The sequence below is a fragment of the Desmodus rotundus genome, chromosome 3 (assembly GCF_022682495.2).
Source record: "Desmodus rotundus isolate HL8 chromosome 3, HLdesRot8A.1, whole genome shotgun sequence".
Lineage (NCBI taxonomy): Eukaryota > Metazoa > Chordata > Mammalia > Chiroptera > Phyllostomidae > Desmodus > Desmodus rotundus.
This window is the reverse complement of record NC_071389.1, coordinates 16,061,560-16,132,354: the sequence shown is the minus strand read 5'-3', so window position 1 is coordinate 16,132,354 and position 70,795 is coordinate 16,061,560. Positions and strand designations below refer to the sequence as shown.

At 44.9% G+C, this 70,795-nt stretch overlaps 3 protein-coding genes and 1 non-coding gene across 6 annotated transcripts; all 4 read right to left on the bottom strand.

Annotated features, from left to right (window-relative positions):
- Nucleotides 1-6,666: 6,666 nt before the first annotated feature.
- On the bottom strand, nt 6,667-10,465 carry HMGN2 (high mobility group nucleosomal binding domain 2). Its single transcript, XM_024554417.3, has 6 exons — nt 10,264-10,465; nt 9,271-9,315; nt 9,037-9,066; nt 8,639-8,689; nt 7,957-8,052; nt 6,667-7,525 (listed from the first exon to the last, which is right to left on the bottom strand). Exons 1-6 carry the CDS (start codon nt 10,276-10,278, stop codon nt 7,490-7,492), a joined length of 273 nt encoding a protein of 90 aa, XP_024410185.1. The 5' UTR covers nt 10,279-10,465; the 3' UTR covers nt 6,667-7,489.
- A 1,986-nt stretch (nt 10,466-12,451) lies between these two features.
- On the bottom strand, nt 12,452-37,447 carry DHDDS (dehydrodolichyl diphosphate synthase subunit). 3 transcript variants are annotated; one of them, XM_024554415.4, is made up of 9 exons: nt 37,338-37,447; nt 36,755-36,851; nt 34,774-34,890; nt 31,656-31,798; nt 29,244-29,360; nt 28,365-28,466; nt 21,285-21,399; nt 16,914-17,021; nt 12,452-13,833 (listed from the first exon to the last, which is right to left on the bottom strand). In XM_024554415.4, exons 2-9 carry the CDS (start codon nt 36,815-36,817, stop codon nt 13,594-13,596), a joined length of 1,005 nt encoding a protein of 334 aa, XP_024410183.1. In that variant the 5' UTR covers nt 36,818-36,851; nt 37,338-37,447; the 3' UTR covers nt 12,452-13,593. The 3 variants fall into 3 exon arrangements, with proteins under 3 accessions (XP_024410183.1, XP_024410184.1, XP_045046643.1); XM_024554416.4 differs by having other exon boundaries at nt 12,452-13,830; XM_045190708.3 differs by having other exon boundaries at nt 37,356-37,431.
- On the bottom strand, nt 33,560-33,695 carry LOC112299715 (small nucleolar RNA SNORA21). The gene has a single exon (XR_002974304.1). It is a non-coding gene; the product is annotated as a small nucleolar RNA SNORA21 (small nucleolar RNA).
- Nucleotides 37,448-41,918: 4,471 nt separating the features above from the next.
- Nucleotides 41,919-53,235, bottom strand: LIN28A (lin-28 homolog A). The gene is made up of 4 exons (XM_024554921.1): nt 53,205-53,235; nt 52,574-52,758; nt 43,081-43,265; nt 41,919-42,135 (listed from the first exon to the last, which is right to left on the bottom strand). The coding sequence occupies exons 1-4, from the start codon at nt 53,233-53,235 to the stop codon at nt 41,919-41,921; spliced, it is 618 nt and encodes a 205-aa protein (XP_024410689.1).
- Nucleotides 53,236-70,795: the final 17,560 nt, after the last annotated feature.

Sequence of the window (70,795 nt, the reverse complement as noted above, 5' to 3'; positions counted from 1 at the left end):
ATTTGTATTTTTTTTCATTACTGTTTATCCCTCTATAGTTTTTACCACCTCTACCAACCCTCCCCCTCCCCACAATCACCACTCTGTTGTCTGTGTCCATGAGTTCTTCCTCTTTTTTGGCTGGATCCCTCCATCCCTCTCCCTGCCCGGAACTGTCAGCCTGCTTTCTATGCATCTCTCTCTATTTTGCTTGTTCAGTTTGTTCATTAGATTCCACATATGAGTGAAATCGTATGGTATGTCTTTCTCTGACTGGCTTATTTCACTTAGTACAGTGTTCTCCAGGTCCATTCATGCTGTCTCAAAAGGTTAAATTTTCCTTTCTTTACAGTCAAGTAGTATTCCATTGTGTAATGCACCGTAGCTGTTTTATCCACTCATCTGCTGCTGGACATCTGGGCTGCTCCCAACTCTGGCTATTGTGAATAACACTGCAATGAACATCGGGGTGCATATATTCTTTTGAACTAGCGTGTCAAGTTTCTTTGGATAAATTCCCACAAGTGGAATCACTGGGTCATAAGGCAGATTCTTTTTTAATTTTTTTTTAGGTAACTACATACTACTTTCCATAGTGGCTACACCAATCTGCATTCCCACTAATAGTGTACAAGGATTCTCCTTTCTCCACATCCTCACCAACACTTCTTATTTGTTGATTTATTGATGATAGCCATTCTGAACAGGTGTGAGGTGATATCTCATTGTGGTTTTAACTTGCATTTCTCTGATGATTAGTGATGTTGAGCACCTTTTCATATTTCTATGGTCCATCTGTATGTCCTTTTTGGAGAAGTGTCTATTCAGGTCCTTTGCCCATTTGTTAATTGGATTGTTCTTTGGTGTTGAGTTTTATAAGTTCTTTATAAATTTTGAATATTAGTCCCTTATCGGATGTATCACTGAGTATGTTCTCCTAACAGACAACTCCCAGGGCTGTCTTTTCATTTTGTTGGTTTATTTTGCTGTGCAGATGCGAGCAAAACTTTAACATGATTTTTGTTATTCTGATACTGTTGTGTAACATGGGATAAGATAATTGAGTCATTGTGATGTTCTCATTTTATAATTCAGGGTACAAATGAGAAATGGGATTCTCGGCATTGTGGAAAATATACAGATGTGAGAAGAGTTAAGAAAAACCTGTGACGTCTTGAATTTTAATAGAAAGTATCACTGTATTTTACCTTTAAAAATATATGTTTTACCTTAAAAACATATCCTAGCTCTGTGCACCAAAAAGGCTGGAGACAGTGACCAACAGAGCAGCCACGGGCATTGTAGAGCCTAGATTTAGGTTATCGCAATGCCATTTGCCACTAAAAAGAACCAAGATTTTTCGGTTTTCTTAGAGAATAGCTGACTCCAGGTCTGGGACAGGAAATGTACAAGTCAAGTCTGGAATATCCTATCACACTAGATAGCAATGAGATTACCAAATACTACTAATTATCAAAAGGGTTGTATCAAAGGGACTCAGGAGTCAGCTTGAAGCTTGAGGCAGCCACTGGACAAAAATAAGGACAATTTGAGCATCATTAAGTTTAGTAACTGCAATGAACTGAAAACCATAAGATATAGTTAATTCAGTGATCATGATACTATAAACACTAAATAACCACCCACTGGTCACTTTGGGAGGATTCGAGTAAATCAACTCTATTTTGAAAACTGGCAAAAGATTTGGACATTTACCCTTTTTCCAATATAAACTATAACTCTGCATAACCAAATAATAGATGAGTGAAATTTTCTCTTTATACGTATTTCAGGTACTATAAGGAAAAGGAATGGTAGAATTAGCAAATCACCATTTTGCAATTTTTGGTCAATTAATGGATCTAGACATTGAGCTTCAATGGCTGCAACATACAGTCTTGCTCCTAAATCTGAATCTAATCACAACTCTATACCTATTCTTTTTTTTTTTTTAACGACTTTATTTATTTATTTTTAGAGAGGGGAAAGGAGGGAAAAAGAGGGAGACAAACATCAATGTGTGGTTGCCTCTCATGCACCCCCTACTGGGGACCTGGCCTGCAACCCAGGCATGTGCCCTGACGGGGAATGGAACCAGCGATCCCTTGGTCCACAGGTTGGCACTCAATCCACTGAGCTACACCAGCCAGGGTTCTGTATCTATTCTTAATGAACAGTAATACAAAGGATAGATAAACCTGTTAAATGACATCATAGAGATACAACAGCAAAATCCAGACTGGGAAACAGAGATGAAGAGGCTATAGACTCAAGAGATTCCAAGGAACATGCTACCCATTTGCATTATTATTTTTAAAATTTTTACTGTATTGGGGTAACATTGGTTAATAGCATTTGCATTATTTAGAACCTGTTCGGATTCTCAAGTAAATTACTTAAAAAACACTTAGGCAATTACACTTGACACCTTGAATATTTCATATTAAGAAACTAGTATTAATTTGGGGGGTATGCTAATGTTATTGTAATTATTTTTTTAAAGTCCATATATATTCTAAAATATTTATGGATAAAATATGATGTCAGGTTATGCTAGCGGGTGAGAAGTAGGCAGTGGTATAAATTAAACAAGGTTGGCCACAAGTTGGTAATTTCTGAGGCTATGTGATAGGAGCATAACAATTTATTATATTCTCCATTTGCACATATTTGAAATTTTCCATGAAAAAAAATATTTTTTTTCCTAAGTCAAGTTTAGACACTCACTAGAAGTGTGTGATGATGAAAAACAAGGTATCTGGGGGAACTTGCGAGTTTTCTTGCTTGAGGGATGGAATGGTGGTGGTGTTATTTACCAGATTTAGGAAAAGCAGGGGGGTTGGGTTTGTGAACAAGATGAGTTCCATTTTGGCCATGTTGAATTTGGGTGCCTGCGGTACATCTGGATGGGAAGGCACAGGTGGTTGGTGGAAATACTGGACTTGAGATGTGGGCAGGTGAAAATGTGTCACTGGATGGCATCACAGGGAGAAATTGTAGAGAAGGGGACCTTAAAGGGATTTGAGTAGTGATTACAGAGCCTAGAACTAGACAAATGATGTCTTAGAAAGCGGAAGGCCCAGAAAGTGGTCTAGAACAGTTTTTAAAAGGAGGAAATGCTGCCCTGGCCAGGTAGCTCAGTTGCTTAGAGTATCATTCTGACACACCAAGGTTGCGGGTTTGATTCCTGGTCAGGGCACATACAAGAATCAATGAACGAATGCATAAATAAGTGGAACAACAAATGAATATTCCTCTCTCAAAATCAATCATAACAAATTTAAAAAAATAGGAGAAGGAAATACTTGGACTACCTCATACCCATACAAAAAATTAATTCAAAATGATTGAAAGACCAAAGTTTAAGAGCTCTAATTATTTAAAACTCTTAGAAGACAAGTGCAAATCCTTATGACCTTGAGCTAGGCAATGGGTGTAGATATGACACTAAAGCACAATCCACCAAACATTGAATAAATTGAATTTCATCAAAATTAAAAATTGTTGAGTCAAAGGACACTATCAAATATGTGAAGAAAACTCACAGAATGGGTGAAAACACTTGCAAATCATGTATCTGATAAGGATTTAGTACCTAGAATATATAAAGAACTCCTGCACCTCAACAATAAAATGACCCAATTAAAAATGGGCAAAGAATTTAATATAGTTCAAAAAAAGATATACAAATAGTAAATAAGTGTATGAAAAGATGCCCAATATTCTAGTCATTGGGGATATACAAGTCAATACCACAATGAAATATTACTTAATACCTTCTAAGATGACTATAATAAAAAAAGAAACAGGAAAGAAAATGGTCTCAATGATAGGTAGAAATTGGAACACTCAGAAATATTGCTGGTCGGAACTTAAAATGGTGTGGCTACTGTGAAAAAATGGTCTGGAAGTTTCTCAAAATTTAAACACAGAGATGCCCTATTACCAGCAATTCCACTCTGAGGTACGTGACCAAAGGAATTGAAAATACATATCTACACAAAAATTGTGTAATACTCATGGTAGTATTAATAAATATCCAAAAAGTGGAAATAGCCCTGGCTGGTGTGGCTCAGTGGATTGAGCACAGGCCTGCAAACCAAAGGTCTCCAGTTGATTCCCAGTCAGGGCACATGCCTGGATTGTGGGCCACGTTCCCGCTTGGGGGGTGTGAGGCGCAACTGTTTCTCTCCGTCTCCTTCCCTTCCCCTCTCTCTAAAAATAAATACTACAATCTTAAAAAAAAAAAATCCTCTTAAAAAAAAATGACCCAAATGTCCAACTGATCAATGAATAAATAAAATATATCCACATAACAGACATTTGGCAATAAAGGGAATATATGCTCTGACATGGATGAGAAAACATTACAATAAGTCAAAGCCGCCAGTCACAAATCTGCATATTGATTCCATTTAGATGAAATATCCAGAAAAAGCCAATCTATACAGAAAGATTATTGTATGTAGTTGCCTTGGGCTGGGGAAGGAGACTAGAAGACTGCTTTCTTTTTGTATGGAATTTTTTTGGAGTGATGAAAATATTCTGAAATTAGAGAATGGTGATACTAAAAACCACTAAACTGTATGCTTTAAAATAGTGAATTTTATGGTGTGAATTATAGCTCAATCTTTTAAAAGGTAGGGAGGCTTGTACTAGCATTGTAAAATGCTACAGCGAAGACAGGCAAGGTAAGGCCTGGAGCAGAGCACGGGGTCAAGTACAGCAGGAAGGCCGTCCACTTTGCTAGGGTTAGGGTAGACTTTTTCCTCTTGGCATCATCTGTCCCTACCCTATTTAATTCCGATTAATTCTGAGTGCTAAAGATTCTGTGGTTCCATTGTTCCTGCATGATTCATTATAATGCGCAGATGACTCGGTTCTGCCCAGTGAAACTCAGGCTGCTAAGAAGCTTCCGGGAAATAATTCATTATTAAGAGGAAAAAACCCACAGGTCTTCTGCCTCTGGACTGTATGTATCAAGTTGAGGCTCAAAGCAGCAGACTTAGTGAGGTAGTGGGACAATATGTTGAGGGACAGAGAACAAAAAGGTTGTACAAAGGACTATTTGGGTCCTTAGAACCAACCTACCTCAGGACTTGAGATAAACCATTATTTTTCAAAGAGCCAAATACATCCTAATGTAGGTTACTATCAACCCTTTCTGAGATGGGTGAGAATGGGCTTGAGTCGGGGCTGAGGGGAAGGGAATCCATTTTTGTAATTTTCTTACTACAACCAGATGGTTCAGGCCAGGGCTGGCACTGATCACACTATTCCGGCACTTAAATGTCCCTACCATATTTTCATGTCTGACTTCTTGTTTTTTAAGCCAGGTATTCTCATGGTCCACAGCCAATCAAATCAGTAAACATTTTCGAGGAAGTTAAAAAAAAAAAACAAAACAACTTAAGCTCACCCCACCCATCCTAATTTCTAGGTAACAGAAAGAGGGTTAGTGAGTTTAACCTCAACCAATTAATATTTTTCTTAACTATAAAAGAGGATGACCTACATAGGGTTGACCCAAACATTAAATGAGCACATGGCAGAGCTTCTAGCATAGCCCACAGGCTCACTGATAGTTAACTGCAACTGTGGCTTTCTCAAATTCTGCAACTTCTGCTCAAACACCAAGTTGCTATACCCCTTCTCCTAACAGTTAGTTGTAATGGTTTCCACTCTGGAAGATAACACCTCCCTGCTGAAAAAAATTAATAACCTACAATCTAGAACTATTTCAACAATGAAAGCAAATGGCTGGAAATTGCCTAAGTGGACAAATTTTTACTCAAGTTGGGGGTTTGAATCCTGCACACTCATGAGATGTACACATAACCTTGAACAAGTTTCTTCATCTGAACCTGTTTCCTCATCCGTAAAATTGGTGTTAACTTGCATTACACAATTGTCCCAAGAGTAAAAATCAGACATAATACAGAAAACTGGCCAAGGAAGAGCTTGACTGTAACGTTATCTTTTTAACTAAGGAGATAAACAGAGCAATGTAAGGTATTTTCTGGTAGTCTCCAATTTACTTAATTCCCCTCAAACAAGAGGTGACTTGTGAAAGCATTATTTGAATTGCATGTATTACAAATTCTATTTCTTAACAGATTAACTTCTTGCTATCTATATCCCTGGAGGAAAGGGCTCTCTCTGCAGGGTCTCCATTAATGGCTTTATTTTTGGAGCTTGAGCTCAGCAAGGACAAGAATTTAATCAATTCACATAAGACTTGCAGGTTTGCTTAAAAGCACAGTGCCATCTGCCTTCATCTTATGGTCAAATGTATATAGAAAGATGTACTTTCTCCTGACACAAGAACTGTAATTTCATCTATTAACTTTCTAATTTTATTTAGGTTTTAAATGTGAACCGAAGGGGCTCTTTTTGCTGTCACTTCCCAGGCTGAAATCTCAGACCCCCCCACCCCCAGTACTCTGCAGATAATGCTGTACAACCAAGCACAGAAACCACTTCTCCGCTCCCAGTCACTCATCACTAGTCTACTTACTACCCTGGGATTTGTTCTAACTGTCTTGCACTGTGCTGTTAGTAAGACTGAACTGTTGATTATGGATTGTACATGGAACCTTAATACCTCACAACAGAATGCACCCTGTCCCGAGAGACTTGGAGAAACTGGGCTGGCTCCCCAACTGCTGGGAAAAATTAGAGGCAGCATTCCAAGCCAAACTGTATCCAGCTTTATTAAAGATACTTTTCATAAACAATCATGGTATTTCAGGCAGGACATGGGCAGACAATCGTTAACAGTATACAACAACTTTCAAACTCCCTTCTTCAATGGACTACCAAAATCAGAAAGCCACTATAAAACCCAATGAAGTCTTCATCTGATGCTCTGAGCAGGGAAAGTTTAGAGTGAGGGTTGACATTTCACATTAGGCATGTTGTTTAACAACTTTTCACAAGCCGACCCTGACTTTCAGGAAATGAAATGAAAATGGCAGAATTATCAACCTGTAGATCCACAATCTAAAAATGGAACTGCTGCTCTTCTGAGGGATGCCATCTCCATGGTGACACTGGAAAGTCCAGATTGCCCAACACACTGGTAACCAATTTTGGGGGGTCAGGTCCCAACAGGTCTCTGGGCTTTAGGGAGTCAAGTCTATGCTTAAAGTGGAGAGGGAGACAAGGACCTAAGAATGAATTCTATTTTTCCCACACCACAAGGTGTCTGTGCCAAGGTGGCTAATGTGTCAACATCAAGGGATCCCTCCTCCCAGGAACCAAGAGGAAGTCTCTCAAAACTAGAAGAGAAAGGTGTTTTTTTTCCCCTATGTCAGTCCAGCTTTGGAGACATTCTATTAGTACTATATGTCCTTCCCCCCAAAAACAACAATGAAGTGTTCTGTGTGCTAACAACATAGCTTAAAAAAAAAGTAAAACAAAATTCTGCATTTTTATAAAACTTGATAAAAAATAGTATTTCAAACTGTACAGTCACCAGAAATACACAGTTATCAAAAATGCACACACTTCACTTGGCATCTCCAGCACCTTCAGCTTTCTGTGCCTGAAAGAAAAACAGACCAATTAACACAACATGTAGAGTTTGAAACTATCTTCATCTATAACATTACTCTGCTCCTGGGCCAAAGTTCAGGTTTTAGGTACTTTGACACAGAAACTCAGTATTTCTTTTAAGAATGACTTGGTAGGAAACTAAGAGGACACATCACAGTAGAAGATCTGAGATTATTTTCACCTCTACATGTAGCACAAGTACAGCACCTAACAGGACGAAGGTCAACACTGACTGCAGGGCCCTTTATCGAATGAAGGAGACTTCAAGACCCCAGGATTTAAGATAACAGGAGATTTCAAGCAAATTCTGGGCTGAAGACACTTGGGAGTGATGTAGATGCAGGAAAAAGGCAGCGAAGACCTTTTGTGATCACTAAGTCAAACGAGCAGGCTTTACAAACAGTGAGGAAGCAGTTGTACCTGGTCTGTTTTGGCATCTCCATTTTCTGCAGGGTTATTCCCATCCTTGCCAGCATCAGCTTTCCCCTTTTTCCCTTTGGGTACCTTCTCTCCCTTCTAAAAGAGGGGAGAGAAAAAATGCTGTTTCTCCTAATCTGTATCACCAGCATGTGGTCTGCAAAGTTATGTACAAGGCAGGATTGTTTACTAATGATAAAACATACACAAACTATTCACCCTCTCTCACTGATAGAACAATTGCTCAAAACAAGGCCAAATTATCTTTAATTTTCTGCGGTTATCAGTGTACAAAATTTCTATCTGAGTGTAAATAATAGGACAATTAAGATAGCTTAAAACTTGGATGTTTAATACTCAAATGTAGTTTTCTCTAAACCGGTGATAAGAGTTCTTGATATACAAAGTTCAGGGATAAGGCAAGCTATCAAAACAATTTAGAATATCCATTAATGGAGTCACCAATATGCTGAATTAAGATACTGAAGGAGAGTCCTCATTCTGTGAAAATGACAAATGAGAACATAAATTGTAAGGCCCAGATCTATTAACTATGTCATGTCTCAACTCTGTGCCAACAAATGAAGTTACTATACAGCAGGTCTCCTGTAAGCAAGAAGGAACCCTGCTCAGCCTTATGTGACTCCTAGAAACAACCTGTGTCCCAGGTCCCAGTCCCACTCACCTTTGCAGGGGCCTTTTTAGGCTTGGGCTCTGGCTTTGGAGGAGCAGGTTTCTTTTATTTGGGGGAGAGGGGAAAAGAACATTAGATGGACTAAAGGAAACACAGACAACCAAATTACAGTAACAGTGACAGAAATATTTCCTACTTTGTAAAGATTCTGTGGCTGATCTCCCATTAAAATTTCCTATTTTCAGAAACCCACTCAAATAACACTCAGAAGTGTTCTACTTTGGCATGAGACTTTCAGAACCAGCAAATCTCAAATGGGTTCAAGTTCACAGTAGAGCAGTTCATTAAAACCAGCCACTGACCATCACTCATGGGAAGCAGAAGGGATTGTTTCTCAATGCTTTTTAGTTTCAGGAATAAGTGTGAAAATGAAAAGCAGACACACTTACAGCTGATAACCTGGCAGATCTTCTCTGTGGCTATTAAGAAAAATGATAAAGTTAGAATTAGGACAGTCAAACCACTTAAGAAAAACAAACCCACATGTTTTAGTGCCAACCTGTTCTGGACTACAGGAAGTGAACAGAACTTACTTAGGCAAATTCAGAGATACGGTTATGGTTAATTACCACCAGAGGGACCAAAACTTTGTAAAGCTCCAAAAGAGAATAAACAAGACTTACTTCGTCCTTCACCTTGGCTTTATCTCCTTTAGCATCCCCTTCAGCCTATAAAAAAACAAACGAAAACTAAGAAATCTGTAGCTCCTGCGGCAATTTGTAATGGTTCACTCAATAAAATCCTAAGGAAAAAACTCTTAAGTCTTGCACCCAACTTCTCTAGGACTTACAAACCCTCAGTGTTTAGCACTTCCCACCTCCTATGCAAATACCGTAAGTGCTTAGAAACCTGTGGAAATGCTCATTTGTGTAAAGTATCATGCCTCATCCAGGACGAAGTGCGCATGCTGTCAGAATCCAAGCCTTTTTTGGAGTCTCCACCAAGAGGCCCCAGGGAAGCGCACGCTTAGCAGGCGTGCGGAGTGCCGCGCAACCCATGCCGCTGCACCAGGCAAAAGCAACAGCTGCAGCTGGTGCAAACAAACCCCTCCGGAGGCGGGGCTCGAGCGCAGTTGCTATGGCAGCCGTGGAGGGCGGGAGACGTGAAGCGCGCGCGCAGCCTGGCGAACTCGTGGGCGGCAGCGGCGCGAGTCTCGTGTGCCCTGGCCGTGGGCGGAGGCGGGGCCAGACAACGAAGACCCGCCTCTCACGGCGGCGGTTTTTTGGCGGCAGCGCGTTACCCCGCCCGCCAACCCCAAGCACCTCCTTCCCGCCCTTTCGGATTTGAATTGCCCGCCCGCGGAGAGGGGGGGCTGCCAATGGGGGAGGGGGCGCGGGGCGGGCACGTCTAGCCCGAGGAGAACGGGATAAACAGCCACCAACATGGCTCCTCCCGCCGCGGCCGCCACTCTTCCAATATGGCCTCTGGCGCCCGCGGACAGGCGAGCCACGCAGGGTTAGCTCGGGGCCGCCTGATACCGTCTGGAGTTCCTGCACCTGGCGGCAGAGCCTGCTCGGGCCCGCGCCGATTCTCGCGCCGCAAAGCCGGAGAAGCGGCGGTGACGGTGGAGGCGGTGGTAGTGGCGGCCCAGTGCCGGGGGCCCTCGCGCCACGTACCTTTCTCTTGGGCATGATGGCGACGGTGGCAGGGCGTTAGGGCTGGACGCGGGGATGCAGCGGCGCGTGGGCTTTAGCCGATCCAGGGGTCGTTCTCGCCTCCTCTTCACACTGCTAGAGCTCCGGGGGGTTTATAAAGTTTTTATAGCGCTGGGAGCCCCGGACCGGTTAGAACCGGATTTCACCTCCCGCCGCAGCTCATTGGCCCAGCTGGGGTCACGTGGGCGGGGTTTAAACTCACCTCCTCTGGAGGGAGTGAGGAGGGGGTATGGGGGGGAGGGCGCGCGAGACGGCGGCGCGCCTAGGGGGTGGGGGCGCGGTGGGGGGAGGTGCGCGTTGAAGGCAATAAATGAGGGGGGTGGGGGGTGGGAGTCCGTGGGCCCTGGGTTTCGGCTGCCGCTGAGAGCCGGCTTTTGCAAACTACCAAGTTCCTTCCACCTTATGCAACCGAGCTACCCACTTCTCCAAGCCGTGCGACACTTAGAACCATCTGGGCCGCTTTCCTTCCTGTTCCCACTGGGGGCCCCAGAAGAAGGGTTTGCGAGGCCTGGACGCACCGTCTTTCTCACTCAGAGGCGGGAGAAAGCGCGCGGCTGGGAGGCACAGGCTGCAGTTGCCAAGGCCAAGGCTAACGCTTAAGTAGGAAAGAGCGGGGAAGCCAGCTTGGCGCAGCCGGACGTGCATCGTTCCAAACTGCCACTCCGAGGAAGCTTTTCTTGCACCTCACCTGGAAGGCGCTCCACTCGAGGTGGTGTGGGAGCTTGAGGGGGAGACTTTACGCGTAGAGGTTACTTTCGGGTGCAATGGGGCAGGTAGGAGCTGTCCTTTCAGCACCCGTTGCTCAGCCGCCTCCCCAAATATCAATAAAGCACCCCCTGCCCCACCCGCCAAAGCCTCGGGTAGCGTCCTAAGGTCCCTATATTCCCGGACCTCAGGACGTTGCCATTGAATGATGGAGATCGACCGCCAGGCCTACCAGCACTCCCCTCCCCCTACACTCCACCCGCTTCGGAGACATCAAGCTCAGCTGCCCCCACCCGACACGGCCACCAAGCCTGGGCGCTGCAAACGCAGCTGCCGAAATCTCTCCTTCGACACTGGCAGGCTGGCTTCCTCTTACTTGCGCGAGGGAAAAGAAGGTGGAGGAAAGCGTCCGGGAATTAGGAAACAAGTAAACAGGTGTTGTGATGGCAAAAGGGCTCTTCCATTGGCTCTGCCCACCCCACGCGCCCCCAAAGCTAGGGATCCTGGAGATCGCCAGGTGCATCTGAGGGAGGTAGACAATTGCAGCAGCAAAACAAGGTGTTCTTCCGCCGCACTGTTAGCAAACAAGTTTTGCATCTAAGAGTTCTTAAGTTTCTATTTGACACCCAAGAGAGCACGATAAATATCCTAAAGTGGGGGGGTTGGCTCACAGGTGGGAGGACACTTAAATAGGTCCATCTAGTTTATTGAGGGAAGGGTTGAAGCTGGTTGGTACAAATCGTTAACAGAAAGCAACCACATTGAGTTCAAATCAACTATTCGCAGCCCCTGCTCCTGGGTAGCAGAGGCCCCTCAGACTCTTCTTTTCACCTCTACAGTGCTCCTGGGGCAGCCCCTCCCCAACACACCCTGCGCACCTTCCCGAGAATACACGTCCTCAGGCCAAAGAGAGATACCAGCCCCCTTAACTCCTTTGCTCTACCCCAATCATATCAAGGGAAACCCAGAAGGGAGACAAGACTCGGTCATACTCACAGAGCAGATTCCGTTTGCTGCCTCCGGCCCCTCATTGCCTTCTTAATTGTAGGGCTGTGCATTATGGTCTCATAATTCATGCCTCCCTAATTAAGGCTGTCAACAACTCCATTGTAAAGCTGGAAAATGTACAGCACCTGCTCTCTGGGAACTCTGTGCCAGGTGTGTAGGGGGGGACTTGCCAAAGGGTGCATTGATCTCCTGCTCAATCGCAGTGTCTGGCATTTAAGCCTGATTTTCTTGTGCCAGGTAACTAGCTAGGCACAGGAAGGTGGGGAGGAGACTAGAGCATACTCTTAGCTCTGCTTGCAAGACCCCACGCCTCCCTTAGAGGGAGGTGCTGGGGAGTTTTCAGAAAGTAAAATGGAAAAACTAGAGTAGCCATTGGCTGGTATTACTGGCTGGTGTTTGCTGCTCTGGGACACCTGAAGCAGAGTTGCTCAGGCCGATAGCTCTTTAAAGGCACTAACCCTCTCAGCAGCTCTGCAGTGAGGCCTGGCAGGGAGAGGTAAGGGGAAGGACACAGCCCTTGACTGGACCCTCTTCTTCCTGTGGGGCAGCCCTGGCCCTCACAAGCTGACACTCTGATGTGCTGGGAATAAATTGTCCCAGGGCCTACTTAACGGGGCCAGGCCAAAACGCTGGGAGAAGCCTCAGAGACTGAGGAGGTGGGAGGCAGAGTATGAGATGGTGAGGGCAGGAGGCAGCCAGTTGGAAAGTGCTTCTTTCTGTGTTCTTGGTCTTGATGTGTTCCAGGGAAAGAGGCATGTGCTGGACTAGATTCACCAGGGCCTATAGGCCCTCCTGTTACCCTGGAGCCAGAGGGGGCCTGTCTCACTGGGGAGTGGAGCCTGGCCCCATGCCCTGCAAGAGGAGGATGAAAGCTTGTGTGGGCTGAGTCGACAATATGTAATTGGATTGTAATCACCCGCCTGGCTTCTGCACCACTGGGGGCGCTGAGCCTTTCAGTGAGCAATCAGCACTGCATGGTGGGAGGGGGTAGAGATTCAATAGCAAATCCCAGGTGGAGAGCTGAGGGGGGAGGATCAGCAGATGGGCAAATTTTCTTTCTGTCTCTCCCTCTCCTTCCTTGCCCAAATGACGCTGGCTGCCTATTAGCTATTTACCAGCAGCTCTGAGGTGGAGCCAAATCTTTTGTGAAAGTCACATGGAAGGCTAAGATGGATGGGTAAAGGGTGAGGGTTTTGAGGAGACTTCTTCCCCACAACTGTGTTGAAGGATGTGCTGGTGGAAAAAACAAAAGTGCATCTGGAAGCACAGGGAGAGATGGCAAAGGTGAAAGGAGAGGCAGCAGAAGAACTAGGGCTCCCTGCTCTCCAAACCTATTGGTGACCAGAGCTGTGTTTAGTGTACTTGTGGGAGACTTTCAACCTCAACCTTACCAAGGGACCACTGTTCCAGGCAAACCAAAGGTATCTGTGGCCAGCATAAACTGGCCTCTGGGACTCTCCCCCCGCAAGCAAAGGGAACACGATTCATTATCAGGAGAGAGGTACCCTTCAAGAAAAGAATGGGGAGTGGGGCCCTAGAGGCAGAGGGCAGGGCAAAGCAGCAGGAGGTCAGCTTCACTCAGGCTGATGCAGTGCCCGGACGTGCCAGCCAGTCAGCCCGCTTAAGTTCCAAGGCCTGCAGGAAGCCTTGGACTCTCTCTTCCCGTCTGGCTGAGAGTTTGTGCAAGCGTGTCCGTCGGAGCTGGGCGTCCCCACTGGCCTGGAGCCCCTCTTGCAACAGCTGCTCTGTCACTGCAGCCTGGTCCCTCTCCAGCTGCTGCCTCTTCCGTTCCTCTGCATACAAGTCTCGGGCCTTCTGCTAAAGAGAAGTGGGGATTGGAAGAGATCACTGGGTGTGATTGGAACTGGGATGGAGGAGGTAGGGGGTGGGGTACAAGGCAGGCCAAGTTAAGTGGAACAGTAGGGAGTTTGTACCAGATTTAGGAAGGTTTGGTGCCTATGTTGTAAAGGGAAGGCAGTGGAAGTTTTGGGTCTATCTTGGTTTGTCTTGTGTGGAAGCATCTGTCTTTCTTGAAATCCTCAGGTTTGCACTTTAGAAGGGAACCAGCGGGTATGAATCTGACTTCTGGTTCCTTTAACTAGCTTTATGGCTTTGGGTAAATCCTCTCCTAACCTCATTTCTTCATCTGCAAAGTGGGGGTTGTACCTACTTTGAAGAGTAGTTTTAAGGATTAGAGATAATACTGTATATGTAAAACCCTCTTTAGCATATTAGCAGACTCTCAAACAGAGACAGCAATTTTACAAGTTATTACTGTCTATTTTGTGCTGCAAGGAAGGTTCTATTTCCTGCCTGGGGCACATCCGTGGCATCATTTCCTTTGGTTTTCCAGGTCACCCTAAGGGTGCCATCCTCCCAACTCTTTAAGATATTTTTCAGAGTTGGGCTCCAGACTTGCTTCCCTTATGGGGACCAGCCTGATGCTTCCAGCAAATGGCCCTTCTGTGAACACTGTAAGAAGCAGGTTCAGCACTCTTAAGCCACTTTACTACTTTCTGCCTAATAGGCTAGGTATTAATGTCCCTAGTCCTAAATTCACCTTTTCAGTTAGAAAATAAGCCCTTGAAGGCTCCAATGAACCCCCTGGAACTAGGAGGTCCTGGAACTAGCTACCTGGATGCCAGGTAGGTGATCATACTCCCTGGCAGTACTTCTTATATACCCTGTGTGTGTCTCCAAACAAATCATAAACTCCTACAGGGCAGAGACTGTGGCTTCTTCTCTGGCACTTGGGGTGCCCTGTACATGTGAACCACTCAATTGACTGACCATGTGATCCCAGGAGGGCAGAGAGGATGCTTGTGGGGAGAGGAAAATCCCTTTGGAGCAGAACCAAGGCCCTGTTCTTCCTCAATGATGCACCCTGCTCCTGCCACTCTCACTGGCCGCAAAGCCACTGCACCAGAGCTGCTCCTGCCAAACCCACTCCATGTGTGAGAAACTGCTTTGCTGCCAACTTGGCATCCTATACCTTGATGACCCGTACCACACAATTCCACCTTACATTACAGTATTTGTGTACATGTCTCTGTCCTACTCAGCCTGCAAACACCTGGATGGCTCTGTTTATCCTTGAAGGAAAACCTTCCAAGTGCACAAGCACTTGACCCTTGCATCGGAGCTGGGAAGGTACTTCCTGTAGGAGATAGACATGGAGGCTGAGAATAAGAAATTGATTTGCTAAGGCCCCTCAGCAATAAAGACTCACTGCATAGATGAAAATTCTGGAATATTCCCCTTCTAGGCATTCAAGGGTACTCTTCTGCTATGATAATGAGCTCACATATGGGGCTATGAAGACTTAAATGGGCTTAAGAAGTTGCCTTGGTCAGGAGGAACCCTGGGTCCTATGTACAGAACCTTACTGGGGGATATGGAGATGCTCAGGATACAGTCAAAGCAACTCCCATGTTTAAAGGCTGATTAAGACACAGCTCTCTATACAAAGTCCCATAATATAAGGTAGAATGTGGTAAGGGTCATCATGGAGGCAAGAGAAATAGCCATGCAGCCCAGAGGAGAGAAAAATATGGCTATGAGGGTCAAGGAGCAGTGAAACCTCATGGACAGGCAAGACTTGAGCTGGGCTTTCACCAATGGGGAGAAATTGGATAAAGGTGCGGTGTATAGAAACAGGGAGAATATCAGGTAGTGGGAATAATGGGGCAGACACATGAAATTGATTGAGAGCTTGATCAGGCCAGTGTGAATCCTCCAGGAGAATGAGGGGTCCAGAAGTTCCTGTCCAAAGAACTCTGACCTCTCTAACCCTAATTCTCTTTATTCTTTTTCTTTTTTTAATAAGAGTTTATTTGAGCCAAACTGATGACATATGCTGGGAGCAGGATCTCAAATGCTTCAGTCCAAGCCTAATTCTTAATTTGCACAATGGGGATAACATATCCACCTCAATGGGTTCGCTATTCTTCTATCAGCACCGCTTGTGGGTGTGGCTAAATAGGCTGTATTCTGGCCAGACAGAAAGGATGGGGCCACATAGGGGGGAATACAGAGCTAGTTAAAGTCACTCCATGAAGCTAAGGCATCTTCCAGAAGTGCCAGGCAAGAAGGCCACAGTCAAGGCAGAGTCTGGCCCCCATTTGACAGGAATTGGCAACCCACTGTTAGGATGATGGAGTGAGGGGAGATCCTAAAGGCCATCTGCTCTAGCTTCCTCACTTTAGACAAGCACACTTGAGGCTGAGGCAGGAGGCAGGAAGGGACCTGGCCTAGGTCACACAGTGGGTTGAAGTTCCCTTGGCGTCTCCACTAAGGTGGCTTCCTGAGAAGGGTTAAATAAGAAAACTTACTTGAAAACACTGAAGTCTTTTAGCAGACCCTCAATATAAGCTGCCGCCGTCACACACACGCCATCATTATTATGAGTCCTAATCAGATGCAGGTGGCTCTGCCTCCTAGTGAAACCCACTTTAAGATCTGGTGATCAATGTTAACACCTTCAGAGAATAATGGCCAATCTCTCTGAGAATCCTTTCCTGAATTTCCGTAGGAAAAAGATGAAAGACTTGTAACTTGAATCTCAGTTCTATCTCTTACTAGTTGTGTCCTTAATTAAATAATTTTTTTCATTCGCACAAGTGGGGCTAATAATACCTACCTTATTGGGTTCTTGGGAACATTAAATGAGAGAGTGCATATAAAATATTCACAGTGCCTGATACATGACATGGTAAATAGTACAGTGACAGCTACTATTATTATTAACATGAACATTAGCAAGTGTCTGGTATATATGTAGCAGGTGGTCAATCAATGCTTACCTTTTCTTCCATCCCGTCCAGTCAGGCCAGCCCTGAAGCATGCTATGGTTCATCTAGACCACACCTGATGAATGTTATGGTTCACTTGGAACTAACCTGAAGCATGTTATAGTTCATCTGGAACTGCAGGATGGCTTCACAGAGGTTCCAAAACATGTATTCTGGCCACAGAATGGGCTGGAACACCAGGCAGGAGTGGGAGGTCTGGGAAAGGGGAGGAGGAAGAGACTTTAGTTTAGTAACATGTTGCTGGACACATCCCTGGGCAGGGTTCCAAAGAAGGAGCAGGCTGAGCAGGCCCCAGAAGCCCGAAGATGAGACTGTACAGGCATCCTGAGCTGTAGCTGCTGTCACTGGCCCTGATTCACTCACTAATATGGGGAGGGGTCTCCGGAGGGAGTTAGATCACTTGCCTGTAGCAAGGCAAAACTAAAACAAGACTAGACCAACATTTGCACCAGGATTTTTCTAAGAGCCAAATTTAGGGCTATGAAATAACATCTGGATTATGTTATTGGCTCTTGGCCCTTAGAGGTCATCTGGGAGACACACTGTCTGATAAAAGTCAGCAATGAACCAATGGTAGCTGCCATTGTTATTTTTAAGTAGCAGAATGTCCCGCGGTGGTTAAGAGCATGGGCTCTGGGGCCAGACTGCCTGGCTTTGAATTCCGGCTCCCCCATTTACCATCCATTTGACTTGAGGCAAGTTACTTAATCTCTTTGGGCCTCAGTTTCCTCAACCGTAACACTGGGAAATAAAAATACCTAGTTTTAAAGTACTATGAAAATTAAAATAGTTAATGTACATAAAGCAGTCAGAGCACAGAGCTGGGTGAACTTTAATAATAACCACTTGTGGGCTCTCTTTGAAGCATACCCACACCCTTCTTCCCTCTTAGGCGTGCATCTTTAGTTTTCTCCTGAACTCTAAGGGTCCCCATGAGACTTGCAGCCAGGGGAGCAACGGGCAGAAGCAGCTTGCCCTGGGCTTATCCCCTGAACTGTCTCCAAGGCCTCCTTTACTTTGACTTTCCAGTGAGCTAACAGCAACCCTACTGTGGCTCACTTCTATCCTAAAACATTTCCAGGGAGGCAAAGCAGAGCACTGCCTACGCTCTCCCCTGTGGCTGCTTCTACCCTCAACTCTTCCTTTGTTTCACTGTCCCCAGCTTTAATAAACATAATTTCAATATAAAAAAATAATAATAGCCACTGATATGAGATTCCTTTGGAACATTCCTTTCTTTAAATTTTTTAAAAAATATACTTTATTGATTATGCTATTACAGTTGTCCCATTTCTCCCCTTTATTCCCCTCCACCCTGCACACCCCCTCCCGCTCGCATTTCCCCCCTTTAGTTCATGTCCATGGGTCATGCATATAAGTTCTTTGGCTTCTACATTTCCTATACTATTCTTAACCTCCCCCTGTCTATTTTCTACCTACCATTTATGCTACTTACTCTCTGTACCTTTCCCCCCTCTCTCCCCCTCCCACTCCTCTGTTGATAACCCTCCATGTGATCTCCATTTCTGTGGTTCTGTTCCTGTTCTTGTTGTTTGCTTAGTATGCTTTGTTTTAGATGTGGTTGTTAATAACTGTGAGTTCACTGTCATTTTACTGTTCCTATTTTTTATTTTCTTTTTCTTAGATAAATCCCTTTAACATTTCATATAATAAGGGCTTGGTGATGATGAACTCCTTTAACTTGACCTTATCTGATAAGCATTTTATCTGCTCTTCCATTCTAAATGATAGCTTTGTTGGATAGAGTCATCTTGGATGTAGGTAGGTCCTTGCCTTCCATGACTTCAAAAACTTCTTTCCAGCCCCTTCTTGCCTGCAAGGTTTCTTTTGAGAAATCAGCTGACAGTCTTATGGGAACTCCTCTGTAGGTAACTGTCTCCTTTTCTCTTGCTGCTTTTAAGATTCTCTCCTTGTCTTTAATCTTGGGTAATGTAATTATGATGTGCCTTGGTGTGTTCCTCCTTGGGTCCAGCTTCTTTGGGACTCTCTGAGCTTCCTGGACTTTGTGGAAGTCTATTTCCTTTGCCAGATTGGGGAAGTTCTCCTTTATTATTTGTTCAAATAAGTTTTGAATTTGTTGCTCTTCCTCTTCTTCTGGCACCCCTATAATTTGGATGTTGGAACATTTAAAGATATCCTGGAGGTTCCTAGGCCTCTCCCCATTTTTTTTGAATTGTTGTTTTTTCCTTCTTTTCTGGTTGAATGTTTCTTTCTCCCTTCTGGTCCACAGCATTGATCTGAGTCCCAGTTTCCTTCTCATCACTATTGGTTCCCTGTACATTTTCCTTTATTTCACTTGGCATAGCCCTCTTTTTTCATCTAATTTGCAACCAAATTCAACCAATTCTGTGAGCACCCTGATAGGTTGGCTATCTCTTAGTGGCTTAGTTGTATTTTTTCTGGAGCTCTGATCTGTTCTTTCATTTGGGCCTTTTTGTCTTGGCACACCTGTTATGTAGTAAGGGGTGGAGCCTTAAGTGTCCACCAGGGCGGGCAACCCACGTCAAGGTGTTGTGACACTGTATGTGGGGGAGGGGTCCGAGAGGGAACAATGGTGCTTGCTCTGCTCTCTGCCGGATTTCAGTCACTTCCCCCACTACCCACAAGCAAAGTGGACCCTTCTGGTGCTGATTCCCGAGTGAGTGGGCTTGTGCACACTCTAGGCCCCTGTGGATCTCTCCAATGAACTCTCCTATGAGGCTGGAAGTTTCTCCCGCTGCCGCCTCACCCCCCACAGGTGTTTTCAATCAGTGGTTTTTGAGGCTTTATTTCCCCGAGCTGGAACTCTGGGTTGTGCGGTCTGTCTTGCTCCCCAGTAGTTCCTCCCGGTTTATCCGCACTCGAATGTGGGACCGCCCGCTGCACCAGCTGCTGCCTGGCTGCAAGTCCTCTGGGCCCAGCTGCCCGTCTCCCCCGCTCCTACTGGTCTGGATGAATGTTCTTTAACTCCTTGGTTGTCAGACTTCCATACAGTTTGATTTTCTGTCAGTTCTGGTTGTTTTTTGTTTTTAAATTGTTGTCTTTCTTTTGGTTGTATGAGGAGGCACAGTGAGTCTACCTATGCCTCCATCTTGGCTGGCTCTTTGGAACATTCTTGACAGCCACTGCTGGATACCTTTAAGGGCAAGGGAGGAATTCAGTGCCTCAGGGAGGATAAGTCTTGTTGGATAGCTTGTCATGCTAAAGCAATGTCACCTTCCCTGGAATTTCTACCATGGTCTCAGGTCTTTTCTCTGGAAAAATTTTGTTTCTTCCTCGAAGTGACATTCTTTTGAATGAAGGCTAGCTTAGAGCTGCCTGTTATCTGTTGCCAAGGTTTTAATGACTTGTTCACTTTGACTCTGCAAATAAAGTATACATTTTAAGATAGTAGGGATTATTTCTGACTCAGTCATTACAATGTTCCCGGGACAAAGGAGGAACGCAATATATTTTCCCAAGGGAAAAAAACAGTCACCGTGCTTCCCTTTTCCAGACTACTATCATTCACTCATTTCTTACAGACGTGAGTCCCAGACTCCTTGCCATCCAGGTTGGCCTCTTCTGTTAAGTCCTCTAGTTTACCATGTAGTAGTCTCTTAACACTCGGTGCCCAGGAGTAAACTTTCCAGACATGGCATGACCAGCAGAGTCGGCCACAGAACCGTAAGACTGACATTATACTTCTTTCAATATAGCCAAATACTGAAAGTATCTTCACTAGCTAAATCTTGTTAGTTCACTTTCAAGATTATGGCCCATTAACATTTCTAGAATTTTATGATGTGAATTGCTTCCAAGTTGAGTCTTTCCCTCCAACCTCTCCTTGAACAAAGACTTGCCCCCGTCGTGTGTACCCAGGGGCCAAGTTAACAGGTGATAGAGACTTTCAAGCAAAGACAAACTTATTTGACTACAAGCTTTTGGGGGAACCACTTACAATGGGGGAAGTGAGCTGAGAGACAATGGCCACTAAGAGTTTGCAGTGAGTTTATATCCCTTGTGGACTGTGCTTGCATCGATGCAACCCTTTATTCTGGAGGGCAGAAACTAGTAACTGCGAAGCAAGGTTCTAGCCAAGAGGGGTTGGGGTACCTGGCAGGTTACCAGAGCAGGAGATTACACTCAGGAACAAAAGTCAGAAGTCCAGTTCCTTGAACAATCTTGGCACAGGTGAACTTTTCATCACAGATGGATAGCCTTGATTTTTTATCCTCTAGGAACTTTAGAGAGCAAGAACCACACAGGTTCACATAACCAGGGAGTGATGAGATAGGTATAGCAAATGTTACCAGGCACAGCCTAGAGACATTTCTCTAGATTTGCAGTCCCTTCCCCCACAAGGTTCTCTAGTGCCAGCATAACTGGGAGTGAGGATGAGCCCCTCTGATCCATTCTGTGGGTGCAATAGCAGTTTTCAGCTGACACGGAACAGAACAGTGGTTCAAAACTACTTACTTGCCAGAGCAGGAAGTCGCTGAGTCTCACTTCTCCAGAAGTCCGTATCAAGATGTCTGGATTAGGAGAGTGGTAGGTATAGAGGCACTTATCAAGCAGAGACTCAGAGACATCACTAAGGTGAGTGGGGAAGAGACAAAGATAAAAGCACACATCTCTTTGTAGATTATTCCTTCCATAAGGCTTCCCAGATTATAGAATACCATGAAATATGTTAGAAAACACTACCTGGTGCACAAAAGGCCCTCAAAAAATGCCTGATAAAGTAATTAATGTTTTTAATCCTCTCCACTACATAAGCTATTTCTGTCCTCATTTTATAGACAAGGAAACTGAGGCTCAGAGAAGATGATTAGTTGGCCAAAAGTCTAAATAGCCTCAAGCCTAAAACCAGATAGACCCACGAGAATGTGTTGTCCTTCACTTAAAACGTCATTTTTAAAAATGCGTATACCTTATGACCCTGCAATTTGATGAAATACTATGCAACTGTTTTTAATAGAGAAGTCGAAATGTACTGATTAGAAAGATGTCTAAATCTAATATTAAATGAAAAAAGCAAGTTTCAGGAAAATTACAGCATGGAAAATACACACTCAAATACTCACGCATGTGAATATATGTATATACAAACAAAGAAAAAAGTCTAGAAAGGCACATACCATACTATCAACAGTAATTACCTCTGGAAAGTTGGATAAGTAAGAAAGGAAAGATATCTCTTTACTTTATGTACCTTTGTTGTTACTTGAATTTATTATGAAGAACATTTTTTAAAACCTTAAATTTAGGTCATATGGACCTTGAAACACTGCAAAAAATCCACATTACTTAGGATTTGAAAAATAAAACAAAACAGAACAGCAAAATGACCAGGCCTCTTGTGTTTAATTAGAGCTACTTTCCCAGACACTTACAAGGAAAATGGAATAAAGGAGAATGGGGACTAGCACCATTTATCTTAAGTAAAATTTTGTGTCCCTGGAAAGAGAATATTTGCAAGCCTGGTGTCTATTGGCTCCAAGAACACTGTTTACCTTCTCTTCCAAGTACCTAGAGGCATAATTTGAAATCTCCAAGACTTGCATCTTATGAAGGCAAAATTTGCATCTCTAGAAGATAAAATTTCTTGGTAGAAACGTTGCTCTGGGAATATAGCAGAGATCTAGGCTGAGTGTTCAAAACAAGATTCTATACTTATTAGCTGTGTGCCTTTGGTTAAGTTACTCCATCTCTCTGTCATTTTTCTGTGCAAACCACACAGGGAGCTTTATTTTCTGTACCATCACATGGGAGACAATATTCACTTATGACTGGGCAATCAGAAGGGCTCTGGTTCAGATTTCCCTGATAATCTGACAGTCTGTCTTGGCAGCATGGTCTTAATTCTCTAATTAAGAAATGTGAAACTGTCCTGGCTGGTGTGGCTCAGTGGATTGACTGCCAGCCTGCAAACCAAAGGGTCGCCAGTTCAATTCCCAGTCAGGGCACACGCCTGGGTTACGGGCCAGGTCCCCAGTTGGGGGTGTGCAAAAGGCAACCGATTGATGTATCTCTCACATATTGATGTTTCTCTCCTTCTTTTTCCCCTCCCTTCCACTCTTTCTAAAAATAAATAAAATCTTAAAGAAAAAAAAAGAAATGTGAGGATAATTTCTCAGCTCTCTTACCTTTGAAATGGGTACAATTATTCTATCTATTTATAGGTTATTGTGAGGGTCAAATCAATTAAGTTACAGATTTGAGTAACCTTGGGAACTATAAAGTGCTATATAAAGAAAGAATAAACATTATTTCCAGTCCCACCACTTTGCTGTGTGACTCTGGATCCCCATTGAACTTCTCTGAGTTTCAAATGTGCCAGGCAGTAAGCAGAATTCTTATCGAAACAATGGTAACTCTTAAGTAGGGGAAAGATAAAACTGATGAAATGAAAACAGGACATCTGCGCTCTGGCCAACAAAAATCCACCCCTATACGGCCTCAGCTGTCTGCATAAGGACTTTTAAGAAATAATTTATATTAAATAAAAGTAAAATACCAACTTCACCTATAAAATTAGAATAGTTTATATTTTAAAAAATCTTGGCAAGAATAAGGTAAAATAAACACATCTAGACCCAGATCTTGAGGAAACAATCCAAAAGGTAGACAAGAGTTAAGTTCACAGATTTAATTTTAGCATTATTTATAATAATGAAAAATTGGGAACAACCTGTACAACCAACAGATAGGTGAATGCTTAATAAATTAAAGATATAATCCCTCTCTTAAAAATTATGACAAATATAACAGAAGAAATCACATTGTGAACAGTTTATAACCTGAATCATGCTTGTCAACTTAATGTTGTAATATAAACGCTTTCCATGTCCTATGTATTTTTTTTTTAATATTTTGTTTATTTTTAGAGAGAGGGAAAGGAAGGGAGAAAGAGAGGGAGAGAAACATCAATGTGAGAGAAACATCTCGAGGTTGCCTCTCACCCCAACCACAGACCAAACCCACAACCTAGGCCTGTGCCCTGACTGGGAATTGAACCAGCGGCCCTTTGGTTCTCAGATGTGCGTTCACTGCACTGAGCTAAATCAGCCAGGTGTTATCACAGTTTTTTAAAGTAGAACATCTTCTGGAAGAATATGAGCACATGTAATCATCAAGATAATGGCTCTTCCCTAATAAATAATGTGTTTCAGGAAATGCCCAATCTAAAATAAAATCAGTTTAAAACCTATAACGGAAATATGACAACAGCCTCTGGAAGGGAGGCCTGGTAGCAGTGAATATTAACAAGACGGCGAATAGCCTAGCATCAGGAAAAAGGAAGAATTAAATGTGTTAGTGTGTTCCCAGTACTATTTCGGAAAGGTAGACTTTCTAGAAGGTACAAAGATACATGGAAATGTGCCCTGTGATAACAACACAGTACATTCCCTAGCATTTCATTTATAAAGAAGATGGTGAAAAACAGGCTTTGGAGGTAAACAGACCTGAGGCAGAGTCCAGGCTGTTCCGTGCTGTTACTAGCATACATTGTTACTGTGGGTAGGTCAACTAACCTTATTAAAACATTAGTTAACTGATCTTATAAAATGGAGCAAATAATAGTCACTACCTTATATGAAAATTAAATGAGAATATGTGTGACAAACACTTAGCCTAGTGCCTGCCTCATAATAAGATCTAAAAAATATTAATAACTTTTATTTTTATACTGTTTCTGTTCATTTCAACCATCCTATATGGCACTCAGTATACCATAGTGAGTAAGAGAGCAAGGTTCTGGAGCCAGGTTGAAATCCTGGCCCCAAGCTTTGCCAACTATGTGAACTTGAATAAGTTACTTAACTTCCCTGTGTCTCAACATTCTCATCTTTAAAATGGGGATAAAAACAGTCTAATTCATAGCCTCTAAGGAGTGATTGAAATAATAACATATGTGGAGTACTTGGCAGATGTCTGGCAAAGAGTAAATGTTAGCAATTATTAGTATTATTAACACTCTTATTTTAAGAGGAAGACAGATGTCTACAGGGGAGTCAAGTGACCTGCTCAAGATAACACAATGAAAAGGAGTTTATTAACTGTCCTATATATCAATACTAAGCCTAATCCCTTTCCTGTAATTCCAGACTCAAAAAAATGTACCTGGAAGAAAGAAACTTTCTTTTCTTCAGGATTTGGATGGTGGTAAAGAGAGAATACAAAAATCACAGCTATTGGAAGGGTAGAGCCTAATTGTAATCAAAGCATTGACTCTTTTAAATTGACTGTTATAAATGCAGATTTGTCTAAATTTGAATAATGTGAAGAGCACAGCCTCAGGACCTGAGTAACCCAGTCTGAGCAGAACACCAAGCTTCAGGAGCTTGCGGGTGGAGACATCAGCCTCCTTATGCTGGTGACCCAGCTCGGCCCAGCCCTGTCTACGTGACTAACCCCACATAGGCAAGTTATTAAACCATGTAGGGCAGAGAAAATGGATCTGGGGAAACAGGCTGGACAAGGCGCAGAAAGATAAAGGTCTGTGCTCTCCTCTCAGGAGCCTGCCTATGCCTTTCTCTTCCCCCTCTTCTCCGCCCCCCACCCCAGGCGCATTACCTTTGCCCTTCTCTCTCCTCAACTCCAAGGGCCCTTCTTTTGCCTCTGTAACTTGTTTCCTGAGCCTACGCAGCCCAGCTGGGTCACTTCTACTACATTCGAAATAAACTTTTTGTTGTAATTTTTTTAAAAAAGATAAAAGTCAGTGGTTACTGGGATATGGTATGAGTATAAAGTATGCTGAACTAGGAGTCAGGGTCAGAGTTCTAGTCCTAGGCACGAATACACATTACATCTACTTGCTAAATAGTTTTCCTTCTAGCGTAAACATTTGTCCCTTACTATTTGTTTATATATCCCTTATTATTTTTAATATACAGTGGATGGATTCCACATATAAGTAGACCTGCACAGGTCAAGCCCATGTTGTGCAAGGGTCAACTGTATTTTCAGTCCATGGTTAGGAATCCAAGGCTGCAGAGTGCAGACTATATGTGTGGATTTCCAACTATGTGGGCGGTAGATACCCTTAACCCCCACATTGTTCGAGGACCAGCTGTATTATATCATTCGTACCAAAAGACTGTATGAAACATTAATTATAAAGCGCAATATTATAATGAACAATTATGAAATTACCCCAAGCCAAGAATCAGAAAAGTTACCAATAACTTTTTTCTACTTACACAGCCTTCATCTACTTACATTATTTCATCTTCCTGCCTGGTCCCCACCCTGCCAACTCACTCAGGATCTCAATTTTCTCCCCAGTAGTTAATTTTCCAATCCACATCCTAATTTGCCTCCTTACAGCATTTGACAGGGTTGTTCCCACCAGTGCCCAGGCCCCTTCTGACTCACAACAGCAAAGTTCCTGTTTTCTTGGCTTCTGTAATACTGATTGCTTCATTTTCTTCCTACCTTTCTGGTTGTTCGTTCTTTTTTCCTTAAGGCTCATTCTCCTCTACTCAGACAGCGAATCTTTAGAGTTTCGCAAGCCCTGGCTGGTGTGGCTCATGGCAGTGAGTGCTGGCCTGTGAACCAAAAGGTCGTTGGCTCAATTTCCAGTCAGGGCACAGGCCTGGGTTGAGGGCCAGTGCAAGAGGCAACCAATTGATGTTTCTCTCCCTCTTTCTCCTTCCCTTCCCCTCTCTCCGAAAATAAGTAAAACTTTAAAAAAAAAAGTTTCTCAGAACCCCATCCTAGGCCCTCTCTTCACCTCTCTGTGGACTCTCCTTGGCTTCCTCATGCCCTCTCTTTGCTTCAGTACCACCCACACAGATGATCTCCTCTCAACTGTCGACCTGACGTCTATGTTCAATATCCACGGCATATCCCACATCAAAGCCCTGACCTTCCTCAAACTGGATCCTTTCTCGAGGATCCACGGTGAAGGGCACCATCATCCACTGTTTTATAAGTCAAAACCCCTTAACGCATCCTTTTTCCTTGCCGCTCTCGGTGTAGTCTATTCGATCTATTCCACCACCGCCACAATCCAAGCTCCCTTCCAGGTATTTTGTACTTAAAGGATCACAAGCGCCTCCCACCAGTCTTTCTGCAACCAGCAAGCTGCTCGCACTATTGTCTCTTTCCCCAGCCACTGCTTATTCTTCCTTCTTAGCTCACTTATCATTTCCTTGGGGGTGCCCTCCCTACCACAGCTATTTCTTTTATTATAAATTCTTATACCATGCACCAATGTCCTTATAGAATTTATCACCACTATAATATTATGCTAATTTATATAATCTTGATTAATACCTATTTCCCTTACCAGAACTCCACAAGGGCAGGAAATGTATATTTTCATTCTTACCACGCTATCCTCCATGTATGGCAATATGCCTGGTCTTTAGCTGGCACTTAAAAGAGATTTGTTCAATGAATAAATAATTGACTGAATGAATGAATTATGTGACATAGAAAGATCACCTAGCTGTTGGAAAAGAAAGCGATTCATAAAATAGCCGTAAAAATTGTCTCCTTTCCTTCTTATCTAATTCCACTCTCACCAAGCAACTTCTTGGTTTTTGATTTCGTTTTCCAGGTAAATCACATTATACCTGAGAAGGGAATCACAAAAATTCCTGGCTCCTAAGATCCTATATAACAGAGGTAAAGGACAAGAACTCTGGAATTGGACAGCTTTGATATGAGTTCCAGCTCTGGCACTTACTAGCAGAATGACTTTGAGAAAGTACCTTCAATGCTGAGCTCAATGTTCTCATCTATGAAATGGAGAGGAGACTCTCACACTTAAGATTAATGACTTAATAAAATACAAACATAACAGATTGCCTGGGTTATTTTTTACTACTATTACTTTATTATTGCTCCCATTAGTTTACCGGCATTATTACCAAGGTTACAATAATAATAATATGACAGGAACTAACTAGATAGAAGGCTTCTAAAATCTCTCCCAGCTCCAATAATTAGGATTCCATTATGTTGCTAATGATGAACAATTTTCATTTTGAAAAATACCTGAATCTTACATAAAACTATAACATAGGAGACCTAAAGGACTATACCCCAAACAAACTCCATTCCTCAAAAATACTCTTTTTTAAAAAATATTTTATTTATTTATTTTTAGAGACGGGGAAGGGAGGGAGAAAGAGAGGGAGAGAAACATTGACTGGTTGCCTCTCAGACACACCCAACTAGGGACCTGGCTGACAACCCAGGCATGTGCCCTGACCAGGAATCAAACTGGTGACCTTTTGGTTTGCGGTAGGACGCCCAACACACTGAGTCACACCAGTCAGGGCCTGAAAAACATTCTTGAGCCTTTAGCTACCTGTTATGTCATTTTTCTGGCGCTGCTTCATGTACAAAGAACACAGAGAAATTCTAAAGAAGGTTATAATAAGCCAATCCTAAACTCTTAAATGTGGGGGACTCCCCGCCTCAAATTTTCCACATGCATGCCTGATGTGACTTCCCACCCAAGAACATGGCTTAGGAGAGATTTCATGGTTTGGTGCATGTCTGTTGTCCCTATCAGTTACCATGCTAAACAAGCAGGGGTACCTGGGATCCAGCAGGCCCTGCTCCACTCCCCAGGCCATCTCTCTCACGGCATTGCTGATCTCGTGACGAGACGTATATGCAAAGCAGACGTTTAGGAAACACCTGAGAAGGAAGAACAGAATTTACCAAAAAAGGACAGGGACTAAGGATTGGAACCGTTGATTCCAGAGCACCCCTTCCCTGGAAGAAAACACACAACAAATGTTAACCACGGACACCCTGAAAAGTCAGATTTTTGAATTTTTTACATTTTCCAAGTTTTCTTGGAATAACCATGTTACTAGTTTTGTAATAAGACAAGTACTAAATACCCTTATTACACTTCCAGCTCTCTCCCCTTCTACTACCAACCAACTTTCAGAGGAAAGGAATCCATTGTGATATTAGCACAAACAAAGGAGAACAGAAAGGAAATCTGATGCAAAATGAATCCATTGCCGAACATACACAGTATTCCAAAGCCACACAGAATGAAGTTTGGATTATTGAACTCTGTTCCCCTCTACATCTGCACCACATCCCAAGTTCATCCGACCCGTGGTTAAAGGAATGGGACAGAAAAAGAGTTTCTCGAAGGAACTGTCTTCAGAGGCAGGGGTAAGGCGTGTTGCATTCCAACCCTGTCCCTTGACGGGGGGTGGTGAGGTACATGAAATGAAGAAAGAAGATGAGAAACTACACATGTTGGGTATACACACAAATAACATGGTACTGCAGAACCATCTCTGGTCTGCCCTGAAGATGGAGGAGGAGGTCTCTAAGCATCCCAAACCGCCCCCTCATTGCCTCTGTACCAAATACAGACCAAGAATGTCTCCCTAAAGCTAGCGGGGAATCAAAGACTGATACAGGTCCCCAAGGGGAAATCTGAAAACTTACTGGTTGTAGTTCTTGGTGGCCTGCACAGCCTGTGCAATCAGCTCCTGGAGATCCAAGGGCAACAAATGCAGATCACCCAGGACCCGGATGCATACCCCGTGCTTCTGCAGTTTCTCCCTGATTGGAGAAAAGGAGGTACGGTTGGGACACAGCACCTGCTGAGCTGGAGAGAGCAGGGTGCTTAGATGATACTCAGTGACCAGTGTTTGAGTGCATTCCTGTGTCAGGCCCTGTTCTACCCGTATCATTTCTTTGCACCCCTCAACAATTCTGAAAGGAGTTCACCACATTCCCCACTCTACAGTGGGAAACTCAGGCTCAGATAGGCTAGTCAGGCAGGGGTTGTCCAAGATCAAACAGACATTAAGGGCTATGTCAAGACTGAAACCCAAGTCTGAGTTCAAAATCCAAACTCTACTACACATGATACCACCTCATATGCTCTTGTCGCCAAGTTGCATCTTACATATTCTGTGCTGTGTTTGTCCCATTGACAGCATGTGAATAAGAATACCTAGATTCAGGTCCTGATGCCACCACTTACTGGCTGACCTTGCATAACCACAGCCTCCCTGAGCCCAAGTTTCCCTAACACTGTAGACTAGGGTAACCACCCCTGCCATACTTGCTGCACTGGCTTGTACTGAATGAGAAAAAGTAGGCAAATGTGCCTATTCTCAGCCATCAGGTGCATGACTTGAGTGAGGTCTATAGAGTAGAAATGGCTTCAAAAGTCCTAGTGAGGAGCCTGGAGCCCTGGGTTCCCATCTAGCTCTGCCACTAGCTTGCTGTGTGACCATGGGTGAGCCTTTCTCTTTTCCCTAGGGTTTAGCTTCCCAACTGATGAAAGTGAACTAGGCCAGTGGTTCTCCAACCTTCTTTTAGACAAAGTACTTTCTTCAAATCATCATAAACAGAAGCCCAATATATAAAATAAATAAATGCAAACCAGCACCCTACACCTCATTTCCTCTGGGTTCTTTGTACCCCCAGCTCCTAGGACTCTGGGGTTCTATGGCACATTGTTGGAAGACCACCACCAGGGTTTCTTCTTGCTCTGTCTAGGACTTCATAACCTAAGGCTGTTTTTCTGTACTGCTGACTGATCGGAGCAAGCCCAGGAGCACCTCTACCGCCAGGCATCTCGATCTGTCAGGAACTGTCCCGCGGCCTCCTGTCTCTCAGGGTGCAGGCTAGCAGATAACAGCTCGGAGGCGGAGTCAGGAAGATCCTGTCTGTCTTGGCTCTGCCTGTCTGGTACAATAGCTATATGACTCCGGATACGTAACTAAACTTTTCCAGTTTTTTTTTTTGGTTTCTCCTCTCTGCAGTTGGGATGATAATATCTTTCTCACAGGATAATGTGAATATTAAATGAGCATACATGTTAGGTTCAGAGCCTGGCACAAACTACTTAAGTACTTTAAAAAGGTAAGATTAGTGTGAAGTACAGAAGAATTTGCACACATGGAAAATGCCCCCTTGCCTCCATCCCCAGACCCCTGAGTGTGAACTCTGAGCCACGGGGACTCTGCTGACCCAAGCACTGGGAGTGCTGTCTGTGGCCCAGAGCCTCGCCCTCCGAAAATGGACAGAGAAAGAAGCCTGGCGACCCTCCTCACCACACTGACCCACACAGACACAGAAAACACACAGTGTTCTTGGCCTAGTTCCACTGGAGCTCTAGGTTCTCTGTTCTCTCATCGTCCTGGTGTGGGGAGGAGCCGGGCAGAGAATTATTGTAATGAAGACTTTTGGGCAGTCTGGCTGGAGAGGGTTCCACACTTTAAGGCAAACAAACTCCATCATTTCTTCTGTGTCCCTTTCTGGCTCTACTCCCTAAGTTAAGCTCAGACTTAGTGACAGCTAACCGTGGTACTGACTCTTCTCCACAAAGGCCTCTTGTGCATCATCCCATCCCTTCCAAAAGAACGTGCAGGAGAATATAGTAACTTTTTAGGGATGACTGCACAGCAGAAAATGACTTTTTCAATGTTTCACTCTACTCTCCTGGCCGCAGTTTATTGGTCCTGGGGTGTAAATCTGATCTAAGGTGGGCTAATGCAAAGATTTAGTTCATTCTGGGCTGTTCTCATGAGGCAGGGAAAGCAGGCCTCCAGAGAGAAGGAAGTATAACGAGAGACTCTACCTAATGGATCTCAATCTTGGTTTCAGTTTTACTTGAGGTTTTTTGTACTTATCCTTGACTTCTGTGAAATACCTCTATATCCTCAAATAAATGCCCCCTTTGGAAACAACAACAACGACAAAGAAGCTAGCTTGTCGTATTTGCCACTGTAGAGATCTGACTAATATTAAAAGGGTGCAAAGTGCCTTAAAGAAGAGAGCTGAGGGTTAGGGTGAGGCCGAAGGTGCTGAAAGAACACGCTCTCCCCTCTGACAGCATCTTACTGTTCTTCCAGCAAGCGGCTGAATTTCTGCCGGGCCAAATCCATTAGCCCATCTACTTCACTCTTAGAGCGTTTGAAGTTCTCAATGCTGAACGCATACACCGTCACCTCTCGGATGCCCAGGTTCAAACACCAGTGCAGAGTCTGAGAAGGGAAAAAAACAAGGAGCTTGGGTACAACGAAGAGTGGGAAGGGAAATAAGAGATGCCTCGGCCCTGACTCAATGCTGGTTAAGCTAGAATACCACCAGTGCTTCTGTCAGAATAATGAACCAAATATGCACAGAACCACCACTTGAGAAACTGAAAAATGAGAACTGAAGGAGTACTGCTGTGCGGATGCCACTGTGATCCACCAGAAAGAACTCTTCACCGAGAGAGTACAAAACCAGGCTCTGGTCCTTGGCTCTGTCATGCACTTGTTATGAGATCACAGGCAAATCATTTAATCTCTCTAGGCCTAAGTCTCTTTATCGATAAAAAGAGATCACAATCCATCCCTCACGAAGTGGCTAAAGAACAATATATAAACACAAGGCATTATCACTCACAGCATAACTTTATTATTCTGGTAGACCGAGAGATTGATGGGTTATAAGAATCCAATCAGTAACTGCACAGCTGGGCAGCATTTGAGCCTGCAGAGGGTTTTCACACACGCTATTTCAATGGATTCTTCAAACAACTTCTCGAGACTGGCATTATTGTCCCATACCTACTTTATAATAAAACTGAGACTAAGAGAGTTAAAGAAACGTATCAAAAGTCTACAATGAATCCATCATATGAAGTTCCAGAATGACAAAAACTTATCTATAGCAATAGCCCTTCAGCTTCGTTTCTTCAGTTGTTTGAATGTCTTCTGCCCCTTACCTGTAACCCCCCAGGCTCCTGTCTTAACACTAAACCCTTCACAGACATACATACAAACCAATTCATTGCCACTTTAGGAAAACTACCAGTGACAACCTCACACTTGAATAGGCTCAAAGCTACAGACCTTACAGGGTATTGGCTGGCACACAAGAGTTGGAACCCACCACTGACCTCAGTCAAAACAGATGCCAATAACACAGCTTCAATTTAAATATATATATATTTTTTACTTACTTATTTATTTTTAGAGAGAGGGGGAAAGGAGGAAGAGAAACATCAATCAGTCGCCTCTCACACGCCCTCAACCAGGGACCTGGCCCACAACCCAGGCATGTGCCCTGACTGGGGATCAAACTGGCGACCCTTTGGTTCGCAGGCTGGTGCTCAATCCACTGAGCCACACCAGCCAGGGCCACACCTTCAAGTTTTTGAGTACTCTCTTTATGCCAGGTCCTGCGCCACATGCTTTTCATTGGGCCATCTTGTTTAATTCTCACATAATCTCCTGAGAGATTCTTGCTATCCCTCTTTTACAGATGAAGAAACTAGGGTAAGACAGAGGGAAGCTAAGTAACTGACTGCAGATCACAGATCCAGGAAGTGGCACAGCAGGGGTGCCCATGCGTTCTGAGTGACTCCAGAACTTAAGCTCCTCAGCACCAGGCAAAACTGCCTCTTAATTAGTCACAAAAGAGGAGCTGGGGCCAACAAATCTAAAGACCTCCACGTAGTATTAAAGAGAACCCTACAACCACCTGCTCAAGGTAAAAAAACATCACTACTCCAGCATCAGGCCATGCTCTCGTTCCAGAAACCTACAGACCACAGTTCTACTCTTCTTAAAGTTAGTTTCAGCCCTGGCCGGGTGGTCCCTTGGTTAGTGTCGTCCCGATACACCGAGGTGGTGGGCTGGATCTCCAGTCAGGGCACACGCAAGGGTCAACCAACGAGTGCATTAAGTGGAGCAACAAGCCGATGTCTGTCTGTCTCCCTCCAAAATAAATAAAAAAATTTTTAAAATTTTTTTTTCCCTTGTCACACCACCGATTGAAGCGAAACAACACGACATGCTGCCACTTCACCCAAAAGCGGTATTTTCACTTTGCCCTTTCTGGACGACTCAGTGGGTCATCAGCGAAAGGCCCAATGAGTGCTTTTCAAAGGGGTAAAATTTTAAAATAATAAATAGTTTTACAAAGATTGCCATAGGTATTCCATTCTTACTGTTAGACAATGTTTTCCAGCCTGCAGTATATATTAAAAACCATAAAATGTTGGGCTGCTCTGTCTGTGGAGTAACTCACTTTCTCACTGCTTCCGTAATAAACTCTTTCACTTTAACTCAAAAACAAAGCAAAAAAACCCTCATAAAATGTTCGTGACCTTTGCTCGGAGTGATGTCTCAGTCTGTCTGGCACTTATCCCAGTTTAAGCACCGAAAGACTCGTCGTGTCCTGACAAACCCTCAGACGCAGGCAAACTAGTAAGGGTAGTCACCTTACCTTCGCTCCAGAAATGTCGCTTCCTAGAATTTATAATGTCTAATAATAGTGGAGCAGCTAAACAAATTATGTCAAATCTTTATGATGATAAAATGTTCTACAGTCATTAAAACATACAGGCAGACAGACTATATATCAATCTAGAAAAATACTTGGCAAAATGTCAAGTAAAAATAGGTTATTGAAGCTGTAGATGTAATTTTGTAAATGTTAAATCATGTCAAAACATGTTACAAGGTTGGGATGGGGCACAGAAAAAATTTAACTGCTGACTGGTTAAAGGTTGGAAGAGGAGGCAATTTTGTTCTTATTTCTAATATTTTGCAATGAGTCATTGGATATTTAATTTTTATTAATGTTGATATAAGACCTATAGAGCTAGCAAGCAAGCAATAAAATAAACAGCAACAGCCCTGGTCAGGTGGCTCAGTTGGTTGATGCATTGTCCCGAACACCAAAAGTTTGCAAGTTTGATTCTCAGTCAAGGGCACATATGTAGGTTGTGGGTTCAGTCCCCGGTTGGGGTGTATACAGGAGGCAACTGATCAATGTTTCTCTCTCACATTGATATTTCTCTTTCTCCCTTCCTTGCTTTTTAAAAATCAATAAACATATCCTTGGGTGAGGATGAATTTTAACAAACAGCTATAAAAAACTCTCAAACCATAGCAAACTCAGGTTTTCTAGCTATACTCCAATTTTCCACGGACAGTTCACCTTGGGTTCTGCCATCCACACCCACCTCTGCCAGCTTGTTGAAGCCCTGTGAGTGGCCCTCCTGTCGCTCCACCTGGCACTTCTTAGCATAGCGACGGTTCCCATCCATTATAAATGCAATGTGTTTAGGTATGGGGCCTGCCTGTGAAATAAGAAGACAAATGATGAACACATCACATACTATCCAAAGATAAAGGGAGACATTACACCCCAAGCTGATAGGCCTGAGCTAAATGATAAAAGCCCCAAGGAAGGGAATTGGGTATTTTGTGCTTTTAGCTTTATAAATGAGTATCAAGTAACTTTATTTATTTTTATTTTTGTTTATTAAGCACTTTCTCATGCCAAACACTATTCTAGGTTTTTTATACCTCACCTTAGTATCATACAAATCTATAAAGCATATAGTGTTGTCTTCATTTTATAGGTGAAAAAACTGAGGCCAAGAGGAAAAGCGACTTGCACAAGTCGCAGAGCTAAGAGGCAAAGGGGGGATCTAAACTAAGGTCTGTGTGCGATCCGAGACCATCCTTTAACCGTACGTCATTAACCAGCACTTTGGTTCCATTAGTGTCCAACTGGAAGCCCAGGATGGAAACTGGTGTGTGGTGGGACGCAGAGGGCGTCCTCCACGTACAAGAGGCACCCACTCCTCAGCTCTACCCGGTTGCTCACACACAGAAGTGGGGCCCACAGTTGCTGGGTCTTGTAATTTTACAAGAGATGCCATATATCAGGATTTTTATAAAAATGTAAATGCCTGAAGCCATTCAAAGCAAACAAAAGACATTTTGGGGGCCAAACAAAACTTGTCATCTGGCTTAAAGCAGCCTTTAGTTGTCTACCGCCGCAACACTTCACTCTGTGGCCTACTTTCCTCACTGGAGGGGCTCTTCACAGACCGCTTCCCCCACTCCTGTCCACCATTCTCTACTTTTGTTTCCATGTGCAGACTTAAAAAAAAATTCCAAACCAGTCATGCAGCTTGTTCTTCGCAACACATGACTGCAGCGGTTGCCTGAGGAGCTATTTCCGTACCCTGGCCTGCATGAGGAACCTTGGCATTTGTGTGTTAGTGCGTGAGAGGGTATAAGGCTTACTGACTCATAAATGCACTGCTACCCACTACACGACGGTCTGTGGCTGGAAACCAAACCCAAGCCGACTGGCTTCAATCTCAAACCTATCACATGCTGAGGATATAACACTGCCGTGAATCTTAGAGAAAAAGCTGAGGGGAGATTTGGGAAAGCAAGGGAGAGTACAGAAAATGCAGTGACTGTAGTCTTCAAATGGCTAAAAGACCACCCCAGTAATAGTAGTAACTAAGACCTGACAGAGGAGGTCTTAATTCCCCCATTGCTTTCCCATCCCCCTCGTCTTCCCCCCAGGTGTGTTACCTTTATTCTTCTCTCTCCAAAGCTCCAAGGCCCCATCTTTTGCCTCTGTAACTTGTTTCCTGGGCCCATTTCTTCTCCGCTCACTTCTGCCTCTGTGACTTTCTAAATAAACTTTGTCTTATAGTTTGGGAAAGAAAAAACACACAACTCCTAGACACTGAGCTAAATGCTTTCTATGTATGTTTCTTTCAATCCTCAAAAAACTAGTCAAAGTCACATGGTTAATAAATGAGAGAACAGACTTCTGTTCATGTTTGTCTGTCCCCAAAGCCCAAACTTAGCCATTATGCTCTACCACATCGAAGAAAGATTAATTCATTTCTCTAACTCCAGAGGACAGCACTAGGAATAATACTTCAATGTTTCAGGGAAATAAATTTCAGTTCTCCATAAGGAAGACCTAGCAGTCTGTGTTGCTCAATGATATTAGGAGGTCCTGGCTTCCTGAAAACGTGAGAGTTGGGACAGTAGTCTGGCAGGAATATAAGACGTGAAGTTACCTTGTACTGCTAAATTCCACTCACCATGGTGGATTACTCAATTTGAATAGCAGGTTTTGATACAAGATTACCCAACTGACCAGGTCATCTGGTGCTGTGAGCTCACCTTTATGATGTTGGCACAGAACCGCTCCCACAGTGACAACTGTCCTTCCTTGATCCATGACATAGTTCTTGCCCGAGTGGAAGATAAGCTGATCAATCTTGGATAAGCAAGAAAGAGAATCAGAAGTCACCAAGGCTTTCAAACAGCCATGGCTGACTTGTAAGGGATTCACCTTAGCTATGGGGAGTAGACAGCATTAGAAATCAAAGACACTAGTCTAAACCTCCAATCTCCCACCACCCAGAGCTTATATATACGTCAATGGGACCTTTGGGGGTGAGGCCTTTCCCTGGTTCTCCTGGCTCGGTGGACCTTGCTCTTATCCCCTTTTCCTCGGTATCTGCACTGGCTTTTTCTGAACCTCTAAGTCTGCTTCTAGCCATCTCATAGTGCCTAGACCCCGATCCTTCCTTCTCCATCTTCCCCCAGGCCGTTTCCCATTCTCTGAGCTCCTAGTTATTAACTCCTTCAGTTGTCACCTCCGTTACCTCCTACCTCAGGGGTCTCCCATTTATTTATCTCCTCACTTGTCTGTCCCATTGTCCCCTCTGTCATTCCCATGGCTGCCTCCCCGTCCAGTCACCTCTCTCCTCTCGCTGACCGAGTGAACAGACAAGCTGCTCGCCTCCACCGGCTGCTTCCAACTGCTGCTTAGGACGGACACTTTCTCACAACGTGGCGCTGGGAGATCGCGTCATTCTTGGGCGCCAGGACACGCCCCTCCCTGGGCCCTTAATGGGCGTGTCCCTGACCCACGCCTGCGGGCTTGGAGGAGGCGCAAGACTGTGCTTGACCGCAATTCTCGTCCCGGGATCCGGGAGGGAAGTGCGCTCACGTGACCGAGTGGGGTGGGCGCCTGGCTGGGAGGCCAGTGGTGGGGAAGGCGGGGTCGAGGCCTCCTGGGGGAGCGGAAAGGTCCTTAAACCCGCAGATTGGAAAGCCTCAAGCGGGGTACGCTGCAGGGTAAGAATTCGGGGATAATGTCAAAAAAACGGAAGGGCTTTTCAGCTCCTGGGGCATTTTAGTTCTGCTGAGAATGGCCTAAGGCAGTGTCCTGCTCTCTGTAAGGCTTTGGAAGGCCACGGAACTGGGCTTTAGAGCCCTTGTACAGGTCTTAGTGCATTTAATCGCTTAGTAAGTTCCTAGCCCTAGTTAATCGCACAAATGCACTTGATAACCAATCCATTTGTGCTGATGTAAGGAAGTGAGATTTTAGGATTTTCAGGACATGTCCAAAGGAAAAGCTTTGAAGCCAGAAAGCTCTACTCCAAGAATGACTTCTAATATTAAATAACAGAAAGGCAGGCCATCAATTTACCTTGATAATAAAATCTTGCTCTCTACCAAACCTTGGCAGAAAACTGTTACTGGAATTTGAAGCACTAACAAAGAAATTTGAGTTTCAGCCCTGGTTGGTGTGGCTTAGTGGATTGAGTGCCAGCCTGTGAACCAAAGAGTCGCTGGTTCCATTCCGAGTTTAGGGTTCATGCCTGGATTGCGGGCCAGGTCCCTAGTAGGGGGCGCAGGAGAGGCAACCACACATTGATGTTTCTCTCCTTCCCTTCCCCTCTCTACAAATAAATAAAATCTTTTAAAAAATATCTTTCATCTTGAACAAGAAGTGTGATACCCAAAAACCTTAAAAAAAGAAAGAAAGAAAGAAAGAAATTTGGAGTTCAATTTTCTCAAAATTTAAAAAACAGCAAAAAGAAAAGAAACCTTTGCAATCTTCAAAGAACCTTATAGTTTCACCTAGGAAAGATATTGCATGAGTAACCCCCAATTCAGTCATCCACTCTTTCTAATGAAAGTACTTTTACCAGGCATTTTCAATGCCCCGGCGGTGAGTAACCCACTCATGAATAGTCTTTTCCATCTTTCCTGCTTTGCATCTGTGTAGCAAGCTTCAGCCTAGCTGGTTTCCACGGTCAGCCTGAAGACTTTTGGTACAAAGTCCCTGGAGTGGATGTATGAAACTTCCTTCCCTTGTTCTGTTAATGTTTCCGTGCACTTTCTGTAATGGATGGTATACCTCCAAGCAAGTTTTTTTGTCTTTTAAAATTCTCCTTCCCTTAGGGGAAAAGCTAGATGTTTAAAATCCAATATTTATTAGTGGGCTAGCTAATAAATGTTTTTATAGAGTATCTCCTCTGGCCTCAATTTCCCCAGTTCTGCATATTTGCCTCCCTGGGATGCTGCAGGGAGTTAATTAAGATTTGTATGGGGATTGGAAAAGCAGGGGACAAAGTATTTTAAGGGTCTCAACCCCCAAGGCATGGCCCCATCCTTTCATCCCAGCCAGTGGCACAGGCAAACCTCCTATTCTTATGCATGCCAAGCTCCTAATCCCCTCTTGAATGTGGCAGCTTGCAAGGAAAGGACAAGAGGCCTTAACTAGAAACAAAAATCCACTGTAATGAGGTGCTAAAAGGACTAACTTTCAAGATTCATTCCCAACATAATAGCTGAACAGAAAACTTAATGGTTCCCCTGTGACTTCTGAGCCCCAATCCAAGTAGATGGGAATTATGGGAGAAAAGCACCCTAAATTTCTAACAAGGAGATGACAGTTTCAGTACGAATAAGCCTTTATTCTTTCATTTTATTTTCCCAGGGAAATGAGGAGAAGGAAAAAGTCAGCATGTGTTTTACAAAATGATAGATAGCAAGTGGAAGTACCCGGCACAGCAAAAACAACCATCAAATAAACAGTCCCCAGTAATGGAGGTCACCAAAGCCCAAGTGGGCTCAGTCTCCTGTAGTTCAGAAATAAGAAGGAATCAGGGAAAGAACAGACAGGTACATGCTTTCCTACCCTCCCTCCCTCCCACCCCATAAATTCAAAATTTCACACAAAGCTTTGGTTTCTAGCAGTAAACATGAGTTACATTCGTCCGTCTCCTATTAAACAATCTTGTGGCTCTTTTGACATAAGTTTTTTGCACCTGTATAAAAGTTCCTGAGTGACTTGAATATACATTCATCTTCCCTTTCTTGGTCTCCCAACCCCACTTTCCAAATGAAAGGCCCTCTCATTGTTTCTCTCTACCCTAGAATCAGAGATTAAAATACAGCAATCTAAGTGTTTGGCATGAATCACATATCAAGGAATGGTCTGGACTCAGGGTACTGGGAAGAAGGGATGGAATATTTTTAGCTTCTTCAGAATTTTTTCACAAATCACATAAAGATAGGGTGACACCCCACACGTTTAGTGTGTATGTGTGTGGGTATGTGTGCTTCCGTGGCGAGGTGCGGATAAAAGAGGAGAGAGGGTAGGAGTCAAGTTTTTAGGACAGAAGATCTGGTCCAAAATAGAAAATAGAGGAAGAAGAAACAAAAGAAAGGATGATTCAAAACCCCCACTTCAAGAGGGGTTTCAGATCCTTTTTGCCTGGTGCAGAGCCTCTTGTCAAAGATGCTTTGGCTATTTTTCTCAATATAAAAAGAAATGTGTAAACAATAAAGCCCAAAAAGAACACGGAGAAAGAACACATTTACACAGACTAGGCCACCTGGCAACCACCAAATCAGTTACTGTGAAGTCCTACAAAGCCCAGACAAATACAATAACTAGAGGGGGCAGCAACTGCGGGAGACAAGAACCCAGGATCAGACACACATAACCCAATGCATTCTATTGCATTTGCCCCGTTTCAACACAGTGAGGTAGGTTTTCAGTGATCTCACAGTATGTCAATGAAACCCGCTTTTCTCCTTCAGCTGCTATGACACTAATCACTGCTGTAGCAGGGCAGGACACGGGCCCTGGGCGCCATCAAGAAGCCATCACTTATGGTCTCTCTGGAGGCCAAGAGGAAAAGCAAAGAATTTTTAAAGGTTGAGGAATTTAGTCGTTGCTTCAAATATCCATCCCTGGACAGCTCAAAGTGGGTAGAGAGGTATGGTTTTTAAAACACACACAAACACCCCTTGTTGTGCATGGTAAGCCTAGCCCAATCTAGTAGGGGATGGATCTGGTGTGTAATGTGAGTCCCAAACCCTGGAATTAGAGGTCTGGAACAGGAATCCTTGGTTACACATATACAGGCAACCCTCACCTAATCTTGGCTTCCCCTCTGTGCGTTTCACCTAGCCCCACCTCTCCTAACCTCTGCACCAACCACTTATTCCTGTTCAGACCAATTTGCAATCTTCCGGTAGAAGGAGATCAAGTAATGGGGCCACCCAGTTAAAATCTAGTCTTCCACAAAACATTGAAGATGGAGGGGTTTCAAGAGGACACTATGGCAGAAAACCCAGCTCTAACTGGCAAAAAGGAGGTAGTTCAATAGGCTATACACTCCAAATAGTTCTTCTCCCTTATGATAAAAACAACAAAAAGTATTCCTGCTGTGCAGACCCGGAGCTGCTGCCCACTTATCCCTGAGATTGCTCATGTACCTGAGAACACAGTGCAGGAATGAGGGCCTTAGATTAAAATACACAAAAATACAAAACCAGCATATTTATATTACGAAAAAAAGGTTAAAATGCACAAGATACGTCATTCGCACACAGCTAGTGCAGTTGGCATCCTGGAGAAAGTGGGACCCAAGGTGCAGTTATCCAAGGGACCAAATAAAATTGTATTGGCCCAGAAATGGGGTGGGAGGGAGCTTAGGAGCAGTGGGTCTGCAGCTGTTCCCCAACCATCCCCTTTGCCTACAGCCACAACCCATTGCTTGGGGCAATTTTCAGCACCCTATCGCAAGAGTGGGGGATAAGGAAAAACACTGCTGTACCCCTGAGAGATTCCCTCCCACAGAATGTAGTCGTTTGTGGGCTGGGTTCATCAATCTGGTCTCATGCTAATCTTTTCACTCTGGCAGAGGAAATATTATCATTACATATCCTTTAAAAAGAAAACAACTTCCCTATCCAGATCACTTTCAGAAGCTGGAGACTCAAATAGAGCATGCACGGAGGGATTTCCCCCAACGCCCTCACGTGCATTTGGATAGTGTGTGGTTGGAGTTCCTTTGCCTCCCGCACCCCCAGACCAGGAAGGAAGAGGGGGTGAGGCTGTGGAACCCAGCCTGTGATACATGGCAGTGCCAGCTGCCCCTTACCCACCCTGTCCCCACTTTCTCCATTCTGCCGATTGATGCCTGCTCCTTGAAACTTCCTGATCACAAAAGGATCGCCTCTGACCCACTTTAGCTCAATTCTGGGCATCTGGGAGCAAGGCAGGGCCATGGATCTCTTCTTCTTCATCCCGAAAGTAGGCTGGCTTTCCCTGTGAGCTGGGGGCCTGCTGGGCCTTCAATGGACATGAGGCCACCATATGGCTGATGCTTTGGCAGAAGTGGCACTTCTTGGGCTGGGGTGGCAGCTTGCATTCCTTGGCATGATGGTCTAGACCTCCACAGTTGTAGCACCTGGTACAAAGCAGGATGGTAAAATTGAGAAAGGAGTGAGAAGAGATCAGAAACCTTTTTTTCTGAGGACATTCGGGCTCTTTCCTTTCTGGAGACCAATTTTTCCACTTATAAAGGGAGGTATGTGACTAGGTATCTTGAAGTCCTTTCCAAACCTGAATCTAGACGATCTTCAGATTCATGTCACCTTGAAAACACTGGAATACCAAGAATAGAAACCATGGGCCCCAAGTGAGCACTATGATTTGGGGGGTAGAGAAAACTCTATACCATACCCTTAAAAACACTATACCTGCCCCAGCTGGTGTGGCTCAAAGGATTGAGCACCGGCCTGCGAACTAAAAGGTCACGGGTTCAGTTCCTGGTCAGGGCACATGCCTGGGTTTCGGGCCAGGCCCTGGGTTGGAGGTGTGGGAGGGGCAACTAATCGATGTCTCTCTCACACATTGATGTCTCTCTCCCTTGCCCTCTCTCTAAAAATAAAATAAAATATTAAAAAGACTATATCTACCTTTCATTAAAAACATAGAAGAAATTAAAGGAGTCAGATTATACAGTCTGTTTGAGCACAGAGCTAATAATATGAGTGAAACCAGCCATTTGAAGACATGGTGAAGGAACAACAAGTACAAACACCCCATTTCACATCCAGTCTCCTTTAGTTCTGAAACAATCATGTGAGGTTAGTAGCACCATCCCCACTTAGCAAGCGAGGCTACAGCTCACAGAGAAAAACTGCATCAGGTACCCTCCTCGCGCACTGCCCTCTCCTTGTCTCCCACATCTACAGTAGGTTCCCTAACCATCCAGATGTTGCCAGGAACTATAGGCTTCATTTTATCTTTGGCAACCTGGTCCAAGAAATGAGGCAAGAAGATTGAGAGAACTCTCCCCGTCCTCGGCATGTCCCTACCAATCCACATAAGCCACCTTCCCAAGCCATACCTGTCTCCTTTTGATCTGCGCTTCTGCATATTCTTCCCTTTTGGCCGCCTCTCACTTCCAATACAGAAGACCCCACCAGGGCCAGTGACTCGAATTGATTCCAGGCCCTTGGCAGACTTCTTAAAGGTGAACTCTACCGCCTCACCCTCCTTGAGGCTCCGGAAGCCCTCCATGTGCAGCTTACTCTGGGGAAGGGAAACATGGTAGATTTTATTGCTAGTCTCCATCATCACGCATCAACTCCCCCCAACAAAAACCTGCATACATGTATTCTTGTAATGGAGGAAGAACAAGTGTAATAACACTCCCATTTTACCAGTAAAGAAAAGGAGTTACCACAGTTCAGAACAAGAAATCTACATTATATTAACAAAGAACAACCCTGTTATAGCAGGTGCCATTACATTTTTTATACAGCTAATCTCATCTGTTCCAAGTAAAATAGAAGAAAAAAATGTAAAGATAGAATTTAAGGAAAAGACAGTATGACCCAAGCAGATGCATATATATAAGGGCAAGTCCACTAGGAGAACCCAGCATATGAGGGGAAATCAACAGGTGACGTAAACAAGTCAATAAATACTGTTGAGAACATTCGCTCTATATTTGGACATGAAGCCAGAATTCTACACTGTGTATCATATACATCTAAAATATATTCCAGACCTTAAATATATGTATACGCTAAAAAGACTAAAGCTATAAAATCAAGACACATAATTAGACCGATAAAACTACAAAAAACTACTGTAAATAAAAAAAGAGAGAGATAATCACAAAACAATACAACTAGGTAATTTGCAGGACAGCACGATAATCTCACCGGTCCAACAGCCCATTCCACCTCGCTACTTGCTGCTTACCACCACCTGGCTGGGGGTGACAGCCCCTTCCAGACCTACCAATGTCAAGTCCCTGTTGTGTTCACTGCTGCATTGTGCACCTAGGTAACGCCTCACACATTTTTGGATTAATGAATAAGGTGTAGATTTTAATTACTTGACTTGGAAAAATGACCAGATATATTTAAAGGAAAAAAAAAAGATTTAGAATCATGTATGGAGCGCCCATTAAAATACTGCATGTTTGTACCAAAGTTTAAAGACTTTGAGGGAGCACCGGAGATCTTGCTTCCTGGCATATGTCATTAGTTGGGCTCAGATGAACTCATAAAAATTCTCCTAAAAAATACTGACACTTGCAAAGAGGAGCCTAGCAGCCTTCAGATAAACAGTTATTCACACAGCTAGTTGAGTGGCAAAGCCAGTGTCAAAAGAACCCAGGATTCCTGATTTGAAGCTCACAGCCCATTCCACCTTGCCACGTACTGCTTAACACCACCACCTTACTAGAGGTGACAGCGGCTCCTATACCTGACCCAGAATAGGCTTCATTACAGCTTCCTTGATCACTTGGACAGGTGTCAACAAGGTATAGTCACCACAGGAAGTGAGGTTCAGAGAAGCAAGAGTCCTGGGTGCCGGAGGGAACGTGAGTAAGCAGCATGAGTGTTTTATAACTGGTGTTGGCTGTGGGGGGGGACACTATTCCAAACTGGGTGCTAGATGAAGCATGCTCTTTAGCCAGATGGGGTCCTCAATTCATCAATCACACTTTTGTTTTAACCTAAATGGTATTGCTTAAGACAATACTTCCACTGAGATAATTGATTAAGAGCACTGGCTCAGTTGCCAGATACATCCTGGTCCATGAAATGCTGGTTCTACCAACCTGGCAGAGTAACCTTGGTCAACCATTCACCTTTGGGCCTCAAATCCTTCAGAGACAAGGGCTAACTACCAGCAGGGTATCTAGAGATGGCTCCACAGCAGAAAGGTGCCAGCCCTCTTTCCCGTTGCACCGTTAACGATCCTGAATTTGAAGTTAGATGTGATTTGTCTCTTGTTGAGCTGGACAAGCCAGGGAATCAGGAGGTACTGGAGGAGTTCAATCAAGACCCAGGCAATAGCAGCTTCTCCTATTTGCCTAGTGGGCTCATAGGCTGGGACACGCCCAGGCCTAGCTATAATTCAGCAGATGAGTGATTAAGCACAAGTCCGGAGACTAAAGGCCTGTTCCCTCCTTTCTTACCTACAAATTGAAGTAACTACTAACTTTATGGTGGTACTGTGAGGTTTTAAGCATGAAAAGTAATTAACACAGCCTGCCACATGTAAATCCCCACCGAGTGGCAATTATCATCAACCTCTTCAAACTGGATCACAGGAGAGTAACAGTGGGAACCAAGTTACTCTTGAGACTGGGAACTTTAACTCTGGCTTTTATCATTAATTAGCGGTGGAAATTCAGAAAACTATTCCCTCTCTGAGCTCCAATTTACTGAGGAAACACTCTCTTTATCTACATCTTGTAGACTTACTGTAAGACCGAGGGTAATATAAATGGGGCCAATATGAAACTGACTAGTCCTCTCAGGTCACCCACTCTATCATTGGAGGATTTGAGGTCTGTTTAAGACGTTCAAATAGTTAAAAAAAACAACTGCAGGCACCTCACCATAACAGGTCAAGATTTAGACTGGATGTCTCTAGGGGTGGCTCCCTGCCCCCTGCTTGGCCCCTTCCTAAAACACATAGTTTGAATTCCTCTCTTATCAGAGAGGTAATCAGCATGCAGCCCCACTGAGCCAGGCTCACAGGGCCCCGAATCAGAAAGGAGCCAGAAATTCTTGTTACAACCCCCACCCTACCCCCAACCACACACAAAGCAGGGCCCGCCCCTCTCCCCATCCCCTCCAAAAAAAGAAAAGGCTTGGGGCGGGGAGGGGCAAGGCCTGAGTTCCCCCAATAGAGCCCAGACCCTGGAAACAAAGAGTTGACACTGGTTGGTTCTGGTGGTCAGATTCCTGGAGTTCCAGAGGCTGAGATTACATACATACACACACACACACACACACACACACACACACACACACACACACACACACACCATTCATTGGTTCCTTCCTTCCTCTTCTCCTTGAGGTTATGTTCTCCGTGTGAGAAATGGATAGAGACACCTTTCTTCCCTAGTTAAGCTTGGTGGGTCTGCCAGAGTCACCAGCAGCAGCCATCTTTCCTTCTCTCTGACCTGCCACCCCTCACTTCCAGGGCTGGAACTCAATAGGATCTGATCCCCTCCCCTCCAGTGACTTCAGTCAAATCCTTTACACAGGAACATGAATTAGGGTTACTTACTCAGAAAAATTACTTTACAGATTTTTATTTTATTTTTAGAGAGACGAGAAGGGAGGGAGAAAGAGAGGGAGACAAACATGGATTGATGGCCTCTCGCGTGTCTCCAGCTAGGGACCTGGCCCACAACCCAAGCATGTGCCCTGCCTGGGAATCAAACCAGCGACCTTTCAGTTCACAGGCCAGTGCTCAAACCACCAAACCACACCAGCCAGGGCTCAGATAAACTATTTTTTAGGTGATGCGGGAGGCAGGTCTCCACGCTTCCTTCCCCAATGTGTTTAAAGAAAGGAGGGCGGGCAGGCTACAGGGCAGCCCACTGCTTAGGGGAAGGTAGCATTTAATCAGACAGAAAAGTTTCAAAAGGCTTTTCTTTTTTTTTTTTGCATGGCAGGGAATGACTTGGGCCAGTTATGCCTTCTGCTCCCTTCATACCTCACCGCTGCCTACTCCAACCTTCCCCCACATCAAGTGTCCCCACCCCAGCACCAACATATGCCTTTTAAGCTTAAAAGCACGAAGAGACCAGACCTTAGGGGTCACTCAGAGAGTGTGAAGAAAGCTCACGAGAATTTGAGATTCCCTCATCTTGCTCAATGGAGGTTGGATAGCTTTGGGTCTTTAATCATCTGTAAAAGCAGGGGATCAGACTTAGATGGCTACGAGCTCTGACATATCCCTCCTTCGCCCACCTCCCCACCTTTATCATATCTCTCTTTTCTACCTAAGTGGCAGAGTCAGGATTTCAGAATACCCACTGGCTTTGCTGACAGGAATCAAAGCTGGCATTCCCAGCTTTTCTGTAACACCCGCGGCCATTCCAGCTCAAGACTACCTAGGTGCCCAGTATTGCACACAATTTGTGGAATAAACTATAGCCTGACTCTATAGCCAGCGCTATGCAATATAATCCAAATCACATGGACATTTTAAAACTTTCTAATAGCCACATTTAAAAAGTAAAAAGCAGGTAAAACTCATTTTAATGACTCAGTCCTGAAGCGTCCTCATGTTTGGATATGAGCTTCATTCCTGAAAGTAGAGGGTTTGGAGGGGCTGGGACAAACCAACCAGTTTTCCCAGAAGCAGTTTATTTGATAGTTTATTTGTTAGGGAAGGTGGGGAAAGCAATCTGTTCAGGACCACCTCCGCATCACCTCTGCTCAGACAGAGCCAGCACCACCAGCTCCTGTCTGGAGTCCTCCACCAGATGGTGCTGCTCATCCACCCATTGGCACAAAGCTGCCAACGGGCAGAAGGAAGGAGCTGCCTGTGAAGACAAGTGTGCACCTGGATCTCTCTCCCCAGCGACTTTGGGCAGAATCTCTTCTGTCCTCAGGAAGGTGGAGTTTCAAGGGGACTGAACTCTGATGAGGGAGAGACCCTGTAAGGATGGGACGTTTACTCCTCACCTTGTCCCCACCCTCCCACTCAGGGTACAAAAGAGAGGATCCTGGAGTTTTAAGCCAGTAACCCTGTACTTGTGCAATTTACAAAAGCCATTCATTTGCATTTTGGTTTCCTGTCTAAATTAAATTAACTCCAAACTGAGATAATTTAAAATTAATCTGTACTAATTATGTACTATTCTTTCAAGTTTTCTCTTCCTCCTCCCCCACCTTCTTTGACCTCCCAGACTTAACACATAATAATTAGGCAATTACTATTTATACTGAAGGAAGGTGGGGTAGACGTTTTGCCTGGGGTAGTTTCTCCTCCCACCCCACCCCAAAATTTTAAAAACCCATGGAATTAGAAGGATGATGTTATAGTTTGATTCGGAATGTTCCAGAAACCACATGCCCTGCGGAGTCACTGAAAACCACTTACAGGGCAAGTAGTAGTGTCACCAAATACAAGTTATTAGTTTCTGACAGTGGAAGCTTTGCTCAGGATGGTGGTACAGCCTTTATTTGGGTCCTTTTCTGGAAAGCATGTCTCCTCAGAAAGAAAAGGACCCAAGAAGACACCATAATGCTCAAATTAACCCAGGTACTTCTCTACCAACTTCCTCAAAAGACAGCGGTTCACTCATTTTTTAAAATATGCTTTATCCTATTAAGACGGAAATGAAATCACTAATGACCACTAATCCCATGGCTTCCCATCCGTCCAGAAAGAGAGCAGCTATATCAGTTAACATTCCCTCCCCATCTCCAGTCTTTTGTTCTGAAGGAAAACCTGTACTAACAAGGACCCCAAACTGTTTGTGTACTCCTGATTCTCCTAGGAGCCCCTTGCTTCTTCACATTCATTGCTTCGGTCTACCAACTGTGAACCCGAAATCTAACCCGCTGGCTAGTCTCTCTCTCTGAAGAGCTTATAGGTTAGTTAGGGGAAGGGATAAGACTAGTGCATCACTAACTAGAGACAGGAGGTGAGCAATCAGAGGCACCACTAATGTTATAAACCAGGTGAAAGATCTCATTACACACACCACCCCCAACCCCAAGAGTCCTAACCTAGACCCTGCCTGAGGCTGCACTATCTTCAGGAAAAGCAGGTTTGAGCAGTTCCAATAGTTTATCAGTACTAAAAATTTTTTCGAACCCAAACTCCATTGGGCTCTTCTTTTTCCTCCAGGCCTTCTAATACAGTCTTTTAGCCAGAAAGCTGTTTTTAAAATATCTGGGTTCTGATTAGTGGTGGGAAGAAGCAGGGCACCTTGTTCTCATTTTTAATTTTGTGGGGTCTGGGAGTTGAGCCACAGGAAACATATTAAGCTAAAACTCTTCAAATGGCCACCATGGCGATGTCAGAAATCTCAGGAAACTGAGACAGTTTATCTTTCTTGCTCCAGCTTTCCCTGTATAACTGTTTCTCAACTGGGGGTGATTTTGCCTCTGAGGGGCATTTGGTAATGTCTGGAGACATTTTTTGTTGTCACAACTGAAGGATGTTCATAAAGAGGAATTATCCTGCTCGAATTATGTCCTTTGTGGTTGAGAAACCTGGACTTAAGGGCTGACCATCTGCCATTATGATTTTTAAATTCCTCTAACCCCAGGAACAGGCCAAGAGTTCTTGATCCAAAGACCTGTAGCTGAATAAAAGAAAAGAACTGTTAGAGTAATCTCTTTGCTTTATTTTTTTAAAGGCTAAGAGTTTGTTTTGTTTCCTACTCATTCACACCCTAGGAGCATAAAGTAAGACGGAGAGTAAGAACAGTAATGAACAGTGTTAAGCACCAAGCAGGCCCACCCGGGAAGGGAAAAGAAAATGTTAAATTGCTTTTCCCCCCTCCTTAGGAAGGGGCTCCCAGACCACCTCTCCTGTACTCTAACTGCAAGGTACCCACCACCAGCAGCCAAAGAAGGGGAGGTTTCTTCTTAAAGAGAAATGTCCTACCCTCCCTCCCTCCACTTTGGGAACATTTTCCTCCCCCAGGACAATTTTTAAGGATCATCCTGAATCTACTTCATTCCTCTGTATTAGATTTCCAGAGAACTATTTCTCAAGTGCAGGGACTGGAATCGCTAGTCTGACTTACTGCTATGGTAGGGTTTGAGGGTTAATTCAAGCCCAGGCAGCATGTTATCGAGACCTAATGCCCTGACCAGTGTGGCTCAGTTGGTTGGACATCGTTCTGCAAAGTGAAGGGTAGCTGGCTTGCTTGCCAGTCAGAGCGCATGCCTGGGTTGTCGATGGATGCTTCTCCCCTTCTCTAAAACTAAATAAATAAAATCTTTGGGGAAAAAAACCCTATCAAGTTAAGGCTCAGTCACTGTCCTGTGACTATTAGTCATATCAAATTCTGGATTCCTTATCCCAGCTCAACTCCCTCTTGATAACTTATTCAACAGTGGAATGTCACTGCAAATTCCAAGACTCTGAGGTCCAGATTGCCTCCAAACCAACCCATCTGAAACAGATGGTGTGGACTTCACCCCCCAAACCTGAAGGTTCCTGCTTTTCTCTCTGCCATCTAATATTTCCAATTGCTTTTGATCCTAAGGTTAAGTGCCCTGAGGCACAGACCCACTTGCTCAGGAAAACCTTTCCCTGGATCTGATTATCACTGTGGGAGTTCAGAGCTAGTCACACCAAGATGTGCCTCTGTAGTATGTGGATTTTTCCAAGAAAAAGCTGCAGGATTAAGAAAGCTTCTGCCCCTCTCTTAACTACCTATAAGTTGAATTAGAAGCCTTACCCATAGTAAGAATTTATCAGAGATAAACTCTTCTGACTGGTCTAGAGGGTAGGACAGGCTAAACTTCTTTTTACTAAACATCTGCTCTTCTTATGGTCCCACAGTAACCCTTCAAAGCCCCCAAGGCATCTTACCTCATCCCTAGCTCAGAATGTCTATGAAGGAACACCCAGGTTTCCTTTGTATCTTTAAATCTCTTGTGCATATGGAGTTCCTGACTCTCATATATGCAGGGTTCCTATACACATGTATTAAATTTGGTTACTCTCTCTTGCTAATCTGTCTCATGTCTACTTGATTAGACCAGCCAAAGGAACCTTGAGGGTAGAGGAAAGTGTCTTCCTCCCCCACATCGCCAAGGAACCCAAGATGAGGAGGGGGTTACACCCCCCTATTCAGCAGCCTTAGGAATGAAGGCAAGAAAATGTTGATTCTGACCCTTATTCAAAGCCTCCCAAAGTTGGGGTAGCTGTCTAGTCCCTCTCCAGACCCAGAAGGGTTTTAATTTCTTTGTGATCAGATAAATGGTAGAGTGGGAGAGCTGGCTACCCAGCCGAGGAGGGCCATTCAAAGCTGGTTCCTGTAATAAAGTGATTTAATAGATCTAAAGAGGCCAATTCCCTTTTTCTCCCACAATTACTTCCTGTGGATTATCATTCACATATGTAAATGACACAGGAAAGGGGGCAACGTCACTAACTAGAACTACCCATAGTTGTCTGATAGGGGGTAAGAACGAATGCTACAAAGGAGTAGGTAAGCATTCCGCTGCAGACCCTCCTTGCAGATGTTCAAGCAGCCCAGTGACCCCAAGTCACCAACATGAACTGGCACACCCCCATCTCTTTGGGTCCCCGATCTCCCTTGTTGCCCCTCCCACACTTCACTTCCTCTGAGAGCCTCCAACCAGTCCACCCAGCATCTCCCTTCTCCACCCCTCCCCCTCCAGAATACCATCCCTCAGGCTCCAACCCTTAATCCCCACATCCTCCTTTCCCCTCCCCCATGGCTCTAAAGCCAACCTCCCCAAAGTAACCCCTCCCTGCCCGGCCTGGGTGCCCACCTCCTTGGCCGGGGATTAGCAGTTTCTTCTTCTCAGGCCCAGCCCCAAACCTCCAAATGTGGAAGGGACACAGGCAACAACTTCCTTTACATATAGTCCTTATGAGTGGCTAGTGTCCCAGGACCACCCAAAGGCTTCCTAAGATATTTAGGAAGGGGTGAGGGAGAGGCCAGGGAAGAGGGAAACCTGAAGTCTCTGGCTCCTTGTTTGAGGCTGGGAATGTTAGGACAGCAATGAATGGCTCTCTGGGGCCATAAATGCCAAGCTGAGAATAGGTCCAGAGGCTAGCCTCCCTCGACCCCTGCCCTGCGACACTGAATTTCACCCCCACTGTTCTGCCGGTGCTGTAACTGAGAACTTGGGGTTGCGACCTAACTCCTCCCAACCTGGCCCAGGAATCCGAGGCCTGGGCTCCTTAGATTTTCCTTTCTGGTAGGACCCGGACCGCAAAAGCCCAGTTGGTAAACTGTATGCCTGAGACTGGTCATTTGGCGGAGCTTTCAAGCCCCCAAACACACCCTTTAAAGATCTGCCAAATCCACCTAGGTAGGCCCCAGGGACTGAGTTTTGTGTGACCACCTGGCTGGGTGAGGAGACCTGGCTGACTCTGTAGCTCTATCCTTGTTGGATCCTAGAGCAGTTTCCCTCCCTCTCCCTGCCCGGGAGCTCCATTCACTTGTGAGTGAAAGACGCTCGGTGCTCAGGGCCCTTGGTATGGCCCGGCATGTGCTTTCCTGGACGGCATGCTGGCCCTCCCCCCACCCGCAAGCACAATACAACCTTAGTTTCTGCCACATGGGGTCACCTCCCTGCCCCTGCCCCCTTCCCAGGGGAAAGAGGTAACAAACACGTGGTAAGCCAGAAGGGTTCCCGGAAGGGAGTGGGAGGTGCTGATCATCGGCTCTGCCTCTCACTCTCGTCATGTTGGAGTTAACCAGAAATCAGATCTGGGGTACCATCGCAAAGATGGGAACGCACAATGAGGGCCCTTGACCGCCTTCAATCTAATAGCCGAGGGTGTCCGCCCACCCTTGAATACTCGCGCCAACATCCCTTCCCCGCAAAAGTTACCAGAATCGGTCTCACCTGGTGCACAAAGACATCCACCGGTGGGTCCAGCGCGACCCCCGCGCGGGCGGTCATGGACAGGAAGCCGAACCCCATGCGCACGTTGAACCACTTACAGATGCCGGCACCGTGCAGCAGCTGCGGCTCCTCTGCCGCCGGGGCCGCGTCCGCCGGCGCCTCCTCCGGCGCCTTGGCGCAGCCACCTGGAGATTGAGAAGGCGCTCAGCTCGCGGACCACGAAATGGGAGAACCCTCCCAGAGGCCCGGCAGGGAGACCCGGGTGTCCAGCCCGCGGGTGGACATCCAGGAGGCTGCAGCCAGTAATAAAAGACCTGTCCCGGCTGCCCCAACCTTACTCTGAGGCCAGTGGTGGGTGCCCCGAAAGTTTTGCTCATTTTCCCACAACACGTTGCCCAGGGATAGACCACCGGACAGGCCCTTCCTCCTCTCTCCCCCTGCCCCGTAGCCTCTAAGTGCGCGCCACTGGGACGCCAGCGTTCTTTGCTCCACAGATGACCCCCTGAAGCAGGAAACCGCACAGAATTGGGCTCCTCTGGCCAGCCTGGGGAACACTTTCCCACCTCCCTTTTAAGTGGCTTCTGGGAGCCCCTGCAGCCTGGGGTGTCCCCAGTAAGTCCCGAGCTCGAACCTGCAAACTGCTGGTTTGACACGGAGCCCATGGTAGTCGGCTAAGCCCGCGGCCCGGGCCCCAGGTCCGGCGGCTGTTTGCCCCAGAGAAGTCCGGAGGCAAAGGGGTGGCTCAGAGAAGAGGCAGCTACATCTTCCCCAGCACAATAGCGGTGGGAGGGCCCACGGCTTTTCAAAGGCTCCCAAATTCTAATAGACAATGACCCAACCCCCCGCGGGCAGCCCCCTCCTCTCTCCTCCCTCTTCTTTCCCCTCCCTTTTCCTTCGGCTCCAGCTCCTGCCCTCCCCCACACTGCGTTCTCTGACACCTCTGGGGTGTCCCTTCTCAGAACCCTGAGGTTTGACACCTCCTCTCCATACACACATCTGGAAATAGGGACCGTCAGCCCTAAAAGTCTTGAGTACCCCAGAATTTGGAATCCTTCACTTTAATGACTCGTTGGGGGTCCCAGAGCAACATACAGGTGGGGGGACTGTGTGTGCATGTGAGGGGTAGTTTCAAAACCATGTGACTTCTCCCCCACACACTCACACACCGCCCCCGCCCCCCGCGCAGATAATTATACATTCCAGAGAGTTGGGGGAGGGAGGTGTGAGCCTGGCAGCGCTGGCCAATCAGAGACACAAACCACCTGTCAAGGGAGAAATGGATGAGCCCTCCCCCTCCCCCAGCACTTTAGCGCCCCTCCCCCTCCCTTCCCCTTCAGGCCTCCGAGCTGACCCGGCTGCTCGGCGCTGACCCGCTCTCACCCCCCACCCCCGTGTGCTTAGATAGACCTGGAGTTCAGGATACTAGGAAGCCTGAGATGGGGAAGCGCGGGGGGAGGCTGGAGACCCGGCAAGATTGATCTCAAGTCCACACCAAGCCACTGCCTCTCAAAGTCTGTTAGTCTCTTCAGTTTCTCTGCCTCCCTGAGTTTCCGACTGAGTTTTTTGGGATCTCTCAAAGCGCTCCTAATTGATTGTGTAAAGAATCCTTCCTTTTTGCCTTCCAAATCTGTCTAAATTGACCCCACGTGGAGGTTTCTGGGAAGGCAGGAGGAACCCCACAAGACTCGAAGTGTGTTCCTGTCTCTGGCAGCTGCCCTCCTCTTACCCCCATCCCCATCCTGGCCCTGTCCGTGGCTGGGAGAGGGACTAGGAGAGGGACCAGGTGGGCATGCGGGTCCAGGCACTTCCTTCAGTACTCTGGGCACAGTTAGGTTCCCAGAACCTCCTCGTTTCGTTTCAAAGTCCCATCCTAAAGCGCTCTCCTCTACCCACAGTGGGGTTGGTAGGAGAACTGGAGTTGGGGATCTCCTCCTTTTCAGAGGCAGCTCCCCTTCTAGGGGATAAAGAGGGCTGGCCAGGGGGATGGCCTAGTGCCCTGGTCGGAGATGGACAATGGCCCGGGGCTCAGTGCACGGCCCTGGCCCTGCCCCTTCACTTCCGGTGCTCAGTTCAAACTGGACAATGCCAGCTCCGGCCAGTTCCCCTCCCCCACCGCTACAACCCATTTAAAGGGACAGAGCCTGCTTTCGCAGGCTTCCGCTTGCTCTGAATTCAATTTTCTCCACCAAGTGCTTTTCACCCTGCGCCAGTGTGTTTGCACGCGCGTGTGTATTTGAGAAAGAGAAAGGGGATGCGTGGCGGTAGGGAAGGGGAAGTGGTGAGGAGAGCAAGGGAGTGTGGAGAGATTATTTCTCTTTCCTACATGGAGTGCTGTCCAAGAGACTAAAACTTGAGTGTAAGGGGTGAGGAATAGGACTTTTGGTGATAAAAAGGACAATGGTTGCCCTTTGTTACTCAGCCTAAAAAATACATACCATTAACAAGTAGCATTAGCAATCCCCCGCTCCCAGCTGAGGACCCTAATTTAGATCTTGCAAGAGTTCTCTGAGAATATCATCCAAATCAATTTTTATTTATATACTCCTCCCCACCTAAGAGTCTTTTCTCCTTCGGTTACTAGTGCCCTTAAAAATATGTTTACTCCCTTCACCTCTGTTCTTACGATTCAGGAATGACTGAGTTCAGGTGACTGAGGTCTGGCTGAAGAAAAGAGAGAAGGGAGTTTAGCGTTCTGGTTTCTCTTGATCCACTATTAATTGAGAGTTGTCCTCCCGGCAGTCTCGACCACTTTCTCTGTCCAGGGTCCTGAGAGTCCCGGGAGCTCTGTCCATGGTGCTGAATCAAGCCTCGCTCTGCACTCCCAGCTCCCAGCTTTGAGAATGCCTTCTTGAGTCTCTACCTCCAAATCCTTCCCAGAAAACCTGATTCTTCTCATATCCCCAGTGACCCTGATAGACTTGAAACAAATTAAGGGATTCGCTTGAACACTAAAGAGGGCATTTCCACCAATACATGATTCTGCAAGGGCAGTGCAGCTGTCTCATGCTCCCCTCCAGAGAAATGGGTGTAACTTTGCACATGACCATGAGGGTGAAAAAAGAGGAGATAATATTTTCTGATTCAAAGTAAACCACAGCACAAAATAAAAAAACTAAAACCAACCAAACAAAAAGTAAACCTGAGCAGAAGAGAGACTAATTTCTGTTTTCAAGTTTTTTCCCTAATTATTAGCACTTTTCATAGGGCACAGGCATTGAAGTCACCTTGCCCATGTTTGGCTATCAGCTCTACTACTTACGGCTCTGTGACCTGGGGCAATTTCTTTAACTTCTACATGCCTCCGTTTCGTCCTCTCTCCAATGGGGGTAATGAAAATATTCTACTTTCAGAATTACTATGAGGATAAAGATAGATCATGTAGGTAAAATTTAATTTAATAATGTAAATTATTACTATTATTGTAGCTATTGTACACATACTTGTCTCTGTAATCCAGGACCTGCTGGCTCATTTGCTCCCTGAGGACTGGGACCATGCGTGTGTTATTTCTTTCTGCATCTTCTCCCACATCATAGTCAGTACATAGCACCTAGCCCACAGAAGGCACCCAAGGAGTGTCTCCTGAATAGGCTTTAACTGAAACAATAATTTTACAATAGTCATAATACTTATTTTCATAGGCTGTTTTCTGGAGTCTGAACACTACAAGCCCAGCATGGGGTCAGGATTCCATGAAGTTGCATATGTAGAGCCCTGGCCAGGTAGCTCAGTTGCTTGGAGCACCCTCCCATACACCGAAAGGTTGCAGGTTCCATCCCTTGTCAGGGCACATACCTTGGTTGTGGTTTGATCTCCAGTCATGGCATGAATGGGAAGCAACCAATCAATATTTCTCTCACATCAATGTTTTTCAATCTTTCTCAATCTCTCTCTCTCTCTCTCTCACTCTTTCTCTCTCTCTCTCTTCCTCATTCTCTAAAATCAATAAACATATCCTCAGGTGAGGATTTTTTTTTTAAGTTGCATATGTAAAGGCAGAGGATTCTTTAGAAAGAAAGGCATGATTCCCAACATAATTGATTCTCTGGGATTCCCCAGTGGAGTCCTTCCATGTGGGAGATGGGAACTCCGGGCCAAACCTTCTTCCTCTCTTTGGTCCCTGTCTCAGTGAAAAGTGCTGAGTTGTTGGGTGCCCTCTGTAATCTAGTTATTGTGCTAGCTCACAGGTTTGGTGGAGGAATCAGATAAATAAAATGCACTAAGCCCTGACTGGTGTGGCTCAGTGGGTTGGGTATCATCCTGCAAACCTGAAGGTTACTGGTTCGATTCCCAGTTAGGGCACATTCCTGGGTTGAGGGCCAGATCTCCGGTTGGAGGTGTGTGAGAGGCAACCGATGGATGTTTTTCTCTCACATCAATGTCTCTCTTCCTCTCTTTCTCCCATGCTTCCCTTCTCTCCAAAAATAAAGAAAATAATTTTTAAAATAATATACATTAAGTAAAATGATGTCAAAAAATACCCCCCAAAAAGTAAAGAAGAAACATTTTTTGGTTTCCAAGAATTTACTGTCTAGTTAGGAAGACAAGATGTGATATAGTTAAATATTGCAAGCTTCTTGTGTATGGGTTTCTAAAAGTAATAATATTTAGGTAAAAGGGAAAAAGGGGAGCTCTTTAGACAAGACAAAGGTGTTTAGTATCAACACAAAGAATATTGGCCTTTAAAGTACTTGGCCAGTCTTTGCCCAATAGCTCAATTGTTTAGAGCATCGTCCTGATATGCCAGAGTTTCAGGTTGGATCCATAGTCAGGGCACATACAAGAATCAACCAATGAATATGTCAATAACTGGAACAACAAATCTCTCTCTCTCTCTTTCTCAAATCAATCAGTCACTATGTTAAAAAAGTACTTGCCAAGTTCCTCTTGTGTAGGTTTATATCTTCATAAAAGAAAGAGCTGTAAGAGGTGTTAGTAATAATAATTTCTCATTCAGCATTTAAAAAATATTTATTGAACACTTTCTCTGTGGAAGACACTGTTATAAATGTTGAGAATACATCAATAAACCATACAAGCAAAAATCTTACATTTGTGAAATTTATGTTCTGATAGGTAATAATAATAATAATAATAGCTATTACTTGTTGAGAATACAGGCACTTTTCTTATCTCATTCAAGGCTGTCATTAACTCTGAGTAGTCAGTATGAATATTCCCACCTTACAGGAAAGGAATCTGAAGCTTAATGAATCAATGTAGCTTGCCTAGTATAGCTCAGCTAATACGTGGCCAAGGCAGATTTGAACCCACATGTTATGCTCACATTGTTTTCATAGTTCGAGTATGTTGTTATTATGACTGGTGCTGACCCTGTTTTACCAATAAGAAATAAGATATGTGCTAGCAAAAGGACTATAGAGGGGGACTATATATTCAATGTGGTTAGTAAATAGGACCCAAGCTTGTGATTCCTCTTCCCTGGGCCAGAGATCTGGTCTGGCTTTTCTACTGATCACCTTCTCCCAAACTCCTTGCCTTTCTAAATCAAAGAGCTGGCCAGAGCCACAGCAGGTGCTCTTTTGGGCAGCCATCCGTATCCAACCCCCATTTATGAAGTGTTTTGAGAACTCTGTGGTGGGGTCCAGGATGGTTGGAGTTAACACCCTGACTACCCGCTAGCATGAATGATGGTGGTGTGCATTTGAGAAAAGTATTTCCCACAATGTGTCCCTCAGAATACTCGTTTCATGGGATGGCTAATACATCTCACTTTAAAAAAAAAAGTTTCTATAGTGAAATTGTATGGAAAATGGTATGTTAACTAGGTTTCCTCTGCAGGACTTTTGAAAGCCTTTAGTACGCTCTGTGATTCATCAGGAAGGAAATACAATGTGTGCAGCGTTTCCATTCATTCATCTGTTCATTCGCTCAGTCACCTAACAAATATCCACTGAGCATATATTATGTGTCATGTGGCACTGTTAGAAGCACTGGGAATACATCAGTGAACAAAATGTGAAATTCCTGCCCTCACAGAGCTTACATTCTAGGGAAGAAGGACAGACAATAAACAAATAAGTAAAATGTATAGTACATAGTTTCAGCTTGTTCATTTGCTCTGTGATCTCAAGAAAGGCACCTGGTTTTACCTTTTAAGGGAAAAATGAGGGATTTGGATTAGTGGTTAGACAAATGTTTCTTCCAGTTATTACATTCTAAAGCTAGTGTGTGTGTATGTGTGTGTGTGTGTGTGTGAGAGAGAGAGAGAGAGAGAGCCTATTCCTAATTACACTGAGGAACAATCTGATTTTGCCCCATGCTGTCAACTTCATCCCCCTTTAAGGACTAGGGTTTCCTACATCAAGCAGGATTGTGCACCTCTCACCTCTTAGGCCTGTTGAATTGGCAGAAGGAGGATGAGCCAAGGGAGTCCCCTTCCTTCTTTCAGTCCTTCTCCCCATGCGGGCCTTGCTTCACAGAGCAAGACGCCAGGCACTTGCTTTCACCAATAATGGCTTCATTACATTGAAAGGAGAAGAGAGTGACCTCAGTGAAATAGACTTCCTGACCCCAGCTGACCTCTGACCCTCACCCTGACAGCCTCTAAATCTTTTCCTTCTGACACATCCCCCACAAGGTACAGCCAAAAGGAGGAAATGATGGGCCTGCTGTAGAACACTGTCCAGCGACTGTAACTCTCCAAGTGTCCTCTTGCAGTGGAACTTGCCATGCCCCACTGTAATTTCCCTCGAGGCTGCTGATCCTTTTTGTGATCCTCACTGTGACTCTACTCTGGCCTGTGAGTCACAACTTACCCAGCTGTCATTCACCTGGTGTCCTTTTGTGTGTGTCCAATGATTGTCCTGTATCCTGGAGGCAGGAGGCAGGGTGTCTAACCAACTGCTGTCATTTCCCAAATGCTGCTTTAGGCTAGGTCTTTAACCTGTTCTTCCCTGACCGGGCTCGGCAAGTATTGTATTGAGTGCCGACTCCATACCAGGCGTGTGCTAAGTGCTTTGTGTGTCTTGTCTTTCTCTGTCCTCAATTAACATGACTTCTACTGCAGAGGAAACCGAGACTCAGTGGAGTTAACTGATTTGTCTTGACTCACAAATCACAAAGAGTGCCACCCAGTCTAGCTCACTCCAATATTCTTCACTTTTTTTTTTTAGTGAAAGTAATTAATGCATGTGGTTTAAAAAAAATCAATCAGTATCGGAAGAATTATAATGAAGAACAACAGTCTCCTGACCACCCCACCCCCTCCACTCCCATGGGGCAGCCACTCTTTGGGTCATTTCTTCTGGAGGATATTTCCATATCTCTAAAAAGTATGCATGTACCTATTTTCCTTGATTCATCAATTTTAGATATTATCTATTGACTTCCTATTATAGTAGATGAGGGCCTACCTCCCCTTTCCTCTTCCTGCCAGTAAAGTCGCCATTTTCAGCTAAACTGTTAACCAGCGTTAACACTGTCACGATTATGGAAATGTTCACTGCATTGGCAAGTAGTATCCTAGGACAAAATTTTTTTTTATACTGCGTCTTATTTTCTAGCCTTTCTTTTTCTGCAATATTTGTCATTGAAATATTCTCAGTTATTTTCAAGAGCTTTATCATATTATCTTCTCCACTAAGCCCTGTTTCTCCCAGAGCCTCTTTTCTGAGATCCTCCCTCCTGGTTGCTCTCTAGGCTTGCTTCCGGCTACCCCCTCAGGGCTTCCTCCCACTGCAGTGGTTAGAGCCACAGTTTCCTGGATCCCATGTCAACCTCCTTCTTGGTTCATACTTGAGGAGCACATCCTACGAAAGGATGTTTGGGAGGGAAACTTTCTGAATCTTACAAGTCTGATCACTTTTTTTTAACCCTAACTCTTTTAACAGTTTCAAAGCCATACCCTTCACCATTCTGCTTTGCTGACTCCTAGCAAGATGAAGAAAGACACGTGACTTGCTTTGGGGGCATTGAAGTATCAGTAGAATAAAAATTACAATAGTTCATGCTTTTTCAAGGTTCATCATGTGCCAGGCACTGTTCTGAGTGCTTTAAGTAAATTATGTCAATCCTCACACCAAACTTTTGAGCTAGGCATGATTATTGTTCTCATCTTACAGTTCTCATCTTACACAGAGGGGTTAAGTAACTTGTTGAAGTTCACAAAGTGATAGAGTCAGGATTCAAACTCTGGTAGAATGATCATTCGTATTCAGTGATGTACACTTCTTCCATCAGAAGAGGATTAGTTAGAAGTCAGTATCTTCAGACTTTATCTTCCTCTTGCCTCATTTGTGAATATGGAAATAAGACCTAAAATCTAGGCAATTTACACTCTGGCTGATGTGGCTCAGTGAACCAAATGGTTGCTGGTTCGATTCCTAGTCAGAGCATATGCCTGAGTTGGGGGCCAGGTCCCCAGTTGGGGGTGGTGTGAGAGGCAACCACACATTGATGTTTTTCTCCCTCTCTTTTTCCTTCCCTTCCCCCCTCTCTAAAATAAACAAATAAAATCTTTAAAATAAAATAAAATTTAGGCAATTTGTTCAAGGTTCCGTTGCTAGTTAATAACTGGAAATCCAGGTTTCCCAGTACCCACTTTCAATCAGAGAATGGGGATTCAAATTCAAAATTTGCTTCCCTGTCTGTTTAGTGAAAAGGACAGATATAAAAGAAGATATACATCCCATCAGATTGTGGCTGGAACATATAACAGAGGCATATATAATGCACTATGAAACAAGGAAAGCTAACGCATATGTTATGGAAGGCTTCACAGGGGAGGTGGCATTGAGTTGGACCTTGCACAGGATTTTGAAGACCAATGAGGGTAGGGCCTTCCAGAAAAACGAAAAAAAGAGGAACAGCAGGAATGAAAGCAAGGAGGCTTGAGAGTGAACAGCTTGTTTGAGAAAAAGCCACAAAGTTTGGTTCTCACATCGGCAAGTCCTCCATGTCCCTGTGGAGACCTACTGAGAAATCTGTACTATTTTCACTCAATTTTTAAAATTTTTTAAAGAATTTTTATTATTTGATTGATTTGAGAAAGAAAGAGAGAGAGAGAGAGAAGCATCAATTTGTTGTTCTACTTATTTATACATTCACTGGTTGATTCTTATATGTTTCCTGACCAGGGATGAAACCTGCAACCTTGGTGTATTGGGACAATATTCTAACCAACTGAGCTACCTGGCCAGGACTCACTCAGTCTTCAACCACATATTCATTCAACATTTTGTCAATAATTGAGAAAGAATAACACAGCAAGAAAGTTCTTGTCCTGGCCGGTATGGCTCAGTGGATTGAGTGCCAGCCTGTGAAATGAAAGGTCACTGGTTCGCTTCCTGGTCAGATCATATGCCTGGGTTGAGGGCAAGGTCCCCAGTTGGGGGCGGGCAAGAGGGAGCCAACTGATGTTTCTCTCCCTCTCTTTCTCTCTCCCTTCCCTTGCCTATAAAAATCATAAATAAATAAATAGAAAAAGTTCTCAGTTCTAGTCCTAGACCTATCACTGTGCGACCCTGAGCAAATCTCTTCTCTGGGCCTCAGTGTCCCCATCTATCAAGTGGGAGAGTAGATTTATGACTCTAAGGTCGCCTCCTACTTGATGACTTTGCGAAAATCGCAGAGAGAATAAAACAAAAGGTGTTGAATCATCCTTGACTCCTCTCTGTTAGAGTAAGGAGGGAAATAGCATTTACTTTCTTCTTTGTGCTGGACATAGCCCCCTCCAACCATCCTATGAGGGAGGTATTATCTCCCCATTTAACAGAAGAGAAAACTAAAGCAGACTATTGGAATAACATCCTCAAATTCCCCCAGCAAGTAACAACAACAAAAACAGGAACACATATGCATATTTACTGTATGCCAGACACTTTGTCAAAACCCTAAATTAGCTCATGTTCCTTTATTATGTGGGAACTCTTACCTCCATTTTCAAGATGAGGACACAGGAAATGGCTGCCGCTGTAGTCTGTGCCCCTAATCACTAAGCTACACTGCATCTCCATGATGCCTTACTCGATAGCACCAAACTCCATATAAACCACTCTGGAATCTATGTCTCCGGATCACAGGGGACTGTCCCTTTCTTTTCCTCACCACTGGGCCCCTGTGGTTTGGCCATGGTGGAGGAAGAATGACAGAAGGACAGATGCATGGAAGCTGTCCCTTTTCCCCTCCAGCCTCTCCCACAAGCAAGCAGCACTTTGAGCTTCTGAGAAGAGATGCCTTCACCACTATTCTATTAAAGGAGGGGATATAGAGCAGAGAGGAGGGAGACCTGCGATCCTGGATTTCAAGACTCTAAGAGCCAAAAGAGATCTTGCAGCCCTGGCTGGTATAGCTCTGTGGATTGAGCATGGGCCTGCGAAGCAAAGAGATCTTGAAGATCAGCTGATTCCCTCCCAGACCCCAGGCATTATGTCAATCATTTTCTAGGCTCAGCCTACAAATCTCTAGCAACAAGGAGTTTATTGCTTCTGAAGCCTTGTCCATCCCTTGATAGTTGGGATTATTAGAAAAGTTGGCCCCCCCACCCCATTGAATTGAAGCTGATCTCTATAGCCTTTACTCACTGGGGTCTTTAGAGCAAGTTCCCTCCCTCTTCTGCAAAGACTCCAGGGTCAAGCTTTCTGTTCAAACTCTAGTCCCACCTTCCTTAGTTAAGTGGCCTTGGACAACTTTGTTAGAGGCTCAATGCCTCAATTCTAATTAATTTCCCACTGTTCCTGTGGGAGTTACCTAAGGTCATATTTACCCAGCTTGATCCTCAGTGTTCTACAACCTCCTTCCATTGGCTGGGCTTTATTTTGTTCAGTGTTTTCCCAACCACACGGCGTTTTTCCATGCATTATGTCACCAGGCCCTGGAAGATGGGGCTGTTGAAAAGGAGGGGGGCAAGATGGCATGTGGTTATCTCAATTTTGCAGGTAAGGCAGATCTCTGGTCCCCAAACCAGCTTCACCTCCCAATTTAACACCCCCTTACTCCTGTTACCATTAGCTTTCCAGGGCCTCCATATGCCTTGCTCTTTCTTTATTTCTGGTGTTTTCCCTTGCTTACCCCTCTGCCAAAAGCAACATTTCTCTTACTTTGCTGATCACTATTCATTCTTTTTTTTTTTTTTTTAAGATTGTTATTTATTTTCAGAGAGGGGAAGGGAGGGAGAGAGGGAGAGAAACATCAATATATGGTTGTCTCTCATGCGCCCCCTACTGGGGACCTGGCCCACAAGTCAGGCATGTGCCCTGACTGGGAAGCAAACCGGCAACCCTTTGGTTCACGGGCCGACACTCAATCCACTGAGCTACACCAGCCAGGGCGATCACTATTCATTCTTTAGGCTCTGACATAGATGTCACTTTGTTCAGGGATCTCTGCCTACACCCACTCATTTACCCAACACTCTTATATACCCTGCACTTCTACAACAGAGTATTTGCCCCACTTGATTATATTTGTTTATTTGCCATTCTCTATCACTGGCTGCTAGACTGCAATCTCCATGAGGCCAGGGACTATGTCTCTGTCTCGTTCATTATTTGCCTAGCACATAGCACAAGGCTTGAAATAGAGTAATTGCTTATTAAATTTTTGTTGAATGAATAAATGAATGACTTGCCCAGGATTCCATGGTTAATAATGGCCAAAATTAGAATCTGGGTTTTATTTCTAAGTCCAAGAATTCTTTTTACAACCTTCTGAACCTAAGCTAATTCCTACCCCTAATGGTACTGTCAGTACTTAATTCCCTAGAATTTTAGATTGTGTACCTGGAAGGAATGTTAGAGCTCATCTGATTCAACCAGCTCATCTTATTTCACTTTACAGATAAGAAAACTAAAATCCATAGAGGTTAAGTGGTTTGCCCGAGGCCATACAGCAGATTGCGGCAATCCTTTCTGACTGCTAGATGGGTGCTTTCCCACTGAGTTCACCTATGGGCTCATGGACTCCCATAAGTCCAGACACCAAGAATCTATCCTGAGACATGGCCCAGGCAGAAGTTTCAGGTGCCAGCTTGGTGGGGGAGGATACAGACATGAAAACAGGCTGTGCAGCTCAGCCCCACTGTCGTGGGGTCCCTCGAGGCTCCCACTGTGGCAACACCACTCCTTTTGCCCCTGAAGCTGACCTTTGGGGCCAGAGATCAATAACCTGTACTTTGACTTCAGCCCCCTTGAGCCCTCCAGTGACTATAGGCTGCTCAGAAGAGCTAGCAGGACTCAGGGTCATTAAGTAACTGTCACTCTTCCTCAGCCCCTCTTGGGGCACTGATGGGGGAGGGGCCGGGGATGGAAACCACTATGCAGACACACAGGTGTAGTCCATTCTCCCCCTCCCCACGAGAGGAGGATCTACCTCTGTGTCTCCTTGACCTCCCTTTCTCTTCTTGCTCAAGATTTCTTCTCGCCATTCTGTCCCCTACCACATCCTTAGCACTGAGCCCCAACTCCCCTCACTGAGTCCCCAACCTCCTCTCTGAGCCTCCATTGTGTTTGCTGCACCCCATCCCTCCCTCACTGAAAACCTGTATTTATCTTAGCCCAGTCTCCTTTTATGACACCTCCTCCGTCCCATCACTGTGCTGTATAATCGGGATATTTTACAGATTTTTCCGTCAAGGTAGTGGATGGGATTTCCTCATTCACTATTTTAGTTCTTTCTTTTTAAAACTACTTTATTTATTTATTTTTAGAGAGAGGGGAATGAAGGGAGAGAAACGACATTATATAAGAGAAACATTGATCAGCTCTCCCATGCCCCTGACTGGGGACCTGGACTGCAACCCAGGCATGTGCCCTGACTGGGAATCGAACTGGCAACCTTTCAGTTCACAGGCTGGCACTCAGTCCACTGAGCCATACTAGCCAGGGTTCGTTCACCATTTTCTACATAACTCATTCCAAGTAACTTCTCATCCCCCGTGCCCCCTTTCTCCCCATTCCCCCCAAGAACAAATCCACTGTTAGCAAGATCCTGTTTCAGAAACACACTCGCCCCCCACCCCAACCCCACTCACCAACTTTCCAGGCTCCCTGCCCACCATTCCTTCCCCATATCCACCCCAATGCCCCAGCCAATCACTTCAGATTGACTGATTAGGGAGCAGGAGGAAAGAGGATCAATGAAAGAATCTGGGCCTCTTCTTATTCAAAGCTAAAGGTGAGGGGGGGATATTAATTGTGGGGAGGATCAGGTGATGGTCACTATGGAGTCTGGGGTGAGTAGTGTGCCGGAGGACGACGCAGGGGATCTGAAGGTTGGGAGGAGAGCTGTGGTGGGGCTGATAGAAGTGAGAAGGCATAAATCAATAGGAGTTTGGCATTAGGTTTTGGTCTCACTATCCCACAGGAGAGAAATTCACCACCCCATTGTTCCATGTTCAGAGAGGAGTCCTGGGTCCCTAGTACTCCCAGTGTCCAGCAGGGGGTGCTCTGCCCCCACGTTTCCCCTTCCTTCACCCACCAGACCCAAGTTTCTTTGTTCATTCATTGGAAAATATTGAGTACCACTGTGTGCCAGGCACTGTGCACCAGACACTATGCCACAGACTGCAAAAAGGCGGGTATGGATGAGAGAGACAGATGGACAAACAAGGTCCCAGACTTCTCGGTACTTGCTAGGTAGGATTACAGTGAATAGTAAATAATTATAGCGGTTTAATTCAAGGGAAAGGGATCAGACAAAGCCCTCCTGAAAAACTGACTTTTAAATCGAGAATTAACAGACGCCTGAATCCTGATCAGGTGACAAGGTGGAGAAGAGGTGAGGATGGGGTACTAGGGGTTATGTAGGCAGAGGGAAAAAAGTGCAACAACAGGCAGGAAAGATCAGGGACCCTTCAGAGGGAAGGAAAGGAGCCTGCCTATATCTGATTCGGCTTTGGTAAGAGATTTAACCCTTTCCATTGCGGGGCACACACCGCTGGAACCCTCAATTATCAAGGCTCAATTTTCTTTCTTTTTAATCCTCCCACCCCCTGCCCCCTGGACATTTTTTCATTGCTTTTTAAAGAGAGAGGAAGGGAGGGAGGGGGAGAGAGAAAGAGGGATGGGGTGGGGAAACATCAGTGTGAGAGAGAAACATCAACTAGCTGCCTCCCGAACAACTGGGGACCGAACCTGCAACCCAGGTATGTGCCCTGTCCAGGAATTGAACCCTCAACCTCTTAGTCCACGGGACAATGCTTTAACCAACTGAGCCACACTGGCCAGGCCTCAATTTTCTTGATAATTGCAATTTTTTGGAGAAGAGAAGGAGAGCCAGCAGGTCTCTGGGGCCTTTCTAGAGTAAACCAAACTTGGGAGGGAGAATTCCTGTTCATCCCCTTCCTAAATGCAAAAATTTTTATCCAGAAGGAGTGGTACAGAAGTAGATTTAGTTTAAACTCTAGGTCCCCACCCAAGAATGTGTGGGGAGCCAAGGCCTGTGATCACACATTTTTATGTGCAAAAATGAGATAATCACAGTTGGAAATTTGAAACATAAAATACCAGCAGCAAGTCTGTTAAAAAGTAGCATAGAGGTGGGCCACACAATGAACTAATACAAATATGTTTTATGCTCATGGTATTTTTCAGCTTTTAAAACTTGTGATTTATCATGACGTCTTTTCTTATTCTAAATAAACACTCATTTGGGGTACATATTTTATATTTATGATCTTGTATTTCTTTTCTTAAGGAGAACCTCTTAAACTGTGAAAGCTTCTGGCCCAATAAGACCTGGATCTGCCCAAGTGGGATTCCAAAGCCCTGTCCACTGGCTCTAGACCTTAACCTGCCCATGGACCCTTCCCCCGACTTTGATCAGTCTCTTCTACACTGGGTGGATGGCTCATGGGTAACGGAGGTGCCAAGGGGATAGCGGGGCCCTGTGGTTCCTGTGGAGAAGCATGTTGTGGGCTACAGAAAGTTGGAGCTATTCCTCCCCAACTCCTCCTTAGCTGGTCTCCAGAAAAGGAGCCACGTGAACTATCCAGGGTATTTAGGCTGAAATAAGAGTCTGTGTGGATGCTGCTGCCATTAGTTCATTATTTCATCATGTTGACCCATCCAGAAGCTCTGCAGGCTTTGGTGACTTTGATGCCTAATTCACTAGCGTTGTGTTAGTTCTGAGTCAGAAGCATCTCCACAGACCCGTTCCCAGGCAGTGCTGCAAACAGGGGGAGAGGGTGCACTTGCCTTGCATAGGTATTTTGAGATGGAGGTTGGCGGCAGTGTGTGAGAATTATTTGAATGATGTAATTTCTTAGGATAGATCAAGCCTGACAGAGGGATACGTCCCTGTCAGGCGCTGGATAATACTGATCCACATGAAAGAGCCTTGGATCTGAAGCTTGCATATCTGGGTTCAAATCCCGCTTCATCACTAATTTCACAGCCTGAGCAAGTATCCTCAGTTCTCGAAACCCTGGTACCACATTTGTAAAATAGAGATGTGATGGACCTTCTCTTCAAATGCTCTGTAGTCAATGAGGTAATTGATGGTAAAATGTTCCCTTATAATTTTTTATTTTGTGTTAATTTTAGATGTAGAGAAAAGTTGCGAGAATTCCTACGTACCCTTCACCCACATTCCCCAAATGTTACAATTTTACCTCATTTGTTATCATTCTCCCTCCCTTCCCTCTCCCTCTATATACATATACTCAACTATTTTGGAGGAAATTGCTGACATTATGCCCATTTATCCCTAACTACCCGAGAGTGTGTTTCCTAAAAATTACAGGGACATTCTCAAATGCAATCATAGTACAATGATCAAAGTCAGGATGCTATAATACTACCAATAAACCATACTGCTAAGGTTCTAATAATGTCATTTATTGTCCAGAATTATTCCAGAATCACTCATTATATTAAATTCTCTAATCTCTACCTCTTTAATAGGAAATAGCTTCTTGTTCGTTCTTTCATGACCTGACATTTTAAAAGATAACAGGCCAGTTATTTTGTCAACTGGCCTTCAATTTGGGTCTCTCTGATGTTTCCTCATAATTACACTCAAATTTTGCATTTTTGGCAAGAACACCACAGAAGTGACACAACTTTCTCAGGACTTCCTATCAGGACGTACGTGATATTAATCTGTCCCATCACATGTTTAACGTGAGTCACTTGGTTGAGGTGTCAGATTTCTCCACGGTAAGGTTATTTTTTCCCTTTGTAACTAATAAGTATCTTGTAGGTGCATACATTGAGATGACATAAAAATCCTGTTTCTCACAAACTTTCACCCAGTAGTTTCAGCACCCATTGATTAATCCTTGCCTAAATCAATTATTCTTTTGACCATCAAATGGTGATTTTCTAATTACATTATCTCTCTACAGAAGACCTTTTCTCTGTCCATTTATTTATTTATATCTGAATAAAGTCATGGGGTCCTCATTTTTCTATGGGCTATAACCCATTACTATCAATTATTTTGATGTTTAAATAAACCGTCCCAGTTGTACCAGCGGGAAGCCCTTCAAACTGGTTCCTGGGTCCTTGTGCCCTCCACTTTCTTTGAGCACTTTCTTGCTTTCTGGTACCGCAAACTCTCCCAGACTCACCTATACTTTCCCAGCTTGACACTGAGATCTGCATCTCTTCAAGGAGTTAAGTGTTTTATGAATTGAAAGTGATCTGCAGGAGCCGTGTTCCTTAGTCTTGAGCTTCAAGTTTGTAAGTGCAGTATCTTGTTTCTTAAAAGGCCTTTGGCCTTAGAAAGAGCTGAGCTTGAATCAGCAGTCACTCACTGGCTTTGTGACCTTAGGTAATAAAAAATGGGAGCAACAGTGCCTATCCCCACCCCTTCCCCCAGTTGCTGTGAGGATGGAAATGCCCGGAGGGGGGGGGGGGGCAAGGACCATTGTCCATTTCTGACTGCAGTATCTCCAGCACCTAGCGAAGGCCAGTGTATTGTAGAGGCTTCATGACAGCCTTAAAGGAAGAAATGACCTGGGATGACAGATATAAAGCATTGGCACTGTGCCTGGCACACCGCCAGCCTGCAGCGAGGGGTGGCCACTGTTATTTACTGGACGTGGTCTGTTCTGTGGACTGTTGGTATAGAGTTAGAGTTAGAGCTCAGAGTTAGGGCTAATTGTTAGGAGTGTGCTGGTGATAGGTGAGCTAGAGGCCTCTGCCCTTTTTGGAGGAGGGAAGGGTTCTGATTGAACAAACACAAAAAACTGGCCTAAGTATACTGCAAAGGAGGCTAAAGACAGGCAGGAAAGCCCAGAGGAAGTTGCAGCTAGAAATCAGCCAGCGGAAGGAGGGTGGTGGGGCAGGGTGGGGGGCAGAAAATAGGCAGGGGGCACTGATAGGGCAGACTTCTGGGAGAGGGGAAGAAGCTTTGTGCCAGACTTGGGAAGATAAGTGGACAAGACTGCATTTCGGAGACCCCGCATGAAACTCCCAATCTAATGCAAGACACAGAGCCTACCCTGTGGGGCCTCCTCGTTCAAGGGGAGACCAGGACACAATCATTGAGGAATGCTTACTCAGATGGGAAAAAACACAGACGCTGCTCTTAGAAACCTCATACCCTGATCTTCTCTCCACTAACCTTGCTCCCTCCTCCTTATTCTACTCCCTGATCCCCCTCCAAATCTGGATGGACCTTCAGACCCTTGGCTTGTCCCCCATGTGTCCAGGAAGCCTTATGATCTTGCACTGGGCTACATTTCATAAAAGCCGCCCTCCACTCAGCCTCCGGGGGTTTCCTGGAAACAGGGTGGTGGTGAGAGTGGCCACCAGCCTCCCCTCAGAGGTAATTTTGGAAGGTGATACCTTCCCCCTGCTTACCACAGCCCCCTCTAAAAGCCTCCCCCACCTCCTGACACCCACTACTGCTGACAGCTGATAGGGGGAAACCACAAGACCAGAAGTTGAGCCAGTTTGCTCAGGAGAAGCCAGCAGTGGAAAGTGGTGGGGAACAAGGCCCCTGCTTGGCACGCCCAAGTGGGCACAATTAGGGGGTTCAGGATCAGCAGGCTTTGATGCCACAAAAGCAGCCACGTTGCCCTAGAATCCTCTGCCTAAGAGTTTGTCTCTAGGCAGAGACAAACTAGGGGGGCGCACTGAATGGCAGGTTTCCAGAGACACATAGGAGCCCTTCTTTCCTGCACCCACTTTAAGGGATGGAAACCAAGGAAGTGACTTGAAGAACTCCCAGAGCAAGTTAGTTGACGGAATTGGGCTAGAATCCAGGTCTCCCAGCTCTGCCCTATGTCTTCCCACAGTCCCAATTTTCCCTTGT

Bases quoted from the DNA above. Each gene is read 5' to 3' on its own strand.
- HMGN2 (XM_024554417.3), bottom strand. The intron at 8,690-9,036 runs GTAAGTGTGTCT...CCCAAATAAAAG, and splicing joins GATCTGCCAGGTTATCAGCT to AAACCTGCTCCTCCAAAGCC. The intron at 7,526-7,956 runs GTACAACTGCTT...TTTTTCTTTCAG, and splicing joins GAGATGCCAAAACAGACCAG to GCACAGAAAGCTGAAGGTGC.
- DHDDS (XM_024554415.4), bottom strand. From the start codon at position 36,817: ATGTCATGGATCAAGGAAGGACAGTTGTCACTGTGGGAGCGGTTCTGT. The intron at 28,467-29,243 runs GTAAGTTTTCAG...CTTCCTTCTCAG, and splicing joins GCCACCAAGAACTACAACCA to GTGTTTCCTAAACGTCTGCT. The intron at 17,022-21,284 runs GTAAGTAGTTTT...CCCCTTTCCCAG, and splicing joins GCGACTTCCTGCTCTGGCAA to ACCTCCCACTCCTGCCTGGT.
- LIN28A (XM_024554921.1), bottom strand. From the start codon at position 53,235: ATGGGCTCCGTGTCAAACCAGCAGTTTGCAG. The intron at 43,266-52,573 runs GTGAGACCGATT...TCCCTTCCCCAG, and splicing joins TGGATGTCTTTGTGCACCAG to AGTAAGCTGCACATGGAGGG. The intron at 42,136-43,080 runs GTATGGCTTGGG...GCTTTGTACCAG, and splicing joins CGCAGATCAAAAGGAGACAG to GTGCTACAACTGTGGAGGTC.